This window comes from Lycium ferocissimum, chromosome 8 (assembly GCF_029784015.1).
Source record: "Lycium ferocissimum isolate CSIRO_LF1 chromosome 8, AGI_CSIRO_Lferr_CH_V1, whole genome shotgun sequence".
Lineage (NCBI taxonomy): Eukaryota > Viridiplantae > Streptophyta > Magnoliopsida > Solanales > Solanaceae > Lycium > Lycium ferocissimum.
The window spans coordinates 10135350-10207438 of NC_081349.1; the positions used below are offsets into that span (position 1 = coordinate 10135350).

Consider the following 72089-nt stretch of genomic DNA (forward strand, 5'->3'; position numbering starts at 1 on the left):
ACACTTGCCTTTATGTTCTAGCTACATAGATCACATCATAGCTTTGGCCACCTTCTCACACGGCTTTACTTATTTTCATAACAATCCTCATTATGTTCACGTCATGTCTTATTCGAATCAATCCTATAATGTAACACTTCTTAACCCTTTACCCGTTCTGATCAACCTTATCAATACATTTATAAACATCACAATTCTTTTCCTCTGTACCCTTGTCTTAATCATACTTATTACTTCTTTTAATTATAAGCTCGTCATAATTCATCCCTGCTTATCAATTCAATCGATACCTTAAATAACTCTCTATCAAGGTTTGCCCGCCTTTTCTAAATCGTCTCTTAGTATCACAAGCCCTTTCCAATTTCTTTTATCATATCAATATCGACCTTCTAATTATTCTTATCCTCAATTTAGCAATTAACTTCTTTCTCGATGTCAGCCGTACTCGTAGCTTAGCCAGATCTCATCATTACTATCGGCACGACCTTTCAAGTCGTATTACAAACCTATATCTCATTCTCTTTTTATTTCTGGGAAAATTTCGCAGTTTCCTCTATATTTCTTACTATCTCGTAACTCGCACGCAGAAATACCAACAATGCCTCACAAAACAACATATACATGTACATATCATATCATATCACGGCCACACAGGGCTCCCATTACTAATAACAGTACGAAGACGATAAACTTACCTCGTATGTCCAACTCGAACTGCACCTGTTACACTTTCTTGTTTACTTTCCCTTTTAACCTTCAACTTGTATTTCAATCGTACTTCAGTATCTTACCCGACATACATCTTTCATACCTTTGCTTACCTGCGTGCTTTGTAACTTCCATTATCGCTCGTCACTTTCTTCTCGTCGATGTCATTCTTCTCCGCATCGGCAATCAAAGATTAGTGTCGGGAATCTCATTTCCTATGACTTGGCTCTATGGCACGATCTAAGAAGTGAAAGAAGAGTAACCACCCTAGATGCCCCGTAGCCTCCTGTTTATAAATGTGGCGCGCTTCACACCATAAACAGGACTCTACTGGACACGACTTTGCAGACAACCCCTAGGACGAACTGCTCTGATACCAATTTGTCACACCCTAACCTGATAGGGCATGATGGGCACCCGACCCTTACTTAGGGCCGAGCGAACCCGCTGACTTTCATGATACTCATAATCATACTGGGCCCGTAAATCATGACAGAGGCACATAATGAAAGCTTTTCAGAAAACAAACATGCTTTTCATCTTTCTCAAGTCAAATACAATCCTGTAATCGTATGAAAACTGTAATATAATGCATAATGATATATCGGCTTACAGAGCCGCTTACAAAACTGACATGTTATACACAGGACTCTATCTGCAAAGTCTCTAACATAACCCAAGATACCATATCACACATATGCTCGACTCGGGCAAAGACTCCTAGAAGAAATGGAGTCGCCAATCCGCCGGAGCATCTTCTACTAATACCCTCACCATCCGTATGTACCGCGAGGCATGAAACGCAGCCCACGAAGAAAGGGGTCGCACGGAATATGTACTGAGCATGTAAAGCATGAAGTACGGTAAACAGGATCGTAATCGAAATAGGAATTACCGAAATAAGTATAATAATCAGAAAATCATAGGACTTGCCTTTGAAAACATATATCATGCATGTCAATATCATAAAATCATCATGTATACATATAACGTGTCCCGGCCCTCTCGTGAGGGACTCGGTAAATAAAATCATCATATGCATGCCATCATATATATATATATATATATATATATATATACCGTACCCGGCCCTCTAGCGAGGACTCGGTGAAGAATCACATACATACCGTACCCGGCCCTCTAGTGAGGGACTCGGTGAAGTAATCACACATATATACCGTCCCGCCCTCTAATGAGGGACTCGATAAAGGGGATCCGCCCCGGCGCCATCATATCATCATATATATATACGTACCCGGCCCTCTAGTGAGGGACTCGATGAACAATGCAAGGAATGTGCACGAATACGTACCCGGCCCGGACTCGGTGAAAGACATATTAAGCTTGCGCGAAAGGCAGTAGTGAGAAACCATATGCATATAAATCATCATTACAGACTCAGTGGATCAGTAAGTAGTCGACGCTCGAGAGTCAAAACGGAAATCATGCTAAGTTCTTTCAATAATAAGTCGTTAGGACTATACAAAGGAAAATCCCGGGGACCACGGATATGCATCAAACCAATCCGGGCCCGCCCATGAAAGTCAAAGTCATTATACGTTATAGAATCACTTACGAGCACATCAAGGCCATCCGGTTCTGTCTATGAAAGTTACGGACATTTTTAGACATAGGATTCTTTAGGAACAAAACCGTTTACACAACATTTTAAGTCCAATCATATCATAGACATAAAAACCATAGCTTGACCATATTAAGGATGCCAACATTAAGAGGTGGATATGAATCGCAAACATGCTCAAATCATAAGAGTAGAGTTACCCCGAGAATCGTGTCATAGCCTACTTACAACTAAGACATGCCAAAAGAAGGAAAGGTTAGGCTTTACATACCTCGTCCGCTTCCTAAGCTAATCCAAACTTAAGTCTCGGCTTCTCAAAATCTACAACAACGTCATTAGATACTAGCATTAGTCATAAGCATCGAAGAATTCAATTCCAAGCCATCACTTTATCTACAAAAATTTGGGCAGCATTTCCCCTGTAAATTCAACAACCCCGAGAATTCAACTCGGCCGAATCTCCAACAACAATACCAACAACCATATAAACAACATCAATAATTAATTCAAGACGCATTCTAACATTAGTAACCTTCATCCACATAATTCGACAACATTCCATTTATATTCAATTCAACTACATATATTCAAACCAACATCAACGCTTACAAGTTCAAGTACTAATCCGAGATCATTCAAACGAGATTCAAGAACATTTCAAACAATCTGCACAATATTCAAATCAATCCAACCAATGTACCACCTAACCCGAAACCTCCCAACTTCAATAAGAACAACAACAACACATTTCTTTCTTTCAAATTCATCAAATACACCAACAATCCACACTTTAGCAACATTATCTTCATAAATACAAGAAACTATATTTAATTCACATTAGCTTCCAAAAGCAATGCCCACACACGATTTTATCTTCAACTTAATTCATTAAACCTTTATTTACATCATAGAATTCACAACACAACAACCAAAAATACTAAATAAAATTTAATTCATTCCTTGTCACAAAACAGCCCATACTCACGGCTCAACATCAACATACAAAGTTTCATGAATTTCATCCATTTCTACACACTATTCCCTTCGTTCTAATCCGTTAAAACTCTGAATAAACTTGTTAACAATGAAAAGGAACCTTAATCTTACCTTAAGTGTGTAGCCACCACGTCCACCCTCTTCTTCTTGGTTTATTTTTAGCTCAAATTGAAGGCAACGCGACATACGACACTTTTCTCTTCATGGGCTTCGAAATTCGGGGCGCGAATTTTGGTCAAAATTAGTTTTTCTCTCTTCTCTCCTCTCTTTTTCTCCAGAATTTTCTGGGTGTTTTGGTATGAAAAATGAGGAGAATAGGCTGATATTTCATTTAAAAAGGTGTGGGTAATGGCCCGACCCGTTGGGCTCCGGGTTGGGCCCGGCCCACCGACCTTTCTCGTCTTAAAACGTCCATATCTCCTTATCCCAATGTCGCCCGTGAACCCACGACCTATGGTTGGAAAGATATTTCAATTATATACAACTTTCATTCTGGGGAGTTTTCCCTAAATTCCAAACTCATAATACCGTTTTGGCCCCTCGAAGTCAAATCACCCGAAGACGTTTTTAAATCGCCCTTTTGGAGGGCTTTTACACTCATTTTTAGCTTATGGGTCCTTCTTAGGACTTGCTCAACTTCACATGTACCACCCATATATCTCTTCATATGTCCTTTATAAAATCCCGACATGTGGGTCCCACCTTAACACACGGCCACTTTGGCCTTTTCATGAAATTTTTATTTCAACTTCTAGCCCCTAATTTCCCTTAATATTCCATACCAATAAAATCATAAGCAACTCATGCCTTAAAACAAAGTCGGAAAATAGCCTTGTCCTTAACTTTCCGCAGTTAGCTCGGAATATCCCAATGTACAAAATACGGGATATAACATCCCGGATATAAACCAGACATCCAAACATATGTAAAAACATGCTACAAACTTACTCATGGCCTTAGAATTCCCAACGGAGGTCTATTTGACCGGGTCAATCCCCAACGGCCAAAACCAACTTTCCAACCAATGGTACAAAACGCTCTCGAATGCCTCGAGAACTGAACCGAATACCCCCGCCAAGTCACAATCGACTCTCTGGACCTCGCGGAATTGATAGAATTTTGAAAAAGGTTTGTTTACCCAAAAGTCAACTATTGGTCAAATCTTTTTCACTCAAAAGCTCTAACTTCCTCAAATCATTCTAAAACTCACCCGATGACCCCGGGAACCATGTCGCCCATCCCCACGGGTCAAAATCATACTAACAGAACTTGGAGAAGGGTTAACGGGGAAAAGGGGTCAAAAGTGCAATAAGGACCGAACGGGTCATTACATTTGAAGAAGTAACAACCATAGTTTGTTTGGTTGAATGCCATGATATAGCTGTACCTCCACATGTAAATAAATAACCTGTCTGAGAATGACTTTTATGTGGATCAGAAAAATATCTTGCATCTGCATCATCAATCAGTTGTGATTTGGATTTATTTGAATAAAACAGACCCATGACTATGGTCCCTCGGAGGTATCTGAATATATGCTTAATACCATTCCAATGCCTTCGTGTTGGGGGAGAACTAAATCTTGCTAATAAGCTTACAGAGAAAGATATATCATGTGGAGAATTACTGGCAAGATGCATTAATGCACCAATTGCAACTAAGATATGGTATTTCAAAGACCAACAAGCTCTTCATCATTTCAGAAGGTCGAAATGGATCTTTATTAATCGCTAGTGATCTCACAAACATCGGGGATACTCAATGGATATTCTTTATTCACGTAAAATCTCTTTAAAATATTTTCAGTATATGTTGATTGATGGACAAATATTCCATTTGTAAAACGCTCAATTTGTACACCATGACAAAATTATATCTTTCCAAGATCTTTCATTTCAAATTCTTTTTTCAAACATTCTACCATTTTTGGAAGCTCTCCAGGAGTTCCAGTTATATTCAAGTCATCAACATATACAGCTATTATGAAAAATTTAGATCCAGACCTTTTCATAAAGACACAAGGACAAATTGGTCATTCTTGTACCCTTCTTTCAGTCGGTATTCTCTAAGGCAATTATACCACATGCGTCCTGATTATTTTAATCCGTATAAAGATTTCTGAAGCTTCATTGAACAAGTTTCCCGAGAATACTTATATGATTCAGGCATTTTGAATCCTTCAGGGATTTTCATAAAAAAGTCGTCGTCCAGTGAGACATATAATTAGGCTGTGACAACATCCATCAGATGCATATCCAAATTTTCATGAACTACCAGATTTATAAAATACCTAAAAGCGATTGCATCCACCACAAGAAAATATGTCTCCATATAATCAATGTCAGGTCTTTGTGAAAATCCTTGTGCCACAAGTCGTGCTTTATTTCTTACGACTTCATTTTTCTAATTTCGTTTTCGCACAAAAACCCATTTGTACTCCACTGGCTTTACACCTTCAGGTGTTTGGACTATAGGTCCGAAAACTTCACGTTTTTCAAGCGAAGCCAATTCAATTTGAATTGCATCTTTCCATTTTGGCCAATCATTCTCTGTTTGCATTCCTCGATAGATTTGGGTTCAAGATCCTCATCTTGTTGCATTATTTCAATAGCAACATTATATGCAAAAACATTGTCGACAATTATATCATTTCGGTTCCATATTTTTTTCGAGGAGGCACAACTTATTGAGATCTCTTCATTTTCATTATTTTCATATATCTGAACCTCTTCCGAGGTTTTATCAATTGTTATGTCTCGTTGCTCTTCTTGAGCAACCGCCTGCATATTATAATCATTTTGATTATTTGCTACTTTTCTTTTTCTAGGAATTTTATCTTTGCCTACCACGTTTCAAGCGTGGTTTAGATTCTTTTGCATTAATTGATTGTCCTACCGGGACATCAACTTGAATTGGAGCATTAACAACTGGAATATGAGATTTAGTAATCCTTGATAGGCCAGTGAATGCATCTGGCAACTGATTTGCAATATTTTGCAAATAGATTATCTTTTGAACCTCTTGTGTACATTGATTTGTTCGAGGATCTAAATGAGATAGTGATAACGCATTCCAATTTATCTTTTTTTCCATCTGCTTATTTTCTCCCCCTAATGTTGGGTATATTGATTCATCAAAATGACAATCAACAAATCTTGTCGTAAATAGATCTCCAGTCATAGGTTCCAAATATTTTATAATAGAAGGAGATTCGTGCCCAACATATATTTCCAACCTTCTTTGAGGACCCATCTTTGTGCGGTGTGGTGGAGCAATAGGAATATATACTGTACACCCAAATATTCTAAGATGGGAAATATTCGTCTCCTGACCAAAAGCCAATTGTAATGGGGAGACTTTACAATAGCTTGTGGGCACATCCGCACAAGAGCTGCTGCATGCAAAATAGCATGACCCCATACTGAAATGGAATGTTTTGTTCTCATAAGCATTGGTCTAGCAATTAATTGGAGGCATTTGATCAGCGATTCTGCTAGACCATTTTGAGTATGAACATAAGCAACCGGATGCTCAACTGTTATCCCGTAGATATACAATAATCATTAAAAGCTTGGGATTTAAACTCACCAGCGTTATCAAGACGTATTGTCTTAATTGTATAATCTGGAAATTATGCTTTTAATCTTATTATTTGAGCAAGCAATCTAGCAAATGCCACATTGCAAGTTGATAATAAGCACACATGTGACCACCTTGTAAATGCATCTATTAAAATCATATAATATCTAAATGGTCCACATGATGGGTGAATGGGCCCACATATATCACCCAGTATACGCTCCAGAAAGCCAGGGGATTCAATCCCAACTTTAATTGCTGATGGTCTAATAATCAACTTGCCTTGAGAACATGCAGCACAAAAGAATTCTCTAAATTGAAGTATCTTCTGGTTTTTCAATGAATGTTCATATGAATTCTCAATTATTTTGCTCATCATATTAGAACCGGGATGGCCCAACCGGTCATACTAAATAATAAAATCATTTGATGTAGTAAACTTCTGATTTACTATGGCATGTGTTTCAACTCTGCTAATACTTGTATAATACAAGCCAGAGGAAAGAGCGGGCAACTTTTAAGCACATATTCTTACCCGACATCATTGTAGTAATATAAAGATATTCAATCTTTTCATCATTTGTAGTCTCAATATGATAGCCATTTTGGCGAATATCTTTGAAACTTAGTAAGTTTCTTTGAGACTTACTACAATATAATGCTTCATCAATAGCCAAATTTGTTCCTTCGGTTAGTAATAAATTAGCTCTTCCCAAATCTTCAATTAATCTTTACTACCAGATATTGTATTAACATTGGCTTCTTTCATCACCAAATAAGAGAAATATTTCATATATCTTAAAATGGTGTGCGTTGTAGCACTATCGATAAGACATTTATCATCTTTATTAATCTTGGGTCCAACTGATGACTGTGGAATTTTCATTTCTTCATAAAAATAAAAGGTGCATTAAAAGAAATATGGAAACTTACTATTGAAAGAAACATTATAAAACTCTACTAGAAATATAGAAACTAGTAAGACATGTTGCTTTAGGAAAAATACACTCAAGAAGAACAAAGTAGTTGCAGACATAAATAAAGATAACATTTTTTCTTATAGTTTCATTGCCCAGTGAGATGATCAGTTCTTCAGTCAATATCCTCAAAGAAGTCCTCAGCTTCTAAATGAGTCACATTTGCAAGGCCTCCAAAATCATCATCTTTATAGGCAAGATTTGCGTCAATATCATCATATTTATTTGAGGGGCCTGGTTCATTATCATTATTCTTGAAGGTCAAGTGAGCCTCCACATTGTTTTCCTTCCTTTTTATGGAGGCTTGATAAAGTTTGCCAAAGTGATCGGGTGTACGATAAAGACGTGCCCAATGACCTTTCATACCACATGCAAAACCCTAAATTCTAAACCTTTACCGCAAAACGGTATGGTACGTCTTGGCCATTGCTTACAGTCGATCATCTCTGGTTGGCCAAACCACATCTACCCTCATACCTACTATAACCATGAAAGACTCCCATAATGAACCTACAACATCTAAGATGGATTATAGACATATACTTCAGCCACAAAACCCTAATCTCATGCACAATGGTACGTCGAAAATCTCTGTTAAAAAGGTGGAATACCACAATGGTGTTCATGTATTGTGATGGACTGAGAGGGAGGTGGATCAGATGGAGCAATTGGAAGATTTAAAGCATGCAGTCGTTGGAAAGTTTTCATATGGATGGCCATCATTGGAGGAACTAAGATCTATCATCCCTGTTCAATGTGGGATGAAAGGGAAGTGCACCTTAGGCTTGTTTCGTGATAGACATGTGCTTATTAGACTTTCGACAAAGGAGGACTTTGTTAATCTTTGTTCAAAAGGTGTGTATTACTTACAATCTAGAGATGGATACTCATACCAAATGAGACCTTTGATATATGATTCTAAGTTTAAAGTTGATCAAGAAACATCAAAGGTTATTTATTGGATCTCCTTTTCATACTTGCTGCCTACTTTCTTTGTCAATGAGGCATTATTTTCACTTGCATCTCTTTGTTGGTATACCTCTTCATGTGGATCTTGCCATCGTTAATCGCACGAGGCCAAGTTGTGCAAGAGTCAAAGTGCTTATGGACTTCTTTAATGCGATCTACGATTTTGTTAATATGGAAATTGAAGATGAGAATTCTAAAGAGGTTAGAGTTGAAAAAGTAAAGATACAATATGATTATCTTCCAAAATATTGTAAAGCATGCAAGTTACAAGGGCATAATGAGGCTGAATGCAGGAGACTTCATCCAGAACTAGTAATATTTGAGGAGGACAAGGAGAAGGAGGATGAACTTGTAGTGAATGAGCTTTGAGAAAGTGGAAAATGATTCGTTAACAAAGGGAAGGCTATTGTGATTGATGAGGTAAAACATGATGGGGTAACATAACTGGTTAATCAGTTGATGCACATCAAAGAAAGGAATCATTTTTTTCAGAATAGGAGGAGATTTAATGCTAGGAGATTGGCCAGTGGGAAACTACTTGGTGATCCTGGGAATTGGAATGTTGTTAAAGATCATAGGGATTTCTCGACTGCCAAACAGGATAACTTACAGTCAAAGCTGTCACAAATCACCCCAACTAGATTAAACATACAAAGGTAATAATTCAAAACAAGTTTGAGGTGTTACAAAACCAGAATCATGGAGATGATCTTGAGGTAGAAGTGGTAAATAACAATGCAGATGAAGACCAGGAGCAGGTGTTAATTATCTCTGAAGAGCAAAGAAGGATTGGTGATCAGAATCAAAATTTATTAATGAAGGAGGACTCAGAAAAGAAATCAAATGTTAAAGTGCAGAACAAGTTGGAGGATTCACAAAGTCAAATGGTCTCAAATAACTATGATAAAAGTGCAGAAGTGGAGCTTATCAGTGTTGAAGGGCATGAAGATATAGTCAATTCTCTTCAGGTGTTGGTGCAAAGAAAAGACATGCAATGATACGATGATGCGGAGGCTAAGCCAAAAAGTGTAAACGATACTTTGAAAGTTATGGATGATCGTGATTCAACTCGAGGTGAACAAAAAGGAAATAGAGCAAGATAAGGTCTTGGATAAAGAAAGGAGAGTTGTCATGGGATCGGAGATGATTCACTCGATAACAAGAGTGGTGATTACGATAACATGCTCGAGAATGATAGCAAAATGGAATCTTCTTTGGATAAGGAACGGGTTTCTCGAAGGTTTATTAACAAATGTAAGCATGAATGATGACAGTGATGGTGATATGAGCATACAGGTTGATGCAGATAGGGAGACTGAAGAGATATCTAATGAGGAAGTAGACAATTCTAGTAGTAACTTACGGTTGGTTGGTTATTATCTGAAAAAGGTGCGGATGCGAGAAGAAAGAAATTTAGCTTTGGCTATTATTCGATGTGAAGGATGCTGACCTCTGAAAGTTGTTGTAAGGATGTCACCTAATAAAGCTTTGCATGATGTAGTTTCTCATAATCTACAGGATGAAAAAGAAAAGTTGACTTTGGTTAAAAATAAGACAGAAGATGCTGATGGTGCTACTATTGATATGAATCTTCAACAGATATGCACAGAAGCAGGTTTATCTCCAAAATCACAAAGTAAAGGGCCAAGAAAAGGAAGAAAGCTAAATTCTACTGATGTTCCACAAACACTGAGGTACTCAACAAGGAATAGCTCTAAGAAATCTGTTAAATGATTGTCAAATCCTTATTTTGGAACATAAGATCGGTGAAGTCACAACAAGCATTTCATAGAGTACGGATGTTAAATAGGCATCACAAGTTCTTTTTTGGTGGCTACGATGGAACCTTTTCGGCATCGTGGAGGCAGTTGAAATATAGAAGAAGACTTGGAATGCCTTATGCTAATTTCAACTATAATAGTAAAATTTGGTTTTTTGTTCAACATAATGTAGAGGTAGATGTACTTTTGGATACTGAACAATCCATAACTGTAAAGCTGAAGTCTCAAGAATGGAATAGAGATATGGTGGTTACAATGGTCTATGCTAAATGTTCAGAAGTGGAGAGATTGCAGTTATGGGATAGTTTATACTTCTTGGCTAGTAACATGACATCTCCTTGGCTGATTGGTGGAGATTTCAATGTTATATTGAATGAAGAAGAGAAAATAGGAGGTTTACCGTTTGCCACAAGAATATGAAGATTTTGCCTTTTTTACAATTCTTGTGAGTTGCAGGAGATGCCTTTCAAAGGGAGTCCTTTCACTTGGTGGAATGGTAGGGATGCTAATGACTGTATTCTTAAGAGATTGGATAGAGTTGTGCATAATGATACATTCCAGGAGTTGGTTTGGGCGGCAAGTGGAACACTTTGTCAAGGGCCCAGTTACGATCATGCACCATTACTTATATCTTGTGGAGATCAAGTGGAGAATTTTATCAAACCATTCAGATTTCTCAAATTCTGGGTGGAGCATGATACCTTTCTTGATTTTATTAGGCAGCAATGGGAAGCAGACTTATCTGATGATGTTTTTCTTTCCTTTAAACTTAAGATGAAGAAACTGAAAGTTGCTTTAAGTTCATGGAGTAAGGCTACTTTTGGGGACATTTTTAAACAGCTGGTCATCAGAGAGGATATAGTTAAGATTAAAGAGCACTTGTTTGAGGAGAACCCGTGAAGAAAATAGAATGGTCATGCAAAGGACTGACGAACTTAAAAAAAGCATGTCTTCACTATGAGGAAAATTAGGAGGTAAAAATTTGAGGATGGGTTTCTCAAATGGTGATAAAAATACAAGATATTTCCATGCAGTATAGTAAAAAATACAAGATATTTCCATAAAAGGGAGAAGGAAAGAATCAGTTAAGAGGGATTCGGGATGTTGAAAATTGGCTAGAGATCTTTGATGGAGTTCTTTGGTGAAGGCTGATAATTTCTTTCATAAGCAATTTACTCGGGAGGAGGTTAGTGAAGACTCTCCACGATTCTTAATCATATTCTGGCGATTAGAGAGAGGAGGATAATATGCTACTTTGAACAACCTACTATGGAGGAAGTGCGAAGAAAGCGATGTTTGAATTAAATAGGGATAGTGCTGTGTGCTGATGGATTTTACGGATCTTTTATCGAAGTGTTGGGAGGTGATCAAGGGCTGATGTATTTAGTGTTGTTAAAGCTTTCTTTGAAGGACGGACTATTTTGAGTCAATCACTCACACTAATCTAGTTTTGTTGCCAAAGAAGAATGTTGTTGAATCTTTCTGCGATATATGGACCTATAAGTCTTAGCAACTTTATCAATAAGGTAATATCAAGAGTAGTTCGTGATAGATTGGACAAGTTACTTACAAGGGTGATTTCTCCAATCAATCGGGCTTTGTCAAGGCGAGGAATATAATTGAGAATGTATTGTTGACACAAGGGGTATAGCGATATAAGGAAAAGAGGAAAACCAAAAATGTTGTGATTAAGTTGGATATGACAAAATCATATGACGGGGTCTCATGGTTATATCTATGTAAGGTGATGAAGAAGATGGGATTTTTGGAGGCTTTCGGTGATCTTATATGGAGGTTTGTTGGCAAATAATTGGTATTTTGTACTTCTAAATGGTCGGTACATGGTTTCTTTCATTCTACAAAGGGTGTCAAGCAGGGGGATCCACTCTATCCTGCGTTTTTCATTATAGCTGTAGAAGTTCTCTCAAGAGCATTAAACTCTTTGTTTGATCAACCTGGTTTTGTTGGTTATGGGATGCCAAAGTGGAGTCTTGAGTGAATCATACGGCATATGCGGATGATACAATCATCTTTTCTCACGACGTACAACTACTCATTACGGATGATCGTGGATACTCTTCAAGAATATGAGAAAATATCTGGACAATTTGATAAACAAGAGGAAAAGTTCTTTTTATATGTTCGACAAAGTTTCAAATGAGTTAAGTCGGCGGGTTGCGGCGATAGCGAGGATTTGAGAGAGGGCAATTTCCTTTTACATATCTTGGAGTACCAATTACTCATGCCGGAAAAGGAAAGTGGATTATACTCGATTCTTGAAGAAGGTAAAAGACAAGTTGCAAACACAGGAAAGGAAAATTCTTGTCTTATGGGGGAAAATCGGTGTTGATTACCAGTGTCCTTCAAAGTATCCCAATTCATGTTCTATCTCTTTATTAGGCCTCCTAAATGTGTTATAAAAGAATTACACAAGATCTTTGCAAGGTTCTTTTGGAATAATAAGGAGGAAGGAAGATGCGAACCTTTTGGTCATCTTGGCTTAACATATGCCTTCCTAAACATGAAGGAGGTTTGGGTTTCGGTCTATTTATGACATGTCCAAGGCTTTATGTGCTAAACTTTGGTGGAAGTTTAGAACCACTAGTTCACTTTGGGCCAATTTCATGTGGAACAAATACTATAAAAAGCAAATTCCTCAGGTGGTTCAATGGAAGGGAGAGTCACAATTCTGGAAGATGATGTTGGAAGCAAGGGAAAGTATTGAGCAGGAAATGCGTGGTAGCAAAAGATTGAAAGTTCAAATATCTAGTTTGATAATTGGACTAAGTTAGGAGCTCTCAGCTATGTAGTTCCCCAGTCCTAGCAAATCAATGATCATGCAGAAGATGTTTCTGAGCTTATCTCAAATGGAAGATGGGATATTAACAAACTCATGCAGCTGTTTCCTGAAGATATAGTGCAGCACATAACACAGGAAATTGATATTAAATATGCATCAAATGAATGGGACAGACCTTGGTGGATGATGACAAGTACAGGAAGGTTTACAGTAAGTAGTGCATGGGAGCTGTTGAGACAAAAAGCTAATGTAACAGTGCCATTTCAGAATATATGGATTAAAGGTGTGCCTTTTAAAATTTCATTTTTCTTGTGGAGATTGTGGAAGTTTAAAGTGCCAATTGATGAAGTGGTAGCAAGTATTGGCATTCCTATAGTTTCAAAATGTTGTTGCTGTTATTCTACTCAGACTGAGACCATCAATCATCTGTTTTTGTATGGAGATTTGGCTACTCAGGTATGGAGAATCTTTAATGCAGGGGCTGGATTGAGCATGAATTGTATTCAGGTGAAACATTAACATGCCATAAGGAGTTGGTGGGAAGCAAAATGCCATTTCAAACTGAAGAGAATATACAAAGCAGTTCCTGCTTTCATTGTGTGGCAAATATGGAAGTGGAGAAACAATAGGCTACATGATGGCAATATGAATCTAAATAGAGTGATATATGAAATAAATCGAACATTTCTATGTTATGTAAAGTTCGGTTTCGGGCTAACTATTCCAACTAGATGGCATCGGATTGTTCATTCTTTGAAGGATATAAGCCAATTATTACATGCGGGGTAATTATTAAATGGATGAGACACGCATCCGGATTCTACAAGTGTAATGCGATGGGCTGCTAGAGGAAATCCGGGGGCCAGTTCTAACTGCATTTGTATCGAGAAATGAAGATGGAGATTTGGTGCATGCGGTGCTAAAACTACGAGTGATGGATCAAATATAGTTCTTGAGGTGAGGCTATTAAAATGGGTCGATGTCTTGTGTGGAAAAGCAACTCTTTCCATTAATCATAGAGGCCGATTCCATGACCATGAAGATGATTATCAATCTTTTGAATGGAAGATCCCATGGTGCATTTCAATGTTGATGGATGATATCAGAAGGATGATGGAAGATCAAAGAGTGACTATGGAGCATATACACAGAGAAGGAAATGGCCTTGCAGATTTTTAACTAACTTTGTTTTTGATTTTGCAGGTACAGTTCAGTTTCATAATTTTCAAGAATTACTAAGTCAAGCTAAGAAGATTCTAAATTTGGAAAAAATAGGAATTCCTAACTTGAGAATCAGAACTCTTCAAGACAAAGCACCTGATTAATGTCTTTGATACCAGAACTATAAGCCATTGCTAAGTTCAGTTTTTCAGCAGATTGTGAGCTATTGCGTAGCATATGTATTAGGGTATATCAATAATGCTTGTCATGCTCATTCCTTAATACAAATGTTGTAATGATCATGATCTAAGTAGCAGTATGTTGTACTAGCTATGGATCAAGCATCATAGTGACTTTGGTTTACATGCGGAAGGTGATATACACGACATTATACAACTACTTTCATGCTTGCACGAAGAATGATTCGATTGACTTGAAGCTTTCCACCTTGCAGACTTTGAGGTGTGATAGAAGTTATCAAACAAGGCTCTTGGATTCTAGTTGGTGTAATCTGTTCATGTCTATCACTTCTTTGCCATAAGTCACTAGATTTTTACTTTTGTGTTCTCTTTCTTTTAAAGGATCAATCTTGTTGGATTGATCTTTTTTTTTTTTCTTTTCTTTGTATTCTTTGGATCAATCTCTTAAAATTGATGTGTACATATTTTCTTTATTAATAAAATTCCACCTTTATGGTGGCCTTTAATTAAAAAAAAAAAAAAAAAACATACCACATCGGTGGAAAATATTGACTTTACCTATTGAAGGATTATCTTGAGAACCTTTATTGTTCTCTTGTTTATTTCCACCATTATGATGATAATTATAACGTCCTCTTCCACGTCCACAGCCGCGACTGCGACCACGGTAATTATTTTGCCTTCTTTCAGGCCTATCATATGTTGCTGCATTCACTTCAGGGAATGGAGCAGAGCCAATGGGATGGGATTCATGATTTTTCATTAACAGATTATTATTTTGCTCAACCACAAGTAGGCATGTAATCAATTCAGAATACCTCTTAAACCCCTTTTCACGGTATTGCTATTGTAGTAGCACATTTAAACCATGAAAACTGGTAAAAGTTTTCTCAAGTAAGTCCTCATTCAGTGATGGTGTCTCCACATAATTTTAATATAGAACTTACTTTATGAATAGCAGAATTATAATCAATTATGTTTACAGTTTTAAAATCTTGAAAACCGAAGGTGTATCCACTCATATCGAGCTTTTGGTAATACCATCAGCTTTAGGTGTTCATACCGATCCTTCAAATTATTCCATAATTCAAGTGGATCTTTCACAGTTAAATATTCAGTTTTTAATCCTTCATGAAGATGATGACGAAGGAAAATCATAGCCTTAGCTTTATCTTGACTTGATGCTTCATTTCCTTGTTTTATAGTATTCCCAAGACCTTTAGCGTCAAGGTGAATTTCAACATCAAGGACCCATGATAAATAATTCTTTCCGGTAATGTCAAGTGCCACAAACTCAAGTGTTAATAAATTTGACATGATGAAATCTACAAAAATAAATAAATGAATTAGAAATAAAACGGATACTTAAAGACTAAATTCTGAATGCAAATAAATTAGAAGATTAAATAGATCCTAAAGAAATATTGATGTAAAAATAAGTTGGTTATTAATTGATGCAAACATGTCACAGTGGTTATACATGACGTTAAAACTTGGTGAGAATATGCAAGAAGCTAGTTTATCATATGCAGCTAGTTAACTTTCCCTTTTTATTACTAATTAACAATGTTTTATGTTGGTCCTAAATCTAATACAAATTCCAAAAGTAAAGCCAGCTATAAGAAAATACATTAGATATTAGTCCTACTGCAAGGGACATAAAACTAGTTACTATAATAACATGGCATAAACGGAAATTTAGGTAGTGTCATAAATTGTTCACTAAATAAATTATGACGACCAGTATTTTTATATTATTTATCCTTTTATTATTATTATTTAAAATAAAGATTAGCTAGAACAAAAAACAGTAGTATACTAAAGCTGAAGTATAACTCCGTGAATGACTACACAATCAAATATGTTAGCAAATAAAAAAAAACTTATCAAGTGAACTAACAAAAAAAATTAAATAGGTAAGTAAGAATTAACACACAAATAAAATACACCATTCATGTGTTTATTATACCTGAAGTAGAAATTCAAAAATTACTTTCGAGAACAAAGCATCTTATTGATGTCTGTGGACTTGAACAATTTTTCAGTAACTGAAGGAAAAAAGAAGGGACCTAATGGAATTTGTTTTTTTGGTAACGATACTGCTGATCAATGATCTGAATCTGGAGTGAAAATGTGTGATTCCAAGGAACTCCTGAGGCGCCAGCCTTCGGGTTCATTCAGGAACTGATTTGACTCTATATAACTCCGGAGCTTCTCAGTCACCATCATCAACTTTGCATCCCCTCGATCTTTCAATGCAGTTAGAAAATCTTTAGTAATGATATCCAACAGCTTTCTGAATTGTGTCTTATATCTCTTGTGTAGAGCAAAACCTGCCATCTGGTAACCAAGACATATTCTTTCAACTCCTACCCACATTTTATTAACTTAAGAGGAACTGAGAAAAAGCTTTTTCAACTTACTTCAAGAAAAGCCTGCAATGCAGCTGCAGTATATAAATTTGCAGGGATAACATTTAAGAATCTGGCTATCCATGCCCAACCTTCTCTGAGGCCATGCAAGTTTTGGCAGCCCTCAACTTCAGTCTGCCATAAAATGCGGTTTACTACTAAATCAGTTACTATATGAAAGGAGTAAGGGAAAAAAGCAATTTTGGTCCCTGAAATATTGTGATATATCATATATGTCCTAGACTATTGGCCTGAGCACATCTGACCTCCAATTAAACAAAATGAGCAGTTTTAGTCCAATCACCAAATAAGTTTAATGGGATGTCATATTCAACTAAAGGATACTAGTTTGGGATGTCATTTCCAATCAAACCTCAGGCGAAAGGAGCTCCGCGCTGCACCAAGAACTCCCGTAACAGAAGTCCTATACACGGAATAACAGATATTAGTTTGGGTAAGCACAATCAAATGGCTTTGATAATTTCTGGCAGCGTACATCTCTGTTCATAACCTGTAGTATTGGTACATATAGCAAAAAGGACATCTTGTCCAGAATGTTTCCTGCTCTGCTGATGAAGTTGGTTGAGTATGTGGATGATGATTCAGATACTGAACTGAGTACTAAAACCATTTGGAATATTGTTTTTGTCTAACTGGAGGATTCAATTGACCTGAGGAGATAGTGGCTTTGCTGCTATAACCCCGAATATATTTTGCACTCCTATCATACAAAGCCCCTTACTGGATCGAGAGCACCATAGGCACTTCTCCAACTAACAGAAAGCTGCTTCTGCACCTGGAAACTCTCTCTTGTTTGGATGAAGCACAAGCACAATCTCCAATATTGGAGCTTGATAGTCACTTTGTCAACTGAGGGATCCATAGCAATCCTTTTCTAACCCAACTCTACTGCTCTGATCTAAACAGTGAACATTAGAGACATGAAGTAGTTGGGATATGCTCTATAATTGAGGGGAAAGTCCTTCAGCTTTCAGTGCAACCTTTTGAGTCCCTTCAAAGTCATTATTCTGCATTTTCTCCTAACAAAGATCTTTAGCCCTTAGGGCTTTTTTTGTTGCACACCATCACAAATCACAATCAATATCAACCAGTAGGATACACCATTCATGCATACAAAAGTTCCCAACTTATATTCGTCATGCTCAACTCTATGTCCCTTTCCCTGGAAGCGACAGGAGGAAGATGGGCTTATCACACTGACGATGGAGAATGAATTGAGCACTGATCCACTCCATATTATATAGGTGGAAATGTTTATGTAATTTTCATTTGGAAGGACAGACACATCTCTTAGTCATTTGGATCTCCTTTTGGAGGCTTTAAAGGAACCTAACAAGAAACTGAAACCACAACTCTAAAAGATGATGGGCACGGATTATGATGATCATATGTATATTTGTTATTCCCTTTATTTTCAAGTTGAAAGCATTAATGCATAGAAACTGCTGATGTCGCTGCAGACTGAAGGAGGACGAATGGCTAGGTTGAAATGACAGAACCGAAATATATGTCCGTTATAGCATTTGTTAGTTCTAATAAGTGACTGGACTAAGATAGCACATTCTGTTTCATTGGTCAGAATCGTCAGATATGCTCACACGAATAATCCAGGGACCAAAACTGGAATATAGCAATAACTCAGGCCAAAACCACTATTTTCCCAAAAGGAGTAAGATACACGAGAGCGTCAGCAACATAAACATTGAGGATTTCTTGAGGATAAAAGTAACAATGTCTAAGCAACTGACCTGAACAAGAGCACCATATAATTTCATGTATGCACTTAAGCGATTCACATAACTATCAGTATTTTCTATCTTCCCATCTTCCTCTGCATAGCCAATAGCTTTGTAATAAGCTTCTTTAGTCTGGAATGCTGCCTGAAGTGAAAGAACACATCAAAATTATTTACGTGGAGGTAGCAAAATATGATGTGAATCATGGGGTGAAGAAAGATAACTGATGTCTGAGACAAGTTCTGTTTTCAGCAATTACTGAAAGAAAAATCATGCTCCAAGACAATCAAGTCAAAAAAATCCCAGAAAGGACAAAATAGTGGGATGTGTTGATATCAAACAGGTAATACTATTGATTACCTCTGAGTAAATAATGTACTTAGGAACTGTGTAAATGCAAACTTTGTTCAACTCAGCTATGAGAATATCCATGGCACGAGGGACCTGTGATGAAAAGCAAACCAATACGTAAGGATGGTTATCTACTTTAATTAGTACTTTCTGTTCCGCATTCGTGATGCCTTTTCAAACACAAAGTTCTCCATCCTAAATTAAACCTTTTTATGTTGTTTAACAATCTAGAATACAACCTCTCAATCCCTTTGGCTTCTTTTAATAAGTAGAGGCATTTTATTAATAAAGACTCAGTACGAAGCGAGTGCTGAGACAGAGTACAGCATCCAACGCTGAATAAAGGTATTTCCCTCCGGCTAGAAATTCCTGACTTCTATTTTAACGGCGAAGGTATTCCCCTTTATTTTCCGCAATTCACCTTTTGAGCTCAGGCCTGAATATTGTGTTTGGAAAGAAAGAAATTTGATTTTTGGTGGTTTTAGGAAATTTAGCTTCGGATTTGTGTTTGGATTTGTTTTTTGGTATTAGATATCATTAAATTCCTAAGAGTTTTTGAAGCCTTCAAATGGGTGAAAATTAAATATTTTGGTTGAAGAGAAACAACAATATTTTGTTGAAGAAAAAAGAAAGCGGGAGGCTTGAGTGTAAAGTGGAGAATGTGACCAGCAATTAACCACTGCTTGCCTGACAATTCGAGGCCCCGATTTGTTTTGGTTCTGGAGAACATGTTTAGTTTAGAAAGTGTGTATAAAAAACAAGCACCTTCAAAGTGAAGTCAAATATGATATTCAGTCTAGGATCAAGGCAAGACTGGTTTTTGATGAAGCACGTTGGTACTCCTTCCCAATGAAGGAACAAAAAGGATTTTATTGCTTTCTTTTCAGTTATTAACGTCAATCTCCTACTTATAAGACGAGAACTATCATGAACCTATAATAGCAAGAAGACTAAGAACAATACCATAATTACCTTTGATGTAACATGGACAATTACACAGCCATAAGCATAGACTTTACTGTTAAAGCTTCCTGTAAGGTTCACACACAGGGACACCACCTATAAATTTGAAAACCAGAATAACAGTAAACACCCTTATATGTTTACGCAAAGCTCCAATAGTAAATATATATAATATAAACAACTCAACTGCTACATCCAGAACCCGCAATTTTCTACAACCATAAACACATGCAAACCCCAAACCCCTACCATCCTTCCCTGCCCCTCGCAAAAAGAGAAAAGGAAAAAGAAGTAAAAACATCATCAGAGGCACTGAAAGACGAAACCCCAGTTAAGGAACTCCTTCAGGATTTTACCTGCTGCGCGAACATTGCAATGCTGATGGATTGTGGACATGTTGATCCACTAATTAGCTTAAGTAATTCATCTGCTTTCACTCTGCACAGGGAAAAGTAGTATATACGTTCAAACAGCAATATAGAACTTGCATCTCTTTGAAGTTTGAAGTTTATTCCAAAAAATGGTTTGAAAATGCAGGCCAAAGCAACTAAAAGTGACTTAAATATGGGAATAGATAATGGTTTCAAAGAAAATATCAAAGCTATAGGAGATAGGGTTGATAATCCAAGAAATAGGTATCCAGATACCTGACATTTTCTTTTGAACCAGTGATAGTTCTGATTCGTCTGGCTATTTCCATTTCATATTTTCGGTAAGCCTGTTAAGAACAGAGAATTTGTGTTAAACTATTAAATATCAGAAATTACTTAAACCAAATTAACATCCTTAGGATCTCAAATAGAAGTCCAGCCCAAATCTCTGTCCGCTAGGATGGGACATAATAATTCAACGCATCAAGCAACAGAAAAGTGCATCTGATCACATTCCAACTAAACAAGCAAGTCTTTGAGTATTCCACTCAAAAGCAAATTGTCAAAAAATTAACTGCATTAATTAAACACATCAAGCAACATCATGACACGTCTAGTAACGTTTCAATCGATCTCTACAAAGAAGGTCTTCCACAGACCTTGAAGTGCGAGAATCAATAAGAAACAACTTCCCAATTATGAGTTCAGAGTGTGGATGCACATGGGAGGAGGTGCACAATGGAGGATAGAGGTCTACAAAACCTACACTGAACCAACAGACCTTTATTTCTTTTTGTTTTATTATTTCAGCTAAATGAAGACACAAATGCACTTATCAAAATGTCTCAATAACTTTCCCAAACATGCAAGGATCGCATAATTAAATGTAAGAAGTTCAAAGAACTTGGACCAACAACCCAGAACACAATTGGATTGGCCAATGATTATGTTAGCAGGGAAGAGTTAACTTTCACAGTGAATACTTTCTCTGTTACATCATACATGAAATGTAACACAACTTTACTGACCATGGAGTTTAGGATGTTGATTTGACTTCTTCTTTAAGCAAATATTAGGTGTGGTGAAAGAAAATATAAAACTAGTTCTTTTATTTTGTGTGATAAGGTAAATTCTCCATCATTGATGTTTTAGATTCAATATAGGAATAGGACAGTAAAGTATTGGAGTACTTTTGTATATATGGTTTAACCCATAGGACAAGGGTAGTAGAGCATATTGGAGGTACTTTTATATATATGGTTTCAGTACAACCCATGTACTGCTTTGCTCATTATGAAATATAGATACAGTTACCAGTTTCCAAAAAAAAAAAAAATGTACCAAGGTACAAAAGAGAAACAGAAAACCCCTAAAAGAGCTACATATTGCATATTACCCAGCAAATTCAGAAAGTCCATATACTGATCCATACTATCTAAAGACCTCTTCTCACACCAAGAGAACAGATTATGTAAACAGGTGCTCTTGACTCTACAGAGGTGATTCTTCCTTTTTTCAAAACAAGCACTATTCCTTTCTCTCCAAATAGTCCAAAAAACACAGAGGGATGGTCCTCCAAAACTTCTTCTGTGCCCTTGCAATCTTCTGGCCTTGCCAACTCTCCAGAAGACCTCTAACATCTGCTGGCATCACCCTAGTTACACGACAAAGATTCATGATAAGCTCCCAACATTGCTTAGCAACCTTATCCCAACATTGCTTAGCAACCTTATAGTGAATGAAGATGTGATTGTCTGATTCCAGCTCCTCTTCACACAATTTACATCTGTTGCTTAAGATAAAACCTCTCCGTTGCAAATTATCTTGTGTCAAACATGCATTCCTAGCGACAACCCACCCAAAACAAGCAACTTCAACACGTGCTTTAGTTTTCCAAAACATTTGTCATGGCCAGCTTTGCTCATAGTGTTTCAGATTGTTCCTGAAGGAGATTATAGCAGCTTTTTTTGAGAATGTAATTTTTTAATAACAGATTATAGCAGCTTTTACTGAATATATCCTATCATTACTTTTCCAGACCATAACATCCTCTTTATCCCCTCTTCCACCACTGTTGTACCCAGCAATTGTATTAGTTGCCCGACTTCCTCCACCTCCCGATCATTAAAACCTCTCCTAAAATTCATTTGCCACCACCCACTGGAAGAGTAAAACGCAGACACACTACCTTCTTTATTTACAGAACAGTTATAGAGAATGGGAAACCTGTCTTTCAAACTTACCTCCCCCACCCATACAACATACCAGAATCTGAATTTTGCACCATTCCCCAATTTTAATTTAGTATGCTGCTGAAAATCATTCCACATTTTACTGATGCTACTCCAGATACCACCTTTAAAAGCACTTGAAACAATAGGAGGGCTCCAAATATCCTTCTTCAAATATTTGGCATCTTCATCTTCTTCCACGTATTTTCCTTACCATCATTATTTCAATGGTTTTTGAAATTGTGAAAGTAGAATAGAGTAACAATAATAAAATGGTGTCACACATTTTGGGATATCCCATGTGGAAGAATACCATAACGATTAGTATAGAGGGAACAACTGTTTAGGAACCCCATTCCCAAGCCTCTACAAAGAACACTTTATGGAGCAAGAAGCATAATAGTCTAATAAATCTGGAATGAAATTTCAGATATTGCTTTGCAAGGTTACCTTGTTTGAACTCAACCCCAGTGCTTCATTCTGTGCAGCTATTTCATTGTAAATGCTTAATCTTTTCTCCTCTAGCTTTTGAGCGTTTTCTGTCACCCTGATTGTATTTCCTGCTTATCGGAAATCGCAAAGTTGAAATCAAGGCATAGATTTACAAGCACTAGAAATAGAAAGAAAAACAACACGTACATGTTTCATCTTGGCACTTAGAGGTTAGGGTATCATACATATAATCAAGTTGACTCTACAAAGTTTTGACAATAACTTCTTATATTAGACTATGGTGAAAAAGACCAGAATAGTCCCTTAAATAAAGGGTAGAGGCCCTTTATATATAACACTCTCAAGACTCACTACCAGAAAAGATAACACATAAGGCTAAAAGATCTAACGGGACAAATGGAACTAATGGGAAAGAGACAACACTGTAAATAAAACAGCTCCTTTCTAGAACCAACAACAAACAACAACGATATACCTAGTGTAGTCACACAAAGTGGGGTCTGGGGAGGGTAGAGTGTACGCAGACCTTACCCCTACCTTGAAGGCAGAGAGGTTGTTTGCGATAGACCCTCGGTTTTCTAGAAACCAGGGTTAGAAAAAAGCCGCAGGTATTAGCTCGGAGAAATTCTTTTACCAGTTGATGAGATTATCAAACTAGAGAATTATGTTTCTCAGTTCTATCAAACCAAAACATATATATTATAAGCACAACACATGTATTAGCAAATTATGACTAGTGCATGCATACTTAATCGTTTGTTTCGATACTATTATTATTTTATTATCACCTTCTATATTTGAATAATATTGATAGTGGGAAAAACTTTTCCGACAAAGAAAGAGACGGACTCTTACCTAATCAAATTCGAATGCACAAATACTCTATTCCAGGAGGAGGAAACTATTGAAGCTGCATTCTTGATATTTCTTTCATTAAGGGTGTTTTTTTAATTCTCTTTATAAACTCGATCAAAATAGTGTTAATGTGTACATGTATATACATCTAACACGTATATGGCCATCAACGTTCTATTTTTTCTTTATCTCATCCTTCACTTAAGTCTTTCTGGACAATTCTTTTGTTTTTGATTCATTTTTTGTCCATATTAATCTCAAAAGGAGCGCCCTCTCTGTCTCTCTTTGTTTTTTTCTTTTTCTTTTTTCTTTCTGTAGCCATTTTCATCTTCTTGGATATTTGACTGGTGCAAAAGGAGAAAAACTACAAGGATGTTGTCCTAAATCAACTTTCTGGTTTGGATATGATTCAAGATCAAAGGATGTTGTCTGATGATGGGGTTTATTTGAGGGCAGTCCTAACAGTGGAGTTTGAGGAAGCGATTAAAAGGGAAGAAGTAGCACGGAGGCAGAGATCCAGGGCTCTATGGCTGAAAGAGGGTGATAGAAACACCAAGTATTTTCACAAGACTGCAAACTGTCACAACAGGTACAACAACATTGATAGCCTGATGATTAATGGGGCCTTGGTGGAAGATCCAGAAGAAATTAAAGAGAAGATCAACAGTTTTTATCAGGAGTTGTACACAGAAACAGAATCATGGGGACGGCAGTTCAATCCTAGAGAGCAGCCAGTGATCAATCAGGTGGACAACAGTCTACTCCAGAGCCAATTTGAAGAACAAGAGGCAAAAGGTTGTGTTATGTCGTGTGTAGGGGACAAAGCCCCTGGCCCAGATGGCTTCTCCATGGCCTTGTTTATACATTGCTGGGAGGTGGTAAAAGATGATGTGGTAGCTGCTTTCAAGAGTTTCCATGATCAAGGTTACTTTGAAAAGAGCTTCAATGCTAAATTTATAGCCTTGATTCCCAAGAAGATGGGAGCCAAAGAGTTGAAGGACTTTAGCCTATTAGCTTGATAGGTAGCATTTACAAAATCATCTCCAAAAGGCTTAAGAAAGTAATGTCCATATTAGTGGATGCTTAGCAAATGGCATTCATTAAAGGAAGGCAGATCATGGATGCTATCTTGATTGCAAATGAATGTATGGATGTGAGGAAGATTTCCAAGGTTCCTGGGATTGTTCGCAAGTTAGATATAGAAAAGGCTTATGATCACCTTAACTGGGATAGAGCTGTTGTATGGGCTAGACACGCCAAACAACTTATCGGATGATTGGAGGTAGCGGGAGAGTGGTGGCGGCTCATTCACTGTTAGCTCTTTTTATGAGAGGTTGCTAGTGAGGGAGGAAGGTACTTTCCCCCATGACTCCATTTGGATCCCTAGAGCACCAAGGAAGGTCTGTTTCTTTGTATGGTTGGCGGCAAGGGATGTGATCTTGACGGCGGAGAATCTGAGAAAGAAGAGAATCACCTGTGGCAGTTGGTGTTTGATGTGTAAAAGTACGGGCAAAGTGTAGATCATCTTCTTTTGCATTGTAAGGTGGCTAGCCAGCTATGGAGGATGGTCCTCAATTTGTTTAGGATGCAATGGGTTATGTCAGGTACAGTGAAAGAGGCATTGCAAAGTGTGACTCATTGAAGAGGGAAGAAAAGATCGAGAGCATGGTGCGTTGCCCCCTTAGAAATCATATGGGTCATTTGGAAAGAGAGGAATAAGAGGGCATTTGAAGGGGTGGAAATTGATTTTGTAAAGATGCAGAGTAGTGTTTTGTCCCTAGTTTCTTTCTGGTGCACTTACGAGGTCCCAATATGTATAGAGAATTGGACCTCTTTTGTTGAGAACCATATTTTGGTGTAGGTTCTCTTCTTTTAGCACACAGCTTGTATAAGGCTTGTATACGGGGTTTCCCCCTATTTGTTAATAAAATTATTTACCGTGTCAAAAAAAAAAAAAAAAAAAAAAATTGCGATTACCTATGGAAGAATTTGGAGTTGATGGGGTTTCGAAGCTAGTGGGTTAAGTGGATTAAGTTCTGTACCAGCACAGTTAAGTTCTCAATCTTAATCAATGGCTCACCTTCTGGTTTCTTTTCTTCTGAGAGAGGACTAAGACAAGGGGACCCTCTATCCCCTTTTCTCTTTAGTTTGGTAATGGGAGGAGTCGGTGATATGTGGAAAACAGCTCAAGCAAATAACCGAATCAGGGGTTTCAAGGTTAATGCTAGAGCCATTCAAGGATTATCAATTTACCACCTCGAATATGCTGATGATACCCTTTGTCTTTTGTGATGCAGAGAGTGAGCAATTGAAGTACCTGAGAATTATATTTATTCTATTTGAAGCCATTTCTGGGCTCCATATCAACTGGAGGAAGAGTTTTGTCTATCATGTTAATGAAGTTGCAAATATCAACAGTTTAGCAAATATTTTGGGTGGCAAAATTGGAGAGTTACCTACTACATATCTTGGAATGCCCCAGGGTGTTAAGAGTAAGAGTAAATATATGAACATTTCGAATGCTATTTTGGGTAAGTGTGAGAAGAAGCTTGTTAATTGGAAGAGTCAATATCTATCATTGGGAGGTAGATTGACTCCAATTAACAGTGTGTTAGATGCCTTGCAAACACATACGATGTCTCTATTTCCAATGCCAGGGGAGATCATTAAAAAGCCGGATACCATGAGAAGAAATTTTCTATGGCAAGGCAATTGTGAGACAAAGAAGATTCATTTAGTAGACTGGGAAATTGTAATTTCCAGCAAGCAAAGAGGTTGAATGCAGTGTTATCAAAAGCGAAAAGCGCAAAAAAGCTCTAAGGTCAGCTGGGGCTTTAAGCGCGAAGCACAAATAAAGCGTGGGCTTTAATGGAAAAAAGCGCAATGGTGCAAAAATACAAATATATATTTGTTTCGTCCAAGATTAATAATAATAATAATAATAATAATAATAAGCATGAATAACAAATATATGGAGAAAGAAATTGTAAAAATATTACGATAAAGTGAAATATCAATCATCTAGTGTCACCTCCTCAAGAGAGGCTCATTGGCAAGGAAAAGTATGTCTTAGAGCCTTGATGACGACACTGAAGCGCACATAAAGCGAGGCGAAGCGCTCAACATGTTTTGAGCCTCGCTTCAGGGCTTAAGCGCGCTTTGATAACACTGGTGGAATGGGAGTTAAGAACCTGAAAATTAACAACCAGAGCCTTTTACTGAAATGGCTCTGGAGATTTGCATCAGAGGAACAGTTTTTGTGGAAAGAAACTATTCTGTCTAGATATGGGATGGAAGGTCAATGGATTACCAAGGAAGTAAAGAGTCCTTATGGTGTTGGCTTGTGGAGATCCATCAGGAATTTGTGGCCCAAAATTTGGCATAGTAGGCAATGGGGGGGAACATATTTCTGGCATGATGTTTGGGTTATTCAATACTCTTTGAAGCATCTGTTCCCTGAGATTTACAATTTGAACCAACAGAAGATGGCAACTATTTTGGAAGTTAGGGATAATTTTGGTTGGAATCTCAGTTATAGGAGATTGCTCAATGATTTAGGGGTGGAAAGGTTGACAGAATTTTACAACACTATTGGACAGTTCAAAGATTTTTCCACTAATGTGGACAGTCTAGTTTGGTTGAAGGAAAAGAAGGGATATTCTCTGTCAAATCAGCCTACAAATGCATTCATAACAAAAATACTCGGCTGGGATTTTGGCCTTGGAAGTTGATTTGGAAAGTTAAGATTCCTTACAAGGTGGCATGTTTCACTTGGTTAGTGGCTAGACAGGCTGTTTTAATTCAAGACAATGTGATGAAGAGGGGTCTTCAACTATGTTCCAGATGTTTTTTTTGTGAAGCTGAAGCAGAGACGATTAATCATCTTTCTTACACTGTAAAGTGGCAGAACAACTTTGGCAGATTTTCTTAATTTGAAGGATCTAAGATGGACAATGCCAAGGAGTATAGTTGAAGTTCTAGCTTGCTGAAACAGAGATGGGAATCTGCCAGGACACAGGGAGAGATGGAATATTGTCCCAGCCAGCATCTGGTGGATAATATGGAAGGAGGGGAATCAGAGATGGTTTGAAAATAAGTATCACTTTCCAGAAGTTAAAAATGAACTGTTTTTCTATTTTTGGTATATTCGTGAACTCTCTCAGGAGGCAGAGGACATAGCTAAGATTTTAGATAGCTTATGAAGGAATAGGTGGTAGGTTTTGCTTTTGTGACTACTACTTGTAATTACTACTGAAGTACACTATTGGTGTATTCTTTGTTCATAATAGAAATGTTAAACTGTTCTCAAAAAAAAAAAAAACAGGAGAAAAACTACAAGGGGTAAATTTCAAGAAGGGGAGTCTGTGGGAGCCTGGTGACGGCATTGACGACGAACTTCTATCTTCAGAAAGAAGACTGAATAGATATATTTTACCTCGAACTGGAGACAGGACATTTATTTGCTAGTCAAATGATCTGGTTAATGGCTAGAAATTTGCTTTATTTTTTTGGGATACTTTACTTTTAAGCTTGACTCCACCGATGAAATTAAGGGAAATTCATTTTATTCAGTCTGCAGTTAGTAGAAATTACAGAACAATATCCAGAATAAAGATTGACATTTCATACATTACCATTTTTCAAAAAAAAAATTAAGATTGACATTTCGCTCTAAGAGATGACATAACAGATGAGGAAGGCCAACGTCAGTGAAATGATACCATCGTATTCATGTTTCTCCCTTCGAACAGATTAATAGACATGTTGACGAATAATACAAACAACACTAGTTCTCCCTTCGATCAGATCAAGTTGCATTTCTGCTTCATCATGCACTCTGTCGGCATTGGTTCTCATAAACTGGAAAAATGTAATTGCATGGCCCTTGGCCACAGAGAAGTTTCACAGCTTCAAGGTGACTTGTACGCCAATTGCTTGTCAGACACATATATACTGATCAGTTACCTGCTTAATGTTTAGGTAGTTCTAAGACTCCATTCCCCAAGTTTGCCTCCAAAACCACTACAATTCTTACCATGGTTGTGAACAGTTGAGCCAGACAGTCCCAGGTAAGAACATTTCAAGAGTGTATTTTCTGGAGTGTTTTATCTTCACAGTTAACCTCTTTTCCATTAGCCCCTTTTCTTTTTGAGAAAGTAACATTTGTGTATATGTCATCAAAACGGCACCTATGTTGTGCTGAGACCATATTTACAAGGGCAAAAAAAGAAGGAAGTCTGCTCCAGAATCCTAACAAACTCTTTTCCATTAGCCTAATTCCCAGCTTTTAAATTTAGTTATCCTTTCCATCAGTGAATAGCCTTCAATCAAGCCCTGGATCAGAAGTGCTCATTTTCTACAAAGTGAAAGGACTACTTATGTCTAACTCTGTATATAAGGGATCAAAATTAATCTACCGTTATATGGCTTATACTTAAATAACTGATTAGGTTTTCTCCTCTCAGACTATGCGTAGAGCAATTTGTTTAATTTATTATTTTTTTGAAATGATTGAGAAAAAATAATAAGAAGAAGAGTAGGAGGAAGCTCAAATCTCCATCTCCGCTCCCTCATTAGGACTACACAGTGAGATATACCTGCTGAATGTCTCTGCCCATCAGACATGGGTCTCACAGGCTGACTAGAATCCCTTGAAATCTTGCTACCCTCCGAAGGAGCAGTTGCCAATGACTCAGATGTCTTCTTCTCCACCGCAGCAGCAGATTCTTTTGCTGCTTTCCTCTCAGCTTCCTGTGCTGCGGCTTTTTCCTTTTCAACTCTTTCAGCTTCCAGCCTAGCCTGCACCTGATGGAATAAAACTTATCATTACCCAAAAGGAGAAAACTCAATTACAAAACTGCTTCAATTCTTTCAGAATCATAAAAAGCAAGGGCGGGTTTTTCAGAAAACGGCATTTGGCAACAGATGCAGCATGAGGGGAGACATATAAGCAGCCAGATTTTCACAGGAAAGCCAGGGATGCTAGAACCAGGGGAATGTGAGCATTAGCACTTACAGAAGTATGCCGCAAGAGGAAAAAGCAGTATCAATAAGCATTAAGTTATTAAATCAACACAAGCACTATTACTTCCTAATTTGATGATGATTCTCACAAATAGTTAACTTTGTAAAATCTAAAGAAATCACAAGATGGCAGGTGACAGAAATCAAATTGGATAAAAAGAGCTTTCTTCCCAAACTCTTTTCTTCTTGAAGAAACTTCTATACTAACCATATGAGGCAATTTCCAATGGGAATATATCATAGCGCATCTCTCTGGATTAGAAAAAAATTACAAACCTTGGCTTCTGCTCTGATCCTTTCTTGCCGGGCTTTTTCTTCTTGAAGAGCTTTTTCTTTCCTTTTGGCCTCTTCACGAGCTGCATCATCTCTTATCTTCCTTTCTTCAATTTGGGATTTGTGTTCGTGATCCCTTTGTACGGCAGTTAGATGATCATCAAGTGCTTCTGCGCTATAGTAATACAATAGGAGCATGTAAATGGTGATTGACCTTCAAACTCTGGGTACTCCAAAGGAGTATAGATTGAACAAGAACATTTTTGAAAAATTAATGCTAATCAGTCACAAACTATTGTAGTGAGAGTGCATTTGTCAACTGCTAACAAGGGCATGCATGTAGTCTGTATCACAAAATAGCCACTTGCAATCAAAGTGACATGACTTCCTGTAAGTGCCTCCTCTATACAGAAACTCGGCTTGCTGGCCACACACCTGAATCTGTTTACACCTTCATCTATAATTTTCACGTCAACAAGATAAGATGAACACACTCATTCTTGTTCCCAACCTAAACCACATTATTCCAGTTATTCAAGATTAATTGTCAATCTACCATCCCAAAGTGAATTATTTGTAACTGAATTCTCTACAGCTTTTATTTAAAGTAATTGAGATTTGATTGGGCATGTTTTCAGCAGCCTTTTTTAAGAATGAAAATGCATCATTTCCATTGATGCTACTTGCTAGAGCAGCAACAGCTGAAGTGAAATCCACAGTAAGGCTAAAACAATATTCTGATCTTTAGTGACCAAATAGTGAAACAGACAAATTTTCCATCAGTTCCAGCAGACCACCTTTTGTTGTCTGCCAAGTTTCCTGCTTAATCATCTATTGTTATTGGACTAAACCCACTCAGAAACATCTACCTTATACATTATTGAACAAAGAGAAAAATTATTAACCATGATGAATAAAACTTAATGCAGCAACACGCTTTTTCTCGCAAAGTAAGAATAATATGCCTTACATTTTACGCTGGTACTGCATGTCAAATTTTCGGTTCATTTCCCTTTGAGCTTCAGTATTTCTCTCAACTCGTTCTAGTGTGGTGGCAAGCTTCTCACTTTCATCCATCAACTCAGCTTCAAGTGCTGATAATTGATCTCTCATTTCCTCCTGTTGTAAGGTAGTAATAGAAAGAGATTGGGTTTAATATATTTTTTGTTTCAGAAGTGAAGCAAGACTGGGGCATGGACAGCGAAAGTTAAGAAGCATATGAATTAAGTTACCAACCGCAATAGTGCGCTGATGCTCATTAGCTAACTCAGATAAACCACTTTCCACCAATCCCACTTTATCCATTAGATCACGTTGAAGATCAATGTGCAGGCCTTCTTCAGATTGGTCGCTATCACTGAAATAACATGAAAGCATTAATGAAGAATGAACCGGGAGTCCATTATTAATAAAACAAAACAAAAAGAACTTTATGAGGTAATATAAAGTGCTCCCCCCCCCCCCCCCCCCCCCCCCGCAAAACCCCTCCTCCTTATTGGCTGAGGATGTCCTATCTTTTTGCTCAATTAGTAAATGCTATAAACATGTAGCGCCTTAAACAGCTATATGACCAAGCAACTATGAGACGTGTAACAGGGGGAAGGGCATTCATAGCGACATATTTCTCATTCTTACACACTTTAATATTTGCAATATTGAGTAGTTACCTCAGATAGATTTCGTCACAGGCAAAACGTTTTCCTCCCGTAAGAAAATGATCACCAACTTCATGCTTAGTATCTCCGTCCATATCCTCCACATCATCATCAGACACTTGCATAACAAAGCCTCTCCGAGAATTATCCTTTGAAGCCGAGAGTTGTCTGAGCAAAGACAGATTAGGCAAAATACAGAACATATGTTATCCAAATGATATAAAGAAGCTTGAGGTGATTTTCACCAAGAAACTTCATTACAAGTACATACTGAAATTCTGTTTTGGTAAAAGGTATTGGAAATTTTGATGATGCATTGAGCTTCTTCTCTATTGAGTTGAGCTCGACCAATAAAGCATCAAAGCTCCAATCAGGATTTGGATCCAGGGTCACTCCGTCAACACTTTTCGGCAATGGAAGTTGCAGTTTGACAGCACCCCTGTGAAAAATAACCATAAATCAGCAAAAACCAAACAATTACTTAAACATATTGTAGTTCCAGAAATTTCTATAAACTTGTTATAACAAAAGAAACTGAAATATGAAGTCGTTATCACTGCAATCATGAGAAAGGTATCTTGTGTAAAGGTATCTTGTGTAACATATACATAGAAGTCACATGAACCAAGCCCTCCCTCAAAAAAAGAAAAAAAAAAATAGCATCAATATTTCGTGAAGTACTACAAATAGAAAAAGAGATAGAAACTACAAGGATAAAGCTGTCTGGAAACCCAATTCTCTTGGTCAATTCACTTGCTCAACTGCTTGGTCTTGTCTCAGACAGAAGAAAAACAATATGGATCTATGGAAGAGATGCTGGATCAAAAATATTCCTTTCAATATTTCCTTCAATGTGTGGAGAGCAATAAAGAGAGAACTCCCTATTGATGATGCTGTCTATAGATTTGGAGTTTCCAGTTGCTCTTGTTGTAACATTCCAAAGGAGGAAATTATAGACCATGTTTTCTTTAATAGTAAAAATGCTAATAAGGTCTGGAATATTTTGCAGGTTTCCTTGGAATCCAAACAAGTGCGGTCACTCTCATAGGGATGCTAAACAACTGGTGGAATGTGGTGGCCAAAAACAGTTTGCATAAGTGGTTATGTCAGGCAGCCCTAAGCATCATATGTTGGGAATTATGGAAAGCCAGATGCTCAGCAAAATATAGATAGAAAAAAAAGGCTATGTCCCCAGGATATGCAATGAGATCTTGTTCCACCTAAAGATCTACATGAAGAAGATGAAGGGTTTAAGTGTCAAAATGTAATGGACCTGGCAGAACCTTTGTGAACGTCTTGATGCCTATAAACATTATATAACCAGTATCCCTGTCACCTGCACTAAGCCTCTGAGTATCACTGTAAGTTGAACACTGATGGTAGTAGCATCATAGAGGGTAACACTGCTGGGATAGGGGGTATACAGAGAAACCTTAAGGGGAAATTAGTTATGGCGTATGCTCAAGGAATTGAGTTCTGCTCCAACAACAAAGTTGAAGTTAATGATTGGAAGCTTAAAAGTGGGGAAACTGGCATTCTATGCAAGCTGGACATAGAAAAGGCGTTTGATCAATTAAATTGGGCTTATTTAATTGATATTTTAAAAAAAAGGGGGTTTGGGAATAGATGGATTAGGTGGATATATTTCTGTATTTCAACTGTAAAATTCTCTGTGCTGGTTAATAGAAGCCCAATGGGGTTTTTTTCTCCTGAAAAGGGCCTCAGGCAGGGAGACCCTCTCTCTCCCTTTTTGTTTATTTTGGCAATGGAGGGGCTTACTCAGATGTTGGCAAAGGCTAAAGAGCTTCAATGGATTCAGGGGTTCCATGTTCCATGTCGGCACGAATCCCTCCACTGTTATCACTGTCTCTCATTTGCTCTATGCAGATGATACTTCGATTTTTTGTGGAGCAGACAGTCACCAAAGTTCACAATCTCAACATCACTCTAATGGTTTTTGAGTCTATATCTGGCTTACATATCAATATGCTAAAAAGCAACATTTATCCAGTAAATGAAGTCCCCAATTTAGAAGAGTTAGCAGATATCCTCAGCTGCAATATTGGGTCTCTCCCCACTACCTACTTGGGTCTACCATTAGGTGCTAAATTCAAATCAATTGATATATGGATCAGTGTTATTGAATGAATGGAGAAGAGGCTTGCAACATGGCAAATTCAATATCTGTCTTTAGGTGGCAGAATTACTTTAATCAACAGTGTCCTTGATAGCATCCCCACCTATATTATGTCTCTATTTCCTATGCCAAGTTCAGTCATAAAGCAAATAGACAGCCTCAGAAGAAGATTCCTATGGGAACGAAACAGTCAATCTCACAAATTTTCTCTGGTTAAATGGAAAAGAGTGACTCTTCCTAAATCTCAGGGAGGCTTGGGGATCAGAAATTTGAAGCTTCATTTTTTTTTTTTTTTTTTTTGAGACTGGTAACATGTATATTTATATATATATATTAAACCTGCACCATAACAGTGCAGCCATACTTACAAAAACCCCACCATGCTTAGGACTACTGCTTCACAAGGAACCTATCATATCAACTAGTGATTCAGCCTCCTCTACATAGTTTTCTTTACACCAAAAGTGAAACAAAATGACACAATTCATCTTGATTTTCTGCACAGAATTGCATTTGTCTTCAAAAACTCTATTGTTCCTCTCCTTCCAAATTATCCACCAAATAACTGCTGGGACAAGTTTCCACCAACTCTTTTGTCTTACTGCTCCCCCATTATAGTTCCAGCACTTCAATAGCTCACAGCTGTTTGCCGGCATAGTCCAACTTAGTCCTACCATGGTCAAGAAAAATTGCCACAATTGTATAGTGAAAGGACAATGTATAAATAAATGGGAGTTGCTTTCTCTGGCTGCATCACACAGAACACATCTAGTACATAGATGAAAACCCCTTCTCCTTAAGTTTTCCTGGGTGAGACATGCTTCTCTTGCTACCAGCCAAGAGAAACATGAAACCTTATACAGGGCCTTAGTCTTCCAAATGGATTTCCATGGCCACTGATCGGATTGTGTATATTGCCTAAGCTGATAATTGTATGCTGATTTGACAGTAAAAACACCATTATTGCCATGGTTCCAATACAAAGAATCCTCCGATGCTTTAAAACCTTGAAATTGTTCCAAGGTCTTGAATAATTCCACAGCTCTTTCCAATTCCCAATCATGTAGTAATCTTCTGAAAGTAATATTCCATCCATGTACTCCTTTAGCTGATTCAAGTTTTGCATCTGGTAGAGTAACAATATTATAGAACTCAGGAAACAAATCTTTTAAGGATCCATGCCCAAGCCAGTTGTCATGCCACAAGAGAATTTTCCTTCCATTGCCCACTTTTATACTGATATTTTCAGCCAGAGATGGCCACAATGATCTAATAGCTTTCCAAACACCAACTCCAAAGGGGCTATTAACTGTATTAGAGCACCACTCTTCTTCTTGGCCATATTTATCATGTACAAACCTCCTCCATAATGCATTGGCCTCCATGTTATATCTCCACAACCACTTCATAAGTAAGCTTTGATTATGGATTTTGAGATCCCTAATGCCAAGTCCTCCATCCTTCTTACTGGTGATGAGGCAGTCCCATTTAACCAAATGGATTGCTTTCCTTGCTTTGTTGCCTTGCCAAATGAAATTTCTCCTCAATGAATCTATTCTTTTCAGAACATTAGATGGGATAGGAAACAGAGACATGACATATGTGGGGAGGGCATCCAGTACACTGTTGACTAAAATGACTCTGCCGCCCAATGATAAATACTGCCCCTTCCAACTAGCAAGCCTCTTTTCACACCTTTCCAAAACACCATTCCAAATTTCCAGAGCTTTACTTTTTGCACCCAAGGAGAGTCCTAGGTAAATGGTGGGTAAGGCTCCCACCTCACACCCTAGAATTTCTGCTAGCACTTGAATATTATCCACTTTATTGACTGGAAACAACATACTCTTATTCCAGTTAACATGTAGCCCTGATACTGCTTCAAAAATCACCAAAATAGACCTCAACATTCCACCTGGCTGATATCTGCATCACAAAAAACCAGTGAATCATCTGCATATAGTAAATGTGTGATCTCAGTGCCATTGTTCCCCCCAACTGCAGCTCTAAACCCCTTCACAAAACTCCTGTCCTTTGCTACCTGAAACATCTGATTTATACCCTCCATGGCAATGAGAAAGAGGAAAGGTGAAAGAGGGTCACCCTGCCTCAAACCTCGTTCTGAGGCAAAAAAACCTTCTGGTGAACCATTCACCAAAACTGAAAATTTTACTGTCTTTATGCAAAAAGAAATCCAATTAATCCACTTCACCCCAAAACCCATGTCTTTTAGAACTTTAAGTAGATAGTTCCAATTAACATGGTCATATGCCTTCTCAATATCAATTTTGCATAATATGCCTGCTTTCTGTCCTTTAAGTCTAGAATCAACACATTTATTTGCTAACAAAGCTGCATCCATAATTTGCCTGCCTCTTATGAAAGCCATTTGGTGTCCATTTACCAACTTATAGATCACTCTCTTAAGCCTCTCTGTGAGCAACTTAGAGATGATTTTATACACACTCCCAATCAGGCTAATGGGTCTGAAGTCTTTTAGTCTCTTGGCACCATTCTTCTTAGGGATTAATGCAATATAAGTTGCATTAAAGCTCTTTTCAAAGAATTCACTTCTATGGAAATTCCTAACAGTGTTCATCAGATCCTCTTTCACAATCTCCCAGCAGCAATGGAAAAATCCCATAGAATAGCCATCTGGACCCGGAGCTTTGTCAGCTGCACATGATTTCAGACAGTCGAGCACCTCTTGTTCTTCAAAGTCTCTCTGTAGCCAAACATTTTCCTCTTCAGTAACTCTGAACTCTCCTTGTAGATTGAAGCTAGGTCTCCAAGATTCTGTCTCAGTGTAAAGTCTCCGATAGAAATCCACAATTTCCCCCTTAATTATTTGTGGATCAGTGATGGTATCTCCCTCCACTTCTAGACTGTCAATGTGGTTGTACCTCTTATGGCAATTAGCCATCCTCTGAAAGAACTTAGTGTTCTTATCCCCTTGCTTCAGCCATAGAATTCGAGATCTTTGTCTCCATGAGATTTCCTCATTTTTTGCCACTTCATGAAACTCCATTTGTAAACTTGCTTTCAAAAGTAGTTCATCTTCTGTTAAGGTTCTTTGCTCCTGTATGGAATCCATAGAGTTGATTTTGTATAGGATATCTGCTTTCTTGACCTTCAGATTCCCCCCATTTAAAGCACTCCACTCCTTCAGTTTTGATTTCAGGAACCTCAGTTTACAGGCCAGAATATAATCTGGTCTACCTGATTCTTCACAAGATGTCCACCATTCCTTCACCCTTTCCTTGAAACCAGCAACCTCCATCCACCAATTCTCAAATTTAAAATATGACTTTGAGAAATCCCATTCTCCACATTTCAATGATATAGGGGAATGATCAGAGATAATCCTTGGTAAAACAGATTGTTTAATCATGCTGAACTTTTCATCCCATTCCACAGAATGCAAAAATCTATCAATTCTTGAGGAACATTCATAATTATCACCCCCGAACCAAGTGTATTTTCCACCTAGCAGAGGAGGATCCACAAGTTCAAGGTCTTCAATGATTCTAGAGAAATCCTTCATAGCTCTAGATAAAACAGTGCAATTCCTTCTTTCAGTAGGGAACCTGGTGGTGTTAAAATCCCCACACACTACCCAGGCTCCTTCGCATGCCCCTCTAGTTCCTGCTAGTTCCATCCAAAGCTCCTTTCTTTCTTTTCTGCAATTAGGAGCATAAACCCCAGTTAACACCCAGCTGCAATTGTCCAATCTAGAACAGAGTTTACAGGAAATAGAGGAAAAACCAAAATTGATTAATTCCCCTGTCCAAACCCTTTTATCCCACATGATAAGAATCCCCCCACTTCTACCATTGGCCTCCAAACCCACGTAATCTGCCCATCTATTACTGAATAAATGCTTAACTACTTCCCCATAATCCCCCTCCATTTTGGTTTCCTGGAAACAATATATGTCAGCCCTCCAATCGAGTATTAGAGATTTGATCACCCTCCTCTTGTCGAGATCGTTTAATCCCCTCACATTCCACGAGATAATGTGTACTTTCATCGGGAAACATTGCTAGCTTCCCTCCCCCTAGTCCTTGGCTCACCATCTTTGTATTTGACTCCGAATTCCAGAAGATTCTTCACTTCATTCTGACCCCTAGGTTTAGGAGATGAAGGTTTGGTCTTGCTGAGGGTTTCCTGTATTCTTTTATCCAGCTTCAAGAATAAGGCCCATATTTCATCTTCATACCCCTCAGTTTCCACACCCAGTTGTTTACTAAACTTCAATATATTTTGTTGCACCCTTAAAATTGTCTCCCCCTCAACTGCCTGCACTTGTACATCCAAAGGTTGAATGTCCTCAATTGTCAACTGCTCCAACTGTTGAAATTGGTCCATCTGTGAGCAATTTCCCTCTGTGATATTTGTGACCAAGTCCCTGGATCCTTGATCATCATCACTGTTGTCATCTTCTCCATGAAATCGAGCTAATTGAGGTTTGCATGTGCAATCGATCTCAGGATCGTGTATATACTCCTGTCGCACTGCTACTGCCAGCTGTAATTTTTTTGAGATGAGACAGTCCGAGGTTTCTTCAGCTTCTGGGTTAAGAGGATCGAGATAAATGGGCTGCTCTAATCGATTGGGAATACAGCAGACTGGTCCCATATCTTTCTTTAGGGACTTGGGCTTTAATGAAAAGCCCAACAGAGAACTATTTTTCCCATAGGTTTCGAAATTTGCTTCCTCTGGTATTTTCAGTTGGGTCAGCCCACTATCGTTAGAAGGCCCAATATCCTTCCTTTTTAAAATATCATTGACCAGCTCTCCCTCACGTGCCGTCTCCTGCTCCCAAGAAGATCTGCTGCGATTTTTGCCTTTTTCGGCACCCACGTGCTCTGGGAAGTCAACTTTGCAGCTGTCAACCCTATTATGGGAGTTGGATCTCTCTATTACCCAACGGTCTGTCACCAGTTTCCGACCATCTTCTCCGGCAACCACCCTCGCCGGTGTCTCGCTCCAGATAGGTATGATGAAAAATAAACCCTTTTCTTCTATTATTACTTCTGTAGGTACATTCCTGCCCCCTCCTTTTATCTTTAACCTAGCCCATTTGAGATGATTCTTAAGGGATGTTTCTTCCTCTGTTTGTAGCCATCCACCGCATTGGTCTCCAATAGCTTTGAAGGTTTTCTCTGACCAGAGATGAAGCGGAAGCCCCATAGCTCTGATCCAAGTCCCATCTTGCTCCTGAATATCAGTGCTACATCCGGCAACCGGCAACCGGCGACCACCATTCCAGAAAGATTTTCTCCTTTTTCCAAGTCCAAACACCCTGCAATACATGCTCCGCCATATGTTTGTTTGGAAACTCAAAGAGGAAGAAAGATTCTGCCATTTCGTAGATGTTCACTCCGAAAGCGTTCTTCCAAGCCGAGACGACCCATCGTCTTAGATCAGAAAGCGTTGGTGTCTCCTTCAAATCTCTTCTAAAATGGCCAACTACACATCTTGCCAGTAGCCCATTCTCAGCGGAATCATCATCTCGTTCCACATCAATTTTATTGTTGCGAGTATTGACCATTGCGTCCTTTTGATCATTTGCCTGCCACTTGCTAGCTCTGACAGTAGCTGCATATGTGATTTTGGGTTCAACCTTCCTGGGAATGTTTGTAATAAATGGACTTTTGTCTTCATAAATCTGATAATCTTAAATGCAATATCCTTCCATCCAGCATTGAATGTGACTTCTGGTAGTATAATAACAGTTCTGTTGTCTCCCTGTACTGAGACAATAGAGATAAATCTGCCATGTTTGTTGCTCTTCCTTGAGCAAAAATATAAGGAATTTTGCTCCTTATTTTTCCACCTTCTCGACTGCGTTCCATTGTCTCCCGAGGCTTCCTGAAGGACATAGCATATCCACTCCATTATCTTGCCGTTGAAGGTGGTTCTACGCATCAAATTACGGCTTCTTTCCACCCAATCAAACCATAGTTCCGACCTTGATTTAAGTCTAGTGATATCATAAGACTTAAACCCTGCTGTAAAATACATTCTATTCTCCCCCATTAAAGAAAGTCCGAGAAACCAAGAGAAAAAAAAATCTTGAAGAGTAAGAAAGGAAAAAAAAAAAGTAAGAAAGAAAAGAGAGAGGAAAAATTTCAGCGTTCACAGTCAAGCTTCATAACAAAAGCTTACTAATGAAATGGCCATGGAGGTTTAGCCAACCTGAGGCAGGTTACTGGAAGGACATCATTGTTGCCAAATATGATGCCCAAAACCACTGGTACCCCAAAAGAAGCAGGGAACCACATGGAGTTGGGGTCTGGAAACATATCTGTAGCCTACTTGATGAATTTTCTCAGAAGGTTTCCTTCAAAGCTGGCAATGGACATAATGTCAAATTTTGGAAAGACTTATGGCTTGGGAACACTACATTGAAGGCTTCCTTCCCAAGGCTTTTTCAGATAGCTAGCAACAAGGACGCAACCATTGCTCAATACAGAGACGGCAACACATGGAGTCCAATTTTCAGAAGAAACCTACAGGATTGGGAAGTCAATGATTTACTCATCTTCTTAGGGGCATTGGAAGAATGCAATCTAGATAATACCTCCCAGGATAGGATCCTATGGGGGATTTCTAAGAAGGGAATGTACACTGTGAAAGAATGCTACACACAGGGATGCTCTCATAATGGAATTCTTGAAGCTTGGCCTTGGAAACATGTTTGGAAGACCAGACAGCCCTTAAAAGTTAGTTGCTTCACTTGGACAGCACTCCATGGAAAATGCCTGACACAAGACAATGTCAGAAAGAGAGGCATCATCCATATAAACTGCTGCCTCTTTTGCCTACAGGATAATGAATCTGTCAACCACCTCTTTCTGCATTGTCCTGTAACAGCTTCCCTTTGGCACTTATTTTTCTCTCTGTTTGGCATTCATTGGGTCATGCACCACTCCATCAAAGATGCCTATGAAAGTTGGATATTTTGGAGAGTTGACGAAACCATCAAAAGGATCTGGAGAATGATCCCAGCAGCAATATTTTGGTGTATATGGAAGGAAAGGAACAGCAGATGTTTTGATGGAATTTCAACTCCTACAAGTATTATAAAGGCTGGATGACTACTTAGTCTGTTTAGTTGGCATTTTCATTCCCCTGTAAACAGTATTGATAACTTTTTGGATTTTGTTAGCTCCCTAACACTGACTTAGCAGTGATCTTGGTGGCACATTTTGACTGTTTCTACAGGTTTTTGCTTAGTTTCAGCTTCATGTAGTTATGTCCTGAAGCTGACTGTTAGATATTTTGTAACTCTGCATCTTCTTGATGCCTTTCTAATGCAATTTATTTACTTCATCAAAAAAAAAAAAAAAAAGGTTGAAGTTAAAGCAGCACAAACAGGGGATACAATGGTGTGATTTCAATCACATTCGAATCTCATTTTGGAAATGGTTAATCTCTACTTGTTGTGAACATGCTAGGGAATAAATGTGTTATACCGTGGGAAGTTCAAGCAGAAGCGGAAGATATGCAGAACATTATTCAAAGACTTCATGTCAATGTTGTCCACTGTCTAAGAAAAGGAAATTTTGTTGCTGATGCACTGGCCAAATTTGTAGCCAGTTTGGCCAAGCTTTTGGGAGGCTAAAAGTGCCTCTCTTTTTTTTTTTTCCAAAAAGTGAGTTATTTGGCCAAGAGAGAAAATAAGTGCTTCTAGAGAGTAGCAGAAGTTGTTTTTCAGAAGCTAAAAATAATAGCTTTTCCCCAAAAACACTTTTTTGAAAAGCACTTCTGAGAGACTACACTTAGAAGCACTTTTTAAAATCTTGGCCAAACACTTATTGATGCTCAAACATGTTTTTTAAAATAATTGGCCAAACACAAACTGCTTCTCACCAGAAGTACCTTTTTGAAAAGCACTTTTGGAATAAACACTTTTCAAAATAAGCAGATTTTAGAAGCTCGGTGAATTAACCATACATGCTACTAGATATCTGGGAAGCACCATTCGAAGTTAAACTCGCGCAGTTTTAAGGTTACAAATCTTGCACCTAAGGAAGTGACCACTACAACATCTATCCCACATTATAATTCTTCACTAATTGTAGGCTAAGAAGCTCCTTACAACTCAAAACAACTACCTGATAAAGATTTTCTATGAATGTAAAAGGTTACAGTTCAGGATCTAACTAGTACAACTCAAACAACTGTATCTTGATAGGAAGAAAGTAACTTACATTATTATTTTTCCTGCTTTAAGAAATAAAGTATTTGTTTCCAATGCTGGCTGGCTTCACAAACTTGAGATATAATATAATTAATTACCTGTTACAATTGAAAAGCAAAAGTTACAAACAATAAAACGTAAACACCCATAACCCTAATATTACTAATACGAGCATGGCTAGGTTAAAAACAAGAAAAAACTTAAAAAGGAATAAGGGGGTACTGATTTTAGATCAGAGTTAATTCACATTATTGATTTTCTTTAAGTAAGATTTATTCAATAAAAGGGTCTGCTTACTGCAAACCTTCAACCTTGAAGTATTCTTGATGATTCAATTTGCAGCCTCGGTTTCTTGAAACAATTGCTATACAAATTAGATAAGGTATTTATTATTAATTGGATGAAGAGAATGTTGAATAAATAATAAGGGTGAGGTATGAATTTTGAGAAATTGAATTTGTGATGAAGGGCGGGAGAAAGGAAGGTCTCTAAGGTGAAAGTGATGATGAGTTTGTGTAACGGGCAACAGGAAATCGGGTATTAAGGTTTTACACTATTTGATCACCCCACTCCATTCATCTGACACGACAGTCCCTCGTCTTTAATTTTTGTCCCTCAAATAGCTTGGTCTTTAATTTTTGGCCTTTGGCACTTTAAGCAATAAAAAAGTAATTGAAAATATCCCTACATTTTGGGTTTGAACCTCCGTAGAATAAAAAAATAAAAAAAAATCACAAGGCAAGAGTTTCATTGAAACTATGCCTATTCGGGCAAAGTTATGTCTTAAGGCGTAGTTTTATAGTATAACTTAATTTCTTCGAAACGTTTCCTTGTCAGGCAGAACTATGTCTTGAGGCATAACTTTGTCCCAAATAAGCATAGTTTATATGAAAAGCTTGTCTTGCAAATTATTATTATTTTTACACTGCTGGGGGTTCTAAGCCAGAATCTCTGATTTCATACACCAGCGAATAAGGATACTTTGGCCCATAAATTTTCATTAAATGAGAAGTATGGACAAAAATTAAAGACCAACAAGTTTAGGGACAAAAATTAAATACCAGTCCATATGAAAGGGCAATTTTTTGTCCTTAATGAGGGCATATGGACAAATAGTCGTTGATTTGGGATTGCCTCCGGTAGTTTTAGGTCCAGTAATGGTCAATGCTTGGTTAAGATTATACCTTGTCAGCTAGATAAAATTCAATGGTTGTTGTAGACATCGAAATTTTGTGAGACTCTACAAGTTGAGTCCAATATGTGTTAGGGTTTCTTGGAGACTACTCTACCCTAAATCCTAAATTAAGCCTATATAAAGCGCACATATTCACTTGAAGAGGCATCTCAGATATCCCATAAACTCATATGTATTCAAGAAGAGGTCAATATGTGGCCGAATATTGCTACTTCAAGAAAATCCACAAAATTCTTTTATGGAGATCAAATACATCCCAAGAAAGTCCACATATCCAAATTCTAATTATCCTACGTTCGAGAAATAAGCTACTAACGGCCGTCGAATTACGAAGAAATATTAGGAGAGAAGAATCAAGGGAGTAAACAGATCTTGTACGGCAATATTCATCAATAAAATATATGTTTCTTCATATTTTGTTTGTGGTTGTAATTTATTTCTGCATATTAAAATTTGTTGCAAACAAATTGGCACGCCCAGTGGGACCAAGTCTGCCCTTCATCTCTTCTCTCTCAAATCAAATATCTGAAACCGCAAGGATGGACGCACGTAATTGGGGGCAATTCTGACCGATGAAATCTAAGAATTCTTATTTTTTGTGCAATTGAAGTCTATTCAAATTAGTTCTCTGTGAGTTTTGGGTTTGCATTCAAGCTTGTCCTACGTGGATTTGGTGCTACTCTTTAATGAAAAGGGAGATAACTTCAATTCATGTCCGAAGTGAGTACATCTATTCTTACCAAGCAAAGGCCAAAAGATATTTGAAAAAATTAAATTAGCCTAGAGTATCTCTTAAACCACACGGCAGTACTCCAAAACAGACATGTACAATGCGTTGGAAAAAGTGGATTGGAGAATTGGTCTTCACATTTGGGACGGTTGTCATCTTTCACTATTATTTCAAGTCTCGTCTTTGAATTTCGTCAAGCCTACACCTAGACAAGCCTTGAAGTAGGGAGCATTTGTAGACATCAAAATTTTGTGAGACTCTACAAGTTGAGTCCAATATGTGTTAGGGTTTCTCGGAGACTACTCTACCCTAAACCCTAGATTAAGCCTATATAAAGCACACATATTCACTTGAAGAGACATCTCAAATATCCCATAAACTCGTGGGTATTAAAGAAGAGGTCAATATGTGACCGGATATTGCTTGACAACCAAATACTTCAAGAAGATCCACAAAATCCTTTCATGGAGATCAAATACATCCCAATAAAGTCCACATATCCAAATTCAAATCATCCTTCGTTCGAGAAATAAGCTACTAATGGCCCTCGAATTACGAAGAAATATTAGGAGAGAAGAATCAAGGGAGTAAACAGATCTTGTACCCACAATATTCATCAATAAAATCTCTGTTTCTTCATATTTTGTTTGTGGTTGTAATTTATTTCCGCATATTAAAATTTGTTGCAAACAGCTGCTATTAATAGATACTAAGCTCCCGTTTGGCCATCAATTCTGGGAGCATATTTTCAAAAAAAAAAAATTCAAATTTTTTGGGCCATAAAAATTTGATAAATTTTGACATTTTTGGGCGGATTGCCCTTCTTTTGGGTAATCTTTAAATTTTGCCCCTCATATTTGTGATCTTTAAATTTTGTCCTTCATATTTGTGGTCTTTAAGTTTTGCCCTTCGCTTGAAAAGGTGGGCGGATACCTGAGGTTCCGGGTTCGAACCCCGCTCAGGCATAAAATAAAAAAATAATTTCGCAAGACAAGGCTGGGGGGCTTGTATGCCAGATCCGGCATACACGTCTTAAGAAAAAACTAAAGTTATGCCGGATCTGGCATAACTAAAAGTTTGCCCCATAAGATAAAATTTTTCCTTAAAGCATAGTTTAGTTATGTCTTATGGGACAGACTTTTAGTTAAGGCATAACCAAAAGTATGCCCCATAAGACAGAACTTTTTCTTAAGGCATAGACTTTGCCTTATAAGGCAAACTTTTAGTTACGCCTAAAGGAAAAGTTCCGCCTTTTAGACATACTTTTAGTTATGTCTTATGGGGTACACTTTTAGTTAAGGCATAACTAAAAGTATGCCCATAAGGCGGAACTTTTCCTTAAGGTATAACTAAAAGTTTGCCTTGAAAAGTAAAATAAAATAATATATATATATATATATATATATATATATATATATATATATATATATATATATATATATATGCCTCGAAGACAAAAAGTACGCCCTCCGTACATTTAGTTAAGCATAACTAAAAGTTTGCCGGAGGGGGCAGAGCGAAATTCAAATTCTGCCTTGCGAATTTTTTTAAAATTTTTGATTGAGTGGGGGTTCGAACCCGAAACCCATGGGTTTTAGGTAAAGGGCAAAAATTAAAGACCACCGATTTGAGGGGCAAAAGTTAAAGACCACCGCAAAAGAAGGGCAACTCGCACCATAAATTTTGAACATTTTTTTGCGCGGATTGCCCTTCTGTTGGGGTGGTCTTTAAATTTTGTCCCTCATATTTGTGGTTTTTAAATTTTGCCCCTCATATTTGTGGTCTTTAAGTTTTGCCATTCGTTTGGAAAGGTGGGCGAATACCTGAGGTTCTAGGTTTGAACTCCCGCTCAGGCATAAAATAAAAAAATAATTTCGCAAGGCAGGGCTGGGGGGCGTGTATGCCAGATCTAGAAAAAACTAAAGTTATGCCGGATCCGGCATAGCTAAGGATCTGCCCCATAAGGCAGAACTTTTCCTTAATGCATAGTTTAGCTATGCCTTATGGGGCAGACATTTAGTTAAGGCATAACAAAAAAGATGCCCCATAAGGCAGAACTTTTCCTTAAGGCATAGACTTTGCCTTATAATGCAAACTTTTAGTTCCGCCTTATGGGGATACTTTTAGTTATGTCTTATGGGGCACACTTTTAGTTAAGGCATAACTAAAAGTATGCCCCATAAGGCGGAACTTTTCCTTAAGACTAACTAAAGTTTGCCTTGAAAAGTAAAAATAAAATAAAATATATGCCTCAAGGCAAAGTTTGCCTCCTTCGGCAAACTTTTAGTTAAGCCGGAGGGGGCATAGCAATTCAAACTCTGCCTTGGAATTTTTTTTAAAATTTTTGACTGAACGGAGGTTTGAACCCTGAACCCATGGGTTTTACGCAAAAAGCAAAAATTAAATACCACCAATTTGAGGGACAAAAGTTAAAGATCACCCCAAAAAGAAGGGTAATTCGAACAAATCTCAAATTTTGGCTCAAACCTATGTTTGGGTCAAGATCCATCCGTTGGCCTTTTTACTATTTTTTAAAATTACCGCAAATTTTTGTATTTTATAAAAAGTCCCATCTATTTATGACCCAACTTTTTCGTATCTAATAGTTTATCAAGAATACTTCAAAACGTAAGAATTATATGAAGGCTTCAAGCTATGTCCTAAGCAGTCACTATTGTTTTAATCCCACAAATTATGTCATTGCTTGTAATGTCTAATAACTAATTATTGAGTCTCAATATAAAAGATGTCACACATTTGCACAAATTGAAATGCAAAAACGATACGATTCAACAACTAAATTAGACAAATTGAGATGCAATCAAACAAGAAAATTACCAAAATTAGTAAAATAAGCGTACTGGAACCAGATTCAACAATAAAATTAAAACACAGGGATAATTTGGAATTAGCAAGTATGTTTGTTTGGTACAATTAGATATTCTCCATAGTTTTTAGAATTTATATGTATAATTAATCATGTTTCATGTTTTTTTTTTTTTAAAAGTGAAACATGTTTTGAAATTTTTTGACCAAACACATGTTCAAAATTTTGAAAAACTTCATCCAAATCAAGTTTTTCAAATTTCTTTTTTGAAAATCTACGGCCAAACGCTAGCTAAAATACAAATGATAATTCATTGTCAATTTTTCTCTTTCCAACATCTCTCAGCTCCGTCACTCCTCTAATCCTCTGTTAAAAAAGTTCTCAAAACTGGGTCCAACATCTTCTTCTTTTAAAAAATCAGCAGCCTAGCTTTGTATCGAGAAAAAGGTTTAAAGATGTTGGTATGACTTTTAAATTGAGTTTCAAATAACTATTAACAGTAGATTTGTGAGTTTTCATTAAATTACTATTTCTATTTATTAACAAGGAATGCAAAGCTGAGATTATTGAGAAGAAAAGAAAAAATTGGCTTGCCATTTTTGTAATCCTTCCACCATCATAACAATCAAAACTGAGGCTTCAAATAGGAACAACAAAAGATCTATTTTTTACTTTTAAAAAGAAGCATTTCAAATAATGATGTTAAATTTCCTGCAATGAACTATCATCTTTCAAATAAAGCTTTACCCATTTCAAATTGCATTGTATTTGTAAGAAAGATGAAGCAGTGAAGGAGGAGGCGAAGACTGGGTATATGGAGGCAACAGAGGAGAGAGATGTTGGAAAGAGTTCTCGGTTCGAGCTCTGAGTATGAAAAAATCCTTGGTAGGAGCGCTTCTTCCAGAATGAGCCCTACGCGGCGAGAATTTAGATATAATCGGCTTCAATAGGGGTACCGAATACCGGACGGGAAAAAAAATATTGGAAAGAGAAAAATTGACAATGAAATGATGAATTATAATTTGTTTTGCGTAAATAAATAGCAGCCATTGGATTCTATCGAGCTGATATGGCATAATTTTAACTAACCATTGACCATTACTGTACTTAGAGCTACTGGAGGAGCTCCCAACCCAATAGTCACTCTTATGGCCTTGTGTATCTATTCCACTAGTTGTTTTGTGTAACTTAGGAATTCATTAAGGTGCCGTTTGGTCATAAGTATCAAAAACTTTTTTACTTTTTTTGGAATTTTTAAAGTTGGAGTTGGAGTTGGAGTTGTGTTTGGCCATAGTTTTTGAAATTGTAGTTTTTGGTGAAATGTAGTGTAAAAAAGTGAAAAAAGTGAATTTTTTTTGAAAAACAAGTTTTTTTTATTTTTAGTATTCCGGAATACAACTCCGGAAAAAAGTGAATAATTTTTATGGCCAAACGCTAAAAGTAAAAAAAGTGAAAAAAATTTCCGGAAAAAAGTGAATAATTTTTATGGCCAAACGCCCACTAAAATTAATTAAAGGTCCTCTAATCTCATACGTATCCCTACTCTGACAAACAATTCTCTACTTAAAATAAGAAGGTTCTTGACAAGCGCAGCTTAGGGATGGATTGGTTAATGGGGTTAGAAAAAATATAATCTCCATATTTTATCCGGTATGTGGTTGATTTTTCTTTCTAGTATAAGTAATAACACAAATATTGTATCAAAAATTTGGTATTAGTTTATACTAAACTCGATATGGGATTCGATTATCAATATTATCAATCCTAGTATAAAAAACTAAAAAACTAAAACATATCCTTAATTACCTCTTTCTTTTTTCTTATTTACTTTTAAAATAAGGATGAAATTGTAAACAAAGGTTTATCCAACTTAAAGCTAAGCACGTGTTTTTCATTATACACATATATCTCATTTTAAATACATTGAATCAAACATTAGTAAAAAAGAGTCAATATTCAGACCCCTCCACCAGAAGGTACCACATTTTAAAGCTCTTGGCATTGTAAGAGAATTTTAGATAGGAAATTTTACAATTTAGGGATAACAACATTCATTGTTTAAGTGTAAAATTTGCACAAAGATTTTAGATATTAACTCTAAAGAAAAAAAGTATATGCACTTAAAATCCAAAGATTATTGATCCTATAATTTTATTTTGTGTTAAACACAACTATGAGTAGTTGTGTGAGGGTTGCCATTATCTTTTTTCAACTTAAAAAAAGAGTGAATTTTATATTTTATAGATTAAAGGTTTTCAATACTGAAAGTGACAAAGTTTAAACGGAAAAGGTTCAAAAATGCCCCTGAACTATTCTAAAAGGTTTAAAAATACCCTTCATCCATCTATTGGGCTAAAAATATCCTTCATCCACCTATTTTGCCTCACTTATACCCTTAAAAACTTAACAACCCTCTCATTTTTATTATTATTTATTACGTGGCGCCTCCTTATTGGTCAAAAATAAAATCCCACCCCTCCCCATCAAAACTTTTCCTTTAACCCGACCCATGACCCACGACCCAATTCCCCTTTAAAAAAACACCTACCCATCGCATTGAAGCTCAGAGGTGAAGCTGGATATACCAACTTTCATGGATACTTCCAAGGGTGAATTTATGTGTAAAAAATGGGTCACGTGAACACATGATTACCCAATTGAACTCGGTATATTATGTGTATAATTCTTATAAATATATCTAATATTAACTGAAGGAACACATGATCAAACTAAACTGAATGGAGCACTGGTTAACCGCTAGGCTCAAGTGCTCAAGGGCTCAAGGTTGAGGGATCGAATCCCTGCTGACCTTTGCTGCACGTTCTATATTCCTTTTATTTCTTCATTTCCCTTCTTCTAATGCAAATAAAAATTTAGTGCTTGAGATTTGAAGTTGGAACCTCAAGGTAAAGTTTGAACCTCCTAAACCACCGAGCCAACTTCTAGTCTTGGGCTTATGTGATTCAAAATTTATATATGTGCATAAAAATAAAAATATTACAATATATATAGTGTGTATTTGTTGAGGGGGTTCGGGTGAACACCTTTCCGCCCCTAATGGTGAACTCATCCTCTTAAATTCCTGGATTCGCCTCTGGATACTTCTGCTGATTTTTCCTGAAGAAAAAAGAACTTTGTAATGCTATCTTCTCAATTAATGAAACACATGCATGTGCGTGGTAACATATCCACTAACACATATATAAATAAATGTACACGAGCACAGACAATGAGTGACAAGTAGCGTGAAATATTTAGAAAGGACAGTAAACCAAGAACTTCTAAAACAATTCCAAAGAAATGTTTTTCAATGCGTACTGAAGCATTTTAACAGTAGAGAGTTCACCAGCAGGGGATGTAGCACTAACTACCCCACAGTCTAAAGAAAGACAATTCTATTGGTTTCTTATTCATAAGTAGGAAAATGTAATGCCTTACTAAAGAGAAGGAAAAAAAGAAAAAATCCTTGCCCAAGGCTGTAGCACATTTGGGTGTAAAGGGATGCGATGTGCAGATGTTTTTTTAAAGGGGAATTGGGTCGTGGTCATGGGTCGGGTAGAAGGAAAAGATCTAGTGGGGAGTGGTGGGGTTTTATTTTCGACCAATAAGGAGGCGTCACGTAATAAATAATAATAAAAAGGAGAGGATTGTTAAGTTTAAGGGTATAAGTGAGCCAAAATAGGAGGATGAAGGGTATTTTTAGCCCAATAGATGGATGAAGGGTATTTTTAAACTTTTTGAGATAGTCCAGGGGCATTTTTGAACCTTTTCTGAAGTTTAAAAAAGGGATTAAAATGAAGGAGTAGTCATTTGACAGTAAATTTTGGTATCTCACCATTTAAAATATATATCCCCTTTGAAAACAAGTTTGACTCCAAAATTGATTTGTGAGAGAGATTCCAGTTAAGAAATTTTGTTGACAGAGAAAAAGGTGTGAGGCATCCCTCGAGTACCGTAAATTTTAGCACGATCACTTTATTGACTTTTATTGACTTAAAATAGAAAATCAACTGAATGAAACTCATAAAAAACAAGTACACACATAAAAAGTTTTAAAATACTATTCAAATTATTACAAACAAAAATATAAAAAATGCAGAAATGTAAACTTATGCTATCCTATTCTATCATATTTCTATGCTTCCCCGACATCCCGGGGTCTTGTTCCACAACAGCCTCCACTTACAAGATACCTTAGGGCTTATCGGGAAACAAATCCATTTAACTTCGGGGCTTTTCTCCGAGAAATGGGTGCATCTGTCCAATAAGGAAGGTCAGTTCTAATTCCTTCAACAATTTGTTTTTTTTTTTTTTTTTCTGCAAAATCATTTGGTATTTAAAATTTACTGGCCTGACTAATTCAGAATCGCGTCGCGTAACACTCACTAAAGAAAAAGTACGGATTCGAATTCAAAACCTATAATTAAGGATAGAAGGATCACGTTCATTCCATCATATTTCCTAATGGTGATTTGACAACTTTTGACTTCATGAAAAGCACAAAGAACTCTTTCCCCCTCCTGATTTTTTTTTTCTTTTGGGTTTTCTGGAAAGATAAGATGAGTCACCCTTTAATTTTTATATTAAAAATTCATTAAATAAAACTATGATCAAGAAAAAGCCATGTATTATCTATCTAATTAATTTGAAACAGACATTTTGATCTCAGCTATAAATAGTCATCTCCCCATAGGCAAATGGCCCCAGAGTCCTAAAAAATACTACTCAGATATATAAGACTAGTGTTAAAATATGTGGAAGTCACCATCATCATCTTCCTCTTCCCTTAACATCTCCTTCTTCAGCTTTCATCTAGTTCTACTTCTTTTAATCATCAACCAACATGTTGTTATAGTGTCATCACAGCCACTTCACACAAATTCAAGATGGATAGTGAACTCAACAGGGCAAAGAGTGAAACTAGCATGTGTAAATTGGGTGTCACATATGGATGTTATGTTAGCAGAAGGGCTAAACCATCAGCCAGTGGATGCAATTTCTAAATCCATTATCAACATGGGCTTTAATTGTGTTAGACTTACTTGGCCTCTCTTCTTGTTTACTAATGATTCTTTGGGTTCAATTACTGTTAGACAATCTTTCAAGAACCTTGGACTTTTTAGCTCCATTGTTGGTCTTCAAACTAACAATCCTTCCATTGTTGATCTCTCTGTCCTTGATGCTTACAAGGTAACAAATTTTTTATTCCGAATTTAAGTTATATGCACAAATACTATAATTTCTTTTAGACTATGGTAGAATTTCACAGATTAATTATCATTTTTATCAGGTTGTCAACTAATATTATTACTTGTAATTACAATAATTATAAGTGATTTAATTGGATAAATATTGTTTTTTGTATCGTTGGTGCATAAATTAAATTTGTTTGTTAAATACTAGATGGTTGCTGATTTGTTGCTTGACTAATGACTTATGCTATCTTTTTTTTTTTCTTGGTCAAACAAGAAATGAGAAATTTAAGACCAAACGATAGGTACAAAGTTGGTGAGAAGTCACATTCAATGAGGACACCTAGTTAATAAGTTTATCAACAATCTACGGTTATCATATGTTCCTCCAATCCAATAATTATTGACCACATTTCACTTTTTAATCATCCCAAATGATGTCCATGTAATAGCATGTTTATAATAATTTTGTGATGCTCCACCATTGCGATCACCATATAGATAAATATAGAGCCAGTGTAAGCTTTTATAACGACATAAAAATAGAATATTGAATGGTTTTTAATCAATCATTAAAAAGACCTACCAATTTATGTCGCTTTAAAACGGGGAATGTATTCAAAGACCGACAAGAGTTGCTAGATTAAAGGAATAATTTTGTCTACATATTTATGTTGTGCTTGTGGGGTTGTAAATATAATTTTATGCAAGTATGCTTCATTAAAGTGTTCTTTTAGAGTTTAACAAGTAACATGGTTTATTTGAAAAAATTACAAATCTTATTTTAAGAAGACTTACCTTTAAATATTTTTTAACTGAACTGATAGTGTAAACAATTTCCTATACCGCAATTTGTTCAAAACCTGTAAGTTGTAAGTTTTGATATGGAAACTTCAGCTCCTTTTTCAGTACCGTAGCAAAAGAATATAGACTTATCTTTGGTTGGCCAATGATAACTGAGAAAGAGGGAGACTGAAAATTTTGTTACCCCCCCTAATTATTATCATAGAACTAGGAGTGACTATAGTTATTCTAGGAAATAAAGCTGAAGTTATTCTTGAACAAAAAGATCAAAACAAAAAAGTGGGGAATATTTTGTGCAGCTTTGCAATTCGTTTTTTTTCTTTTTCTAGAACTTGATGTGTCTACTTTTGGAAAAGAATCAAATAGGTTATTGTTTGGAATTTTAAAAAATCATATTATAATATCCTTGCTGATTCAATCCGTTTTATTGTATTCTAAATCTATAAGTAGGCAAGTACCACTTAATTTATAGCAAATGACGGTTTATTGATGGTGACCCCCCAACAAAATAGCATTTTTTCTTGTACGCCACTAATCTTTTTTGGTTTCTTTAAAGAAAAGGTGCATCTCATAAAGTAATTAGATTAGATCTAGGTGTCCGACAGGGATACTTTTCTTTACACACACACACAAAAAAAAAAAAAAAAAAAAAAAAAAAAAAAAAAGGGGTAAACAACTTGTAGTTACTCATTCCATTCTATTTCTTTAAAGAAAATGTGCATCTCATAAAGTAGTTAGATCTACTTTTCTTTTTTCTTTTTGAAAAATAAAGAAATAAAATTTAGCAATTCCGAATGTCAGAGTTCAAAGCATGAGAGATACACATTTAAGTTTCAGTGTTGATCTATATGCTCGATTTAAAAAAAAAACATTTACTAAATATAATGTACTCTAAATTACAACTTGTTATAGCTAAAGATATTGTCAAATATATAAAAATATCATAGTCCAAGAGAAATTGTTTCTTCTCAAGTAATAGCAGTTGCATTCTTGTTGAGATATTGTCTCCTCTTAATAAGATTTGTGAAAATTTATTTCAATATAAATATCCAATTGTCCATCTAACAAGGAATATGGGGTTGTATGACAGGCAGTGGTGGCTAGCCTTGCAAAAAACAATGTGATGATCATATTAGACAATCACATAAGCAAGCCTGGCTGGTGTTGCAGTAGATTTGATGGCAATGGCTTCTTTGGAGATCAGTACTTTGACCCTGACCTTTGGATCCAAGGCCTTACAAAAGTAGCCACTACTTTCAAGGGCACTGCCAATGTTGTAGGCATGAGCTTAAGAAATGAACTTCGTGGACCTTTACAAAATGTTGATGATTGGTATAGGTATAAACCACTTCTCGTTTTCTGTCAAGTTGTGTGTTTTTTTTTTTAAACGGTAAAGTTCATTTTATGCATCTCGATTATTCCATCCAATATATGTTACCTCCCACCCACATAAGTACCGGATAACTCTCCCACTAAGGCTAACACATATAAGGGTAGAAATTGGCCTTCTTTTAACTTTGCTGGATTTGAACCAAGTTTGTATGCATTTGTGACAGAGATAATGAATGTAGTGATACTCAGAACCCATCGACTTAAGACCTAAGATTTCCCTCAATTTACCAGTAGTACTTAACTAAAATGTGGTGGTCGTTGAGCTAGGTACATGCAGAAAGGAGCAGAAGCAGTGCATGCAGCTAACTCAGATATTCTTATCATTCTATCTGGCCTAAGTTTCGACAAGGATCTTTCTTTCTTGCACCAAAGACCGGTGAACTTGACATTCAGTGGCAAGTTAGTTTTTGAGATCCATCGATATGGTTTCACAGACGGAAACACTTGGTCAGCAGACAACGCAAACCAAGCGTGCGGAGAAGTGTTGAATGACATGGTGAGCAAAGGAGCTTTTGTGTTAGAACTAGGCTACCCATTGTTTGTAAGTGAGTTTGGAGTGGATCAAAGAGGCACCAATGTGAATGACAACAGGTATTTCAACTGCTTTCTCGGACTGGCAGCTGAACTTGATTTCGATTGGGCGCTGTGGACACTGGTCGGCAGCTATTATTTGAGAGATGGTATTGTGGGACTCAATGAGTACTATGGTGTTTTAGATTGGAACTGGTTTGATATCAGGAACTCAAGCTTTCTGCAGAGGATATCAGTCATCCGCACGCCATTCCAAGGTATACACAGAACTGACAACATAACTATCGGAAGTTTTTTAATGAGAAAAAGGACCAAGTATTTACCTTGGTTTAAATGCAGGGCCAGGATATATCGACACTCGTCCACACAAAGTAATTTTCCATCCTATGACAGGGCTTTGTATTCAAAGAACTTCATTGCTGCAGCCATTGGAGCTAGGTCCATGCTCTGAGGCTGGAGCATGGGGCTATGCTCCAGCGAAAACACTGACGGTAATAGGAACTTACTTTTGCCTGCAAGCAGATAAGCTCGGGCAGCCAGCAAAACTTAGTATGAAATGCAGTGATGATAGCTCAAAATGGGACACCATCTCGGACTCTAAGATGCACCTGTCTTCTACGCTACATGATGCTACTAGTGTTTGCTTGGATGTTGATCCCAACAATGTCATTGTCACACAAACATGCAAGTGTCTGGGCACAAATGATATTACATGTGATCCTGGAAGCCAGTGGTTCAAAATAATTAACAGCACAAGGGCGACAAAAACTACAAAATCCTTTCTTCAAATTAAACCAATCATTCATTTTCTAGCGAGGAATTTCTTTGGAAGCTACATCTGATAACATAGAGTAGTTCATTTAGACATGCAGCTGAAACTTTTCCAACACTTAAAATACTCATGGAATTGTTTGACAATGTAATAGTTCAAAGAAATCCAAATGGATTTTATCATTGCAGTACAAGTCATTCTTCCATGGCGTCTCCACCTTCAATCACTTGCACAATCTCTCTCAATGGTGTAATCTTTGTAAGGAGAACCTCTGCAAGCACAAACAATTCCAACAGACCGTATTAGCAAAATTCCATTCAGAATCTTAATAAGCATGATACTTGCTTAATCACATTGAAGGCTGACAAGACTGAGAACACTAACCAGTCCTTTTAGAGAACGTGTAACCCTTTTGTGGATAGGTGCGGGGATTAGGCGATAAATGGTTTCTCAAGTAATCCGTGTTTCCCTAATATTCAAGATAAGAGTTTAGAAGCCAAATGCTAAAAAAACAGAAAAATGGTGTAAGGCATTATATCTGAAAATCCTGTCACTATCGTTTGAAAGAGAGCATTATTTTTCCAATTAGGTTCACTTAAAGGAGAGCTGACCTTTGTTATCACACAGATATCGACATTGCTGCCACTACCAAGGTCATTGAATACTCCAGACAATATGGCCTCTGCTACTAGCTTTATCCCTTCATCCTTCTGCAACAAAATTCCCATCAACATTCAGGATTCACAATACATTTACCAGCCAGATACAGCAAATTACTGTAGCTGAAAGAAACAAACTTACGCTCATCCCCTCCCGGTATTTTGACTCAAAGATAGCCATTGCCGCAAGGGAACCAGAGCCCATTGTAGCATATGGCAGAGTATCAGTTGATCCATGTGGATAAATCTGAGAGACAATCCATTGACCAAACAGTCAGAACTTTGATGACAATCCGGAAAAATACACACATGACACACTTATACACAAACTCAAATATAAATTTGAACACTACATACAGTATGCAGATGTGGCCCTGTGACATCAACACCACCAAGGACCAAAGCAGCTGAGACATGCCCTTGATATCTGGTAGAGAGGACATAGTTAGGCTTGTTGCATTGACTTTTAATGAAATCAAAGATACTACCATGCCTCTAAGAATATTAACAACAGAAACTTACTTGAAAAGGTGGGACTTCAAAAGAGTAAGAGCAGTCACAACCCTGGATTCACGACCAGTGTGATACCTATGAAGCTTCAGTTGGGAACTGACCATGTCTAAAGAATAACAGTTGCTAATTAAGAAATGACATAGATAGATAGACAGAAAGAGAGAGAGAGAGAGAGCGAGAACAGGATCTTAAAACTTAAATGGAGAAGCTATATTGCAAACAATTTCCAAAGAGTGCTACAATAGGGATATAAAACTCATTACCGGTCACTGCCTCTGTATCAGCAGCTGTCCCAGCTCCACAGCAATATATATTAGGAGCCATGTAATGAATTTTCTCACAGTTCTTATCCGCGACAATTGGTCCTTCAGTTGCCCGTGTATCTGCTCCAAGTATAACACCATCCTGAACACGAACCATGCTTAAAAAGTTGATTATAAAAGCATCATCTCCAGATTCTGCGTGACTTGTGCATAATTGAACAGATAAAGTACACAAAAAAGGTCACATTTTCTAACAAGCATGTTATAATGTGTCAATTAAGCATAACTGCTAGAGTCTGCTGATTCATCATGGAAGGACTCGTGGAAAATCAATCAGAGTGCTATCAATAGAGCCACATTGTCCATAAAAAAGACAGAAGATGCCGCTTATCTAGAAATTTTGTCAAAGAGGGAAAAAGAGAGAAAGATGTGAAGGAGGAGCAATCTTTGAATAATACTACTCATTGAAATGCAAATAACTCCTCATACAGTTTTTGATCAGCATTCCGTTTTTCATTACATTCCCTGGATTAGAAGACAGCCTAAATGTGTTTATAGATAGTGAAACTAAATGGAGAAGTATAATCAGTTGAATGAAGTTAATACCACAACGTAGAAACTAAACGGTCTAGACTCCAGAGCAATGACCTACATGACCCCCCTTCTTTTTTCCCCTATAAGTATGATGCCCCTTCTTTTCTAGATCCTTAAAGATTAAATTCTGCTCGTGACCTCCTCTATAGCTCTTCCTCAAGCTTCCTGCATTTTCAAGCAGAAAAGTACACATAATCCTACCTAATTTCCTCTCTTGCTAGGCAACTGACAGAACTGAAAAGTGCTGAGTTTCATTATTAAGAAAATCACAACTGCTACGGTGTTTTAGCTAATGTCCTATGTAGATGAATTCTAATGCGACTGAAGCAATAACTAACAGAACTAAGCTTCAGATTTCTACATTAACATCTTACAGTGAAAAAGAACACAGATTGTGGACTAGTCATGCATATGGTTACAAGGAAAAACATTTTTTGATAAAGGACTTACAAGGAAATACACATAGCATCAAATGACATTATAATCTGTCTTTTTCTCTCCTTTTCACAGTAGTGTTGATGTCAAACTTCTGGCCAGATGAGCTAAATTATTTATCAAAGCAAAGAATGCAGATCATACAAGCAGTCAGGCCAAGGGTCACCTTATCGGACACTCTAGTCAACTGCTAATTATGTTGAATTATTACAGTATCACTATTTTCAACAAATTGTATGATTTCTGCCATGTCATATGATCCTATTGCTATATTATAACTAAAGCACAACAATATTTTGAGAAGAATTCCTAATGCACTCACCTTTTTTGGACTCAAATGGTTAATGCCAAACACTATCAGGGAAGTTTTTGAAAGTTGGAGCCAATGGAAAGTTGACAGCACCATCAAGAAGATTTGGAAGATGATACCAGCTGCCATCTTTTGGACTATGGAATGAAAGAAATAGAAGATGTTTTGATGGTCTTTCAACTAATCAAACTATGCTCAAAGCTAAATGTCTTTTTTATTTACATAGTTGGGCCTTTTTATCCCCAATAGATTCCCCTGATAGCCTTTTAGATTTTGTTTGCTCTTTGGTTATGTCCTAGAGCTGACATTCTTGTGCTCAATCTTTTGTAACTACTTTGCATCTTCTGGATGCCTTGAATAGAATCAATTACTTCATCGAAAAAGAATTGCTAATGCATATTTTATGGTCAAACAAAATTAAGGTAAGATTGGACCACGAAAATGTCAAAACATCTTTCCTCTTGATGGTTCTCATTTTCACTTCTTCTGTTCTGAATTTTAAACATCTCTGAATTGCCAGAGAAAAACAAAACCATTCCTCTTATTTGCACTCAAAATTTAATAATTCCCTTCGCACTAAATTAAGTCCTGAGCAGTGTTATGAAAGACATAGTTTAGGCGCACCACAATGCAAAAGGCATTGCAAAAATGCTCTGTGTGGCAGCAGTGAAACTACAAAGAGGAGTTAGCTTTTATGACTGAGGCCTTCACCTATGGTTTTAGTCAATGTTTTTACACCCTTATTTCAAGGAGTACTCAAATTTAAGTGAGGCCTTTTGATTCTACTTCTTTTTGCCCTAAGTCAATTGATGAGGGTGTTTCCTTCGTAATACAATTTAAATTATGTCTGTTAATTTCTGTATTTAATGCAAAGCAAAGTGGGCGAAGAAAGTCCTAATTTTTGAACACCAGCAGCCTCCCCCTAGTGCCGGCCCCTCTCCCTTTTGACCACAAAATCTTCATCAATGTAGCTTCTATCGCTTTGATTTTCTTTTTTTCCTATTCTTTTTAATATCATTGATCATATTAATATTTTAGCATATTAAGAGAAAAAAGTCCTAAAAGGCGTTCGCTTCACGCCTTGAGGCATATGTCTCACCATTTAAAAAAAAAAAAAATTAGAATACAAGCACTAAGCTGTAGGAGGTGCAACATCTTGCTACTTCAGATTAACAGACCATACCATATTTAGAAAGAGAAGAAGTTTAACTGAAAAAAATGAGTGAATGGAAAGGGAAGGATGGAGAACTAACAGCATTAAGCCAAGCTCAACAGGCTACAGTGGCTGAAATGTGGACAGGTCAGGGTTGGAATTTACAATTTAGAAGATACTTGAATGACTGGGAAATGCCAAGGATAGCAGACTTCTACAACACAGTTGCTCACTTTAACAACTTAACAGAGGAGAGTGATACTCTGGTATGGAAACTTGACAGCAAAGGGTGCTTCACTGTCCAATCTGCATACAGAGACTTGAACTCAACAAATACTCAGGTGGAAGGGTGGCCTTGGAGGATGATTTGGAGAACAAAAGTACCTTACAAGGTAAACTGTTTCTCCCGGCTATTAGCAAAAGAGGCAGTTCTGACTCATGAGAATTTGAACAAGAGAGGCTTCCAACTATGTTCTAGGTGTTACCTATCCGGAGAACATAGACAGTCAACCATCTTTTTTTTACATTGCAAAGTGGACAGACCAGCTTTGGCAGATCTTTGTCACGATGAGGAAAATCAAATGGGTGAAACCAGGCAACATAAAAGAGGTGATGAAGTGTTGGAACAGAGATGGAAATGCAGCAAAGAAGGAGGAGAGATGGAAGATTGTCCCAGCGAGTATATGGTGGACAATTTGGAAGGAGAGAAATCAGAGATGCTTTGATGACAAACAGAGTGGCATGCACAGTTTGAAGTTAAATTGCCTGGGATTATACTACTTTTGGTGTAAACAGGAAATGATAGATCAGACAGTAGATATTTATACAGCTTTAGATTGGTTATGATATAATGTAATAGTCAGGGCAATGTAAGTTGTAACACTTTTGGATGTAGTAAACCTGTGGATATATAGACTAACTGTTACCATCTCAGAAAAAAAAAAAAAAAAAAAAAAAAAAGAAGGAACTAACAGCACATAAAAGGCTTCAATCAAAAAGCTCTATTTTATCTCTATAATCAAAGACGCGATAGTGTGGGATGTAGCAAAAAGGAACGATGATTTTTTGGCACTTACAATTCAAAAGAGACTCGCAAAATTAGAAGAGGGAAGAACTGGAGGAGTTGACGACTTTGCTATATACTCATACAATTGGGATGATAAAAAAAAAAAAAAAAAAAAAAAAACTGTAGGGACTCGTTGATGTGGGAGAACCAACCCTGCTGACGGGTCTCAATCAAATTATTTACAACAGCCATTGGAAGTAGAGAACAGGGACTTTGCAGCTTCTAATGTATGGCCAATAACACCCAATAGATTGAACTTTTATTTATCTAAACAGCAGAGAAATTTGGATTTTTTGAAAATTTGAGGCCATAGAAAATAATTCATTTTAGTTGGTATTTCTTATGTAAGAGACTGGACAGGATGTAAATTACTTCTTGATCTATTGCAAAGTCTGAACTGTGCCTACTACCTCGAACTATGGAACACATGCTATAAAGCTGGTAATAAAGCAGGAGAAGCAGAAGCAAAAGAGCATGAAATATCATCCCACAAGCTGTTATGTGGCCTACATGGAGGCACAGGAACTCTATAAGCCTCTGAGAAGTCAAAATCAATCATACAACAATTCAGATTCAAGCTCCATTTAAACGACTTCCAACCGGTCTGTTGCAAGTAGACAGGTCATCAATAGCAATCTTGCATGACCAGAAAGATTTGATTCTAACATTGTGGACTCATGCTGGTGTTTCAATGTGTAGGGTCATCCTCTCCTCTGTCTCGTGGAACTAAGGGGTTCTTATTTTCGGAACCCATCTCTCCCAGACAATTATAGTATGGCTGCTCATGTTGACCTTTACTCCACCTACTAATACGGGGTCTGGGAAATTTTTCTTTTTGGAATGGAGCATATAAAGATGTTTAATAGTTATTTCAAATGCACAAAAGTAACTACTAGATCCCAAAAGCAGATCTTTTGTGGAGAATCATATCTCAGAATCACCATAAAGATAAATAAGTGTCTAAATAAAAGAAACAAAAATTAATAAGCAAAACCAAGTAGTTGTATTCCTAAAAGCTGTCATGGAATTAGCATAAAGTACAGTAATGATCATCCTAGCCCTTACATCACCATGGTTTCAACAATTTTGAATCTTATGTTGATTGCCAGCCATAACTCATCTATGTTTATTATGTTGACATGAATAAGCTTACATCCACTCTTGTAGCTTGGGAGGAATATAGATAATGAATGGTCACTTGATGGTCGTACATATCCCATATTTAGCTTGGCGAGAGGCTGATATCTGGTCAATCACTCTCTGCCAATGCGCTAGAAGGGGCAAAAATAGAAGAGTTCCATTGCATTAACAAATTAATGCATTATACAGCCCACTGCAGATGGAACTCCATATTTCTAATAGGAAGGAATAAGGGAAGGCATAAAAGAAGAAAATAAAAAGAAAGCACAACCTACAAATGCATATAATCCATGTCTATTTAGCAAGTTTTCTTTCTCTCTCCTCCTCCAGATATGGAAATAGGTGTCAGACAAAGACAAAACCTTTTAGCACAAGGAAACATCGACCCTTCAGCTGATAAGTGGATATTCTAAAATTTCTCTTCTCTCCGCTTTTTTCTCCATACTAGGCCAAGGATCTCTAATAGAAAAGACAATTCTTTTACAGAAAGGCATCACAATTGCCTACTAACCTCACTTCTCAGATTAAAGATCCAATTAACAAAGGTTGGCTAAGTTTGCATTGGCGGCCACACCAAGTCAGTTGGTCATGTAAGCACAAGACCACATCAACAGATCTACTGAGAAATGAAGGCTGACAGACACTTAACAAGATCTACGAGCCACCTCTCATATATGTTTTTACTTTAGTTATCACCTAACCAGCTGAAAAGATGTCACTCCCAAGGGCTCTTTCCATCCTTTTTTTTTTTCAAATACATCCCCTTATGTGCTACAATACACAATTTTCTAACCAAAAAATCAAACTCCCTAAGAAAAATAATAAAAGAACCCTTCTAGATTATATGCAGACATCTACATGAAAATTGCGTGAAATTTACGAATCCTTTGTTTCAGAGAAGCCCTATTTTACTTTTAAAGGAAAATGAGGTAGTGTTGGAACAGAATGAACCAAATAAAGTAGAATGCATAGTAGATTCATTATCCCACTCCAACTAATTTCGAGATCAGCAGGGGTGGATTTATAGGACAAATTTATGATGCACGTGGACCCAGGATCTCTCTGCCGAAATAGGTATTTTGTATACATATTTCCTAGACAACAACATACCCACAGTATAATCCCTCAAAGTGGGGTCTGAGGAGGATAGTGTTTACGCAAACCTTAACCGTACCTTGGGAAGTAAAGAGGCTGTGTACATATTTCCTAGAATTGATCTAATATTATTTGCTGACACCCATGCTCCAAAAAGGCTAAATAGTGCACTTGGTTGAATACTGATTTATTTACCAAAAGGAACAGGGATCAATTCTCACTTAATACTTTTTTCTTTTTCTCCTTTTTTAGTGGTGCACCCATGTTATAAAAATCCTAGATCCGCCTCACAGATGAGGCTCGGTTAACTGATTGATCTGGATAATAATCAGGAATATGTATCCCCTAGGCCCCACTGGGGCTATAACCCCAAATACTAAAGCATTACTTGCAGTTTTTCATTCTTTGCAAAAATATCCACCATTAAACTTTGAATTTCTAAAGTACTCCCTCTAACCTAATTCATGTGATACAGTTCGGATTTCGAGAGTCAAACTCCTTTATTTTGACCGACATACAATCTTTTAAATTTTTGAAAAACAATTTACATATTTAGAAACTACACAAAAGCCACAATAATAAACAATTCAAAATATTAAAGGGCATACGTCAAAAAGTTTCTTGTACATAAATTGGGAGAGAGTGAGTAATAACCTGTAACGTAGGTAGTCCAAGAAACACAAACAAAACTAACCCAAATCGAATTTGAAGTAAACAAGAAAAAAGGCAAAGTACCTGAAAAACTAAACCAACGATGGTAGTACCAGTCTTGAGAAAAGAAGGAGAACGAAGTCCTTTACTGACCAACATATCATTTCTTCTACATAAATCAAAATTAAACCCACCTTTTTGGGGAACTTCCATTGTTGCCTTACCCGTCATTTTACAAACCTGCCCACATAGCATAAATTAAAAATAATAATCTAGATTGCAGTATAATAAACTGAGAATCTTTAAGAAAGTCAAAAACACTAAATGAAACTTATTAGCAGAGACTTACTTGTTGCAGATGAGTGATGAGCTGAAAAAGCAAAGTTGGGAATAGGCGAGACTTGAAGAATAAGAAAAGAGTGAAGTTAATGTGATTTTGCTATCGCTTGGGCTTTTGCTTAGGCCCAAATTTATTTGTTCCTTTTTGGGTCATTTGCATTACGAAAAGGGTAAATAACGCTGCATGACAATTTGAAAAGAATATTTATCCGGATTAGCCATGTTTATTTTTTTACATGCATTAGCTGATCATCTCCTTCATCCTAGGTCGCTGATCTTGATACGCCGGCGCCGGATCTCCACCGGAGAGGTTCGTCTTCTTCATCTACCACCAAATCTACACCGGATTTCCACTGGATATCCATTATTATATAATTGTATACAATGTAAGAGTGTGTATAAACACCTCTTGTATAAGTTTGTATAATATTGTATACCAGCGTAAACGTATGTTTATACACCTCTTATACATTTTTATACACTTTTATACAAGGTTGATACATTGTCTACAGTAGGTGTATAAAGTTGTATATTTCTGTATATTATTGTATATTATTGTATACCATGAAAAAGTGGCTATGCGGATGTAATTTAAAAATATGGCTACATAAATGTAATTTCTTATACTGGATTGTACATTATTGAAATTCTCCCTTACAAAAAAGGGCAAATTTCATAAATGACTAGCGTTTGAGGGTTAAACCAGTAGCGTAGCTGCATTTTCAATAATTACAGATCGTAGCAAAATTCCAGCCCTGCTCGGCGTGTATTCAATATTTGTTTCTCGTTGTATTTATGAAGACAGTGAGTTAAAATTTGCTGATTACATTTCGTAACTACAGTAAAGTGTATTCAAATTCGGTTGTATTATAATTTAGCTATATTTCGTTGTATTCAATTCGGATGTATTCAATTTAGTTGTATTCATTCGTAACTACTTTTACATTGTATTCAACTTATTAATTTAAATTCGGTTGTATTCAAACAACATAAATGCAAAACGGATATTCAGTTGTATTCAAAATTCACTGTATTTATTTGTATACAAAAAAATCTAATTCGAAATAAAGGCGAAAAATACATAAATAAACACTTTATTTTACACTAAAAAAATAACGAATATACTCAAATACACTAAGATCTAAGATAAAACAAATAAAATGCACTTAGATCTGAGAAAAAATTGGTCGATTGACCATGGATTCTGGCCATAGAAGACGACAGCGGTGGAAGAGAGTGTATTTATAATTGTATTTCTGAGATACACTCTATTTCATGGTGATTGCTTCGGTTCAGATCCGAGATACACTCAATTCATTCAGATCTAAGATACACTTTATTTCATGGTGACTGGTCCGGGATTTTGGCCATAAAAGACGACGGTGGTTGAGGAGAGTGTATTTATAAGTGTATTTCTGAGATACACTCTATTTCGTGATGCTCCGGTTCAGATCTGAGATACACTCAATTTGCTCAGATCTGAGATGCATTCTATTTTCGTGGTCACTGCTTCGGTTCACTGGAGCTAGAAGCTCCTCGCAGGAGCAGCGAAGAAGACGAGGGAGCGAACGGAGCAAGGGGTGGATATTGTGGTGGCGTTTGGTCGGAGCTGTTGTTCGTGGTGACTGCTCCGGTTCGCCGGAGCAGCGAAGAAGACGGCTGAGAGAGATGCGAGAGGAGTGAGAGACGGCGGTGAGAGAGGCAATGAAGGAGAGAGAAAATGGAGGAAAATGGGAGGAGATTGTGAGAAAATAGAAAGAAAATAGTTTTTAATACTAAATACAACATAATTTTACTGTACTAGTTACCTTGTGTAATTGACATACAAGATTTAGCTATGAGATGTAATTTGGCAAAGTATAGTTACTAAATATGAATAACGCCTAATGTTCTCTATACCATATAGATTTCCCTATAAAAAATTACTGATTGTCCTTCATATGGACTGGTCTTTAATTTGGGCAACTTACAACTGTTAACAATTAGTCGCTACCTTTTATCAATTTACAATTCGTAGTTAGTTTATGGCAAATTCGATGTATTTGAGTGTATTTGAATACACTGTTCAGTTGTATCCAACCTTATCTGATTTCGCGTGTACTTGTCAGTATTTGAATACATGCAACCTTTATTTCTCTGAATACGTGTGTATTCAAAATGATTGTATTCTAGTGCATTTAAATACACGACTAAGCTGTATATTTTACTGTATTTATATATTGATATATCCTTTTGTTTTGGTTGTATGTGAATGTATTCGAGCTCTGATCAGTAAGGTGGCCACCGGCGTCGCAAAGTTGAATGTATCAATGTATTTAATCAAAATTTCAAATACATTGTGTTTACTCGAAAAATTGCATACAAACATACATATATAGATCATTCAAACAACACATACAGTCAATACATCTAGTTTGCCCCCAAAATACAATCAGTCAAATAGATATAACTTATATTTACACTAAAAAAAGTAACGAATACACTCAGATCTAAGAAAGAACAAGGACAAGAAGCCATGAATTTCGGTATCAGTTAGACGTGAGAAGCGTAATGGCTTTCTTTTTCTTTCGTGTTCTTTACAAAAAGTTTCTTTCTCCAACGATGGCAAATTCCAGTTCCTCGTCCTCTGATGAAGGAAAACAAGAACTGAAGCTCTTTAGGAGTGGTGGCTATGGTGATCTGGTGGTGCTCCGACGAGCAACAGTGAGGCCGTGGAGGAGGAAGAGGCAGAGGCAGAGGCAGAGGCAGTGGCGTTTCTCAGACATGGTGGTGTCGCTGTGAAGGAGGAAGAGGCAAAGCCAGATCTGACCAGATCTAGCAAGAGAGAGGCACCAGAGAGAAGAAAAGGTATTTGGCAGGAGAGAGGGAAAGGTATTTGGCTGGAGAGAGGAAAGGTATTTGGCCGGAGAGAGGGAAAGTGATGTAGGCTATGCGTCCACCAAACAATGTATGGAGGGACCTAATTGAGTACCAGTTTCCTTATGCAATGCAGTAAGTAAAGAAGGCACTGTTTTTACCGTGTAAAACTCCTTGCTCAAGGGATTAAAAACCACGACCTACCCCAGTAGGATTTCAACTCCATTACACGAGCAACTTCAGATTACAACCTATGGTAAGCTATGAACTAACTCCCATAATCCCTCAACCCTTACATTGGTGGCAACCTAGGAACTAACTCTCGTAGTTCCTCAACCTTTGCAATACACAGATTGCAAGCACCTCAACTTGACTAAATCTAACCAAGGAAGCTAAGGTTGACTACCTGTTACGGGTCGCATTTTCGCAACGGGATTAGCGCTCGGAAAAGCTACTTCGAACTTATTGGTGCTCTTTCAGACTTTGTTTTAAAAGAGTCGCCACCTAATTTTTAGGAAATTAGAAAAACCAGTTTGAAGTATACAACGTGAAAAATCCTTTTTAATTCAAAGTTCTAGGTAAGGGTTCTGGTGATCCCTTAAGGAAGGTATTAGGCACCCTAGTATTAAGGATCCGTACTATACGGCTGACCTTCGAATTCCAATGTGTGAGTACTTGCATGAACTGTTTATTTCCCAAAAAAGGTCTGTCATTTTGCATATCATTTAAAAAAAAAAAAGAGTTGAATATATTCCCTTCACATATAGGGTATTTAGGTTCGGATTTATAATATCCGGATACAATTAGCTCCTTTCATATATAAGGATAATAGTAGTTTTTGTAAAGATAAAAGTTTTTTTAAAAAGTACGGGATAAATAAATTCTGTTCATGCTTGATTCATACATGGTTTGGGTCAGTCCGTTTAATACGTTTTTTAGAACGTCCTTATCTAAAACTTTATATTTTACAAATAGTTTACACGGATTTGATTTACAAGAGTCTGATTATATGATCGACTAACTTTTGGTTTTGGAATTTTGTCTTTGAAACCGATTTAATTACAACATAACAATATCGCTTTTAACATGGGCTTTGGCACAAACTTACGTTCTTTTCCTGAAAAATCAGTTAAGGTCTGTTGGGGTTTTTGGCCCAAAATCTCATTTCTTTCTTTAATTACTGGGCTCAGCCCAAAACATGTTTTTCTCTTTATCTTTGGAAAAATTTGGTTAAGTTGGGCCTAAAAATATGATTTTAGGTTGGGCCTTAGCCCTCAAAAACCTCAATCCTTCGATTGAATTTAACCCAGAAAATATGTGATATTTTTGTACAAATACACGACATATGCATAAATCTAGAAATCGTTTTCTGTCTGATTTTTTTTTTAGTCCAAAACAAAGAACTCATTTCTGGTATTTTAAAAACATATCTTTTACACGCATTTTGAAACCTATTTTTCTGCCTGGACTGAAAAAGAGCTTTTGAAAACTGAATTTACGACTAGGAAAAAACGTTCTTCTAGTTTAAAAATGTTAAGCCTGATTTTCTTTGCTTAGGAAAAATGATAACAACAAACTCTCTTCATTTCAATTTATGAACCCATTTGACTGGGCACGAAGTTTAAGAAAGTAGAGAATTTTTTTAAATATGTGGTGCTAAATGAATCACATATATTTTGTGTGGCTATAAATCATTGCACAAAGGTAAATTCTTTCTAAATATAGAAAGAGGTCATTCTTTTTGGCACGGACTAATAAGAAAATAGGTTCACATAAATTGAAACAGAGGGAGTATATTTTTTCAGTAAGAATGAAACTAATCCTCTTTATTCCTTTTGTTACACCCCGTACTTTAGGAGCATGAGCATGCCATGTATTTCACCATATTAACGGAGTATCGGAGACGTCCCGTGAAGTTTTGAAAGGTACAAGCCATGGGAAGTACATAACAATGAAGTAGATAATGAATTATGATCTCGTAAGTCGTAACCGGGAAGGACAACCTTGGGACCAAAGGACATGACCCTTTATCAAGTATAATTAGTAATAAATATCATGTATGGAAAGTTTCGGAAGATTTAGGGATCAAGAAAATCGAAGAAAATAAGTTTGTCGAAAATTTGGGAAAATTTGGCGGAATTTTGGACAGAAATTTTGGGTCAACTTCAGAGAGGTGTATCTCCCGATATATCAAGAGTTTTGAGGTGTTTCAAAAGCCTAAAATAAAGTTCGTTGAGTGTAGTTTCCAACGCAACAAACCGTTCGTCAATACGACATCTGAGTAGGGAGCTATGGGCGTTTTAAGACGGACTGCCAGAAGCCTGCGAATCTACGCGAATTCTCTAGAAACTCACTTAAAGCCCACTAATTCGGCCCAATGAAGCCTAACCCGACCCACACACCTATAAATACCCCTCTAACTCATCATTTTTCATCATTTTTCACCATTTTCTCATCTCCACACATCTCTAGAACTTCCCACAACATTCATCCAATATCCAAACCTCCCTAAACATATCCCAAATTCTCTAGAATCTTCCTTCAACTTCCACAACATGCACATATATTCCTACAAGTCTATATGACAATTTTGGGTCATTTTTATTTCATTTTTAACATAGCCTTAAGTCCTAGGAAGTTCTAGAAACTTCTCCAAATATATTCCAACATATTTCCAAGCCCAAACCAAGGATCAAAGTGAAGATTAAAGTGGTTAAGGTTTTCAAGTGAGGTCTACACTTGTCTCCTTTTCTTGAAAATGTTTGGGTGAGTATTTTTAAGGTGGAGTAGCCATGGAATTGAAGTGTTCTTGAATTTTGAGGTAAGATTTCATCTTAGTTTCATGTTTATGAGTTTGTTTGGTAATTATGTTAAGATTTGAGGAGAAGAAAATTGGAGGAAAAGTTCAAATATGCATTTGATGATATTTTGAGTTATGAATTAACTTGAGTTATAATTATTAGTATGTTTTGAGCATAATCTTGTTATGAGGAAAAATAATGATGTTAAGGAATTGTCGTATACGAGTGTATAAGGGGTTGTGTGAAGTTGTTGTTATGGATTGATTATGAAAAGAAGTTTTGGGATTGAATTGAGTATAGTTTGAATGTAACCTTTTGATTATGGAATTGTTGATGTTTTATTGTGCTTTGGGAGTTGTTTTGAATATTGGAGGGAGTAGAAGATATAGGGGAGATGCTGCCCGAATTTCGGCAGATTCTAATAGGAATTAATTTGAAGGCTTAAGACAAGCATATGATGATAAGCCTAACAATAGTATAAATTCTCTTGAATGTTGATTTACGAGCTTGGGAGGACAAGCGTTAAGTAGTTAAAGTTAAGGCGACCGAAAAGGTATGTTAAGGCTAGTCCCTTTATTTCTAAAGGCATGATTCTTTTCTTATGAACCCATACATATGTTCCATAATATCCTTATTTTGAAAAAACTAGAAGTTCATGATTCTCAAAGTTCTTATAATGCTAAAGATAGATGTTTTCTATGATGAAAACGATAATGATGATGATTCCATTTCTAGAGATTTCAAAGCTTATGGTCTTGATGCTATTATGAGATTATTGAGTTTATTTCATGATTTTCTTAATTTCATTCATTATTGTTGATCTCACCTTATGATAATTGTTCCTTCAAGGGGAGATATAGCGATGATGATTGTTCCATAATATAAATCGGAGGTTAGCAAACTTACGTCACTCCGATAAAGTAGTAGCTTTTATTTGGGCTCTCATGCATGCTATGAATATAATATATGTATATAGCTATTTTGTGATATTAGCGAGTCCTATTATTTCATATTACTTATGCATTGCACTTATTCTCATTCTTCATATATATATATAATGCACATTTGACAGGGGGTGTCGATGTGGCCTATGTTGTGGCGTTTATGTATATATATATATATATATATATATATATATATATATATATATATATATATAAGGCACATTTGACAAGGGGGGTGATGATGTGGCCTATGTTGCGGCGTTCATGTATATATATAAGGCACATTTGACAGGGGGTGATGATGTGGCCTATGTTGCGGCGTTCATGTATATATTTAAGGCACATTTGACAGGGGATGACGATGTGTCCTATGTTGCGGCGTTCATGTATATATATAAGGAACATTTGGCAGGGGGTGACGATGTGGCCTATGTTGTGGCGTTCCTATATATATGTGTGTTTCCTGATATACAGTCATACAGATTCATTCAGATTCACAGACTCACTGGCATGTCTCAGCTGTTTTTCCATGATTCTTATGTACATGTTGATATTATGCCTTACATACTCGCACATTATTCGTACGACGTCCTTTCTTGTGGATGCTTGCGTTCATGCTCCGCCGAGTAGACAATGTAGACGGACTATACCCCAGGAGATTCATTAGCGGAATCTCAGAAGCGCTCCAGTTTCTTCGGACCTGCAAATTATTGGTACTACTCTTGTGTATATATAATTGGGCATGGCGGAGTCCTACCCCGTCTTCACGGATTCCTGTATTTTATTTAGAGGCTCGTAGATAGATGTCTGTAGCTAGAAGTGTCATTTAGATATCAGTTCATATTATTGTATTATATTAAGACAGCCTTGTTGGCTTGTGTTTATGGGCATAGCTGTTGATGATTATATAGAGATGTGTCACTATCTTGTAACATGTGCCCTTACAGAGTATGACGCCCGTGAGTTATCCTTGTGGTCCACCTAGAAATGATTATGGGATGTATGTTAAGAGGTGCTTGGTGGGTTAGCTCCGGGTGCCCATCATGGCCCTCGGGTTGGGTCGTGATAAAAGTGGTATCAGAGCAGTTCGTCCTAGGGAGTGTCTACGAGCCGTGTCCAGTAGAGTATTGTTTATGGGTGTGAAGTGCGCCACACTTATAAACAAGAGGCTGCAGGGCATTTTGGAACCATTGACCTTTCCTTCTCATCTTAGATCGTGCCGTAGAGCTAAAATATAGGATGTGATGTCCCTGGTTCTAACCCTAAATGTTTTGATTGTGGATAAGCCGTTGATTATGTCGCTATGAGGTAATTGATGAGAACTGAAGTTGTTACTTCGCAAGGTATGTCTCCTGCCTTATTGATATTGATATACGTTGACATA

General features: G+C 37.0%; 4 protein-coding genes across 7 annotated transcripts; 1 reads left to right on the forward strand and 3 right to left on the reverse strand.

The window, feature by feature from the left end:
- Positions 1-14685: 14685 nt before the first annotated feature.
- Positions 14686-16070, reverse strand: LOC132066012 (uncharacterized). The gene is made up of 3 exons (XM_059459417.1): positions 15795-16070; positions 15312-15597; positions 14686-14747 (listed from the first exon to the last, which is right to left on the reverse strand). Exons 1-3 carry the CDS (start codon positions 16068-16070, stop codon positions 14686-14688), a joined length of 624 nt encoding a protein of 207 aa, XP_059315400.1.
- Positions 16071-16746: 676 nt separating this feature from the next.
- LOC132067203 (mRNA export factor GLE1) lies at positions 16747-43025 on the reverse strand. Of its 4 annotated transcripts, XR_009417087.1 has the most exons (17): positions 42741-43025; positions 42454-42541; positions 32369-32536; positions 32110-32265; positions 31679-31799; positions 31413-31561; positions 30446-30617; positions 29743-29950; positions 23288-23397; positions 20883-20953; positions 20592-20673; positions 20245-20331; positions 19282-19365; positions 18934-19065; positions 17676-18347; positions 17538-17588; positions 17177-17299 (listed from the first exon to the last, which is right to left on the reverse strand). XR_009417087.1 is itself a non-coding variant. In XM_059460358.1 (16 exons), coding segments are annotated over exons 2-16 (1899 nt in total). In that variant the 5' UTR covers positions 42456-42541; positions 42741-43024; the 3' UTR covers positions 16747-16859. The 4 variants fall into 4 exon arrangements, 2 of the variants coding, with proteins under 2 accessions (XP_059316341.1, XP_059316342.1); XM_059460358.1 differs by lacking the exons at positions 17538-17588; positions 17676-18347 and adding an exon at positions 16747-17093 and having other exon boundaries at positions 42741-43024; XR_009417086.1 differs by having other exon boundaries at positions 17538-18347.
- Positions 43026-51878: 8853 nt separating this feature from the next.
- Positions 51879-56096, forward strand: LOC132067207 (glycosyl hydrolase 5 family protein-like). Its single transcript, XM_059460363.1, has 4 exons — positions 51879-52385; positions 54282-54529; positions 54851-55371; positions 55454-56096. Exons 1-4 carry the CDS (start codon positions 51948-51950, stop codon positions 55954-55956), a joined length of 1710 nt encoding a protein of 569 aa, XP_059316346.1. The 5' UTR covers positions 51879-51947; the 3' UTR covers positions 55957-56096.
- On the reverse strand, positions 55884-64270 carry LOC132067208 (proteasome subunit beta type-7-A-like). The gene is made up of 9 exons (XM_059460364.1): positions 64115-64270; positions 63850-64005; positions 57322-57463; positions 57068-57164; positions 56903-56972; positions 56688-56792; positions 56498-56596; positions 56271-56355; positions 55884-56157 (listed from the first exon to the last, which is right to left on the reverse strand). Exons 2-9 carry the CDS (start codon positions 63994-63996, stop codon positions 56081-56083), a joined length of 822 nt encoding a protein of 273 aa, XP_059316347.1. The 5' UTR covers positions 63997-64005; positions 64115-64270; the 3' UTR covers positions 55884-56080.
- Positions 64271-72089: the final 7819 nt, after the last annotated feature.

Bases quoted from the DNA above. Each gene is read 5' to 3' on its own strand.
- LOC132066012 (XM_059459417.1), bottom strand. From the start codon at position 16,070: ATGTCAAATTTATTAACACTTGAGTTTGTGGCACTTGACATTACCGGA. The intron at 15,598-15,794 runs GTATTACCAAAA...CTACTACAATAG, and splicing joins ATGAACACCTAAAGCTGATG to CAATACCGTGAAAAGGGGTT. The intron at 14,748-15,311 runs GTAAAGTCAATA...AACTGAACTTAG, and splicing joins TCAAGATAATCCTTCAATAG to CAATGGCTTATAGTTCTGGT.
- LOC132067203 (XM_059460358.1), bottom strand. The intron at 31,800-32,109 runs GTAACTACTCAA...ATGTTATTTCAG, and splicing joins TGTGACGAAATCTATCTGAG to TGATAGCGACCAATCTGAAG. The intron at 31,562-31,678 runs GTTGGTAACTTA...ACCTTACAACAG, and splicing joins AGCATCAGCGCACTATTGCG to GAGGAAATGAGAGATCAATT.
- LOC132067207 (XM_059460363.1), top strand. From the start codon at position 51,948: ATGTGGAAGTCACCATCATCATCTTCCTCTTCCCTTAACATCTCCTTC. The intron at 54,530-54,850 runs GTATAAACCACT...TCGTTGAGCTAG, and splicing joins AATGTTGATGATTGGTATAG to GTACATGCAGAAAGGAGCAG. The intron at 55,372-55,453 runs GTATACACAGAA...GTTTAAATGCAG, and splicing joins CATCCGCACGCCATTCCAAG to GGCCAGGATATATCGACACT.
- LOC132067208 (XM_059460364.1), bottom strand. From the start codon at position 63,996: ATGACGGGTAAGGCAACAATGGAAGTTCCCCAAAAAGGTGGGTTTAAT. The intron at 57,464-63,849 runs GTACTTTGCCTT...GTTCGTGTTCAG, and splicing joins TCGTTGGTTTAGTTTTTCAG to GATGGTGTTATACTTGGAGC. The intron at 56,793-56,902 runs GTATGTAGTGTT...ATTGTCTCTCAG, and splicing joins CAGGGCCACATCTGCATACT to ATTTATCCACATGGATCAAC.